This window comes from Polypterus senegalus, chromosome 4 (assembly GCF_016835505.1).
Source record: "Polypterus senegalus isolate Bchr_013 chromosome 4, ASM1683550v1, whole genome shotgun sequence".
Classification (NCBI taxonomy): Eukaryota; Metazoa; Chordata; class Cladistia; order Polypteriformes; family Polypteridae; genus Polypterus; species Polypterus senegalus.
Window position 1 is genome coordinate 81,373,021 of NC_053157.1, and position 72,089 is coordinate 81,445,109.

Below are 72,089 nucleotides of genomic sequence, written 5' to 3' on the forward strand. Positions count from 1 at the left end.
AGCAAATAATACGCAAACCATTGTCTGCTGAGTATTTTCTTTTCTGCACTCGCTTCGGTCCCTCGTGAGATGTCGATGCCATCTTGCCTTTGTTTACATTTGTTAACATTTCACAGCTCATGCAAGGATTAGTTGCCAAGTCAATGAGTCTAACATTCCTCCAAGCAGACAGGGAATGCCTGTGATGTGACAGTGAGTTTGTCACCATTAACAGCTGATTGTCACCCTCTACCCCAGGATGTCGACTTTTGTCGACATGCTTCCTCAACCCCTCCTGTCGACTAAAGTCGACATCCGCCCTAAAAGAGTTAATGCATTTTATTCTGAAAACAAAATTGATGGGCAGGGCTCTGAACATCCTGTCTTGAGGGGACATGCATTTGAAATAATGCAGCAGTGTTTTTGAAAGACTTTTAACTGTAAGGATAATCTTTTACAACCTACTTAATTGAATTTGTAGTCTCAGGGGTCTGAAGCCTATCCTGGAAGCACTGAGTGTAATGAAGGAAACACCGGTCTATCATAGTAGTTTGAGGGTGCATTTTGGTTTTCCAATAATATTCAGTTCTGAGCAAAAACCTTTCGAACTTGGAAGTGGTTTCAAAAATAATGCCTTATTTTTTTATTAATCAGTAAACAGGAAAAATTATAAATGGAATAAATACTTGGTGTGACCAGTCTTTGCCTTAAAAACAACAGCAGTTTTCTTGGGTATACTTGCATGCAGTTTTTGATGGTACTCACATGGTCTGTTATTCCAGCCCTCTTGGAAAACTTGCCTCAGTTCCATTGCAGATGTTCGCTGTCTTCCTTGCTTATGTCTCTGCGAGTAATGCCAGACTGGCTCATTGATGTTCAGATCAGGGCTTTGTGGGAGCCATACCATATGTTTCAGGATTCCCTGTTCCTCTTTTTTGCTTTTAGATAGTTTAAGACTTTGGCCATGTGAATTTGGGGTCGTTGTCATGCTGCAGAATGAAGTTGACACTGATCAGACACCTCGCTGTTGATTTTATGTGATGGTTAAGAATTTGCTTGTACTTTTCAGCAGTAAGGGGGGCCATCAGCTTTGATCAAATCACCAGTTCCATTGTGGCCTCAAACCTGCAGAGAACCTTCTTTATGCTTCACTGTTGTAAATAGATATTCATCCATGAACCATTCTGCAGCTCTGCTGCCATTTTTCTGCAGCCCAAATCTTTGTATATTTGTGTAAAGATGTGTCGTTTGTGTTTAGTTCCACCTCTGGGGAATTTGTTTTGGGTGCACCCAGGTCCCAGTAGTTTCTACCAGTTCTGTGTTGGTAGTGGTGCTGGACATCTTATTGTTGACATAAAATGTGATGTTATTTGAGTACCCAGTGTGGCCCAGCAGCTCAGTTCTACACCTCCGTGTTTCTGGTTTACTCTTCGCCTCACAGTCTAACCAAACATAACTGTGTTGGTACATCTTATCAAGTGTAATCCATTAATCATATAAGTTACTTATGGTAAAGTCATGTAACATGAACCAGCCATCTTAGTTGAGGTTGTGACAAAGGGCCTATGTGTTTTAGGAACTGTGACATAATAATCCTCCCTTTGATTTAAAATTGAACTGTCATAAGCAAGTGGATACAAAAAGTGGATTAATTAAGGTGTTCAAGATAACTGCAGTTTGTTAATTTTGTTATTAAAAGGATTTACGTTCACTGAGCAAACTATTAGGACTGCTTTACTAATGCTGGGCAGGGCCTCTTTTTATTCTCAAAACAGCTTCAGTTCTTTGTGGCATGGGTTCTACGAGATATTGAAAACATTCCTTTGAGATTCTGGTCCATGTTGACTTGATTGATCTACCAGCTGCACATTCATGTTGTGACTCTTCTGTCCCACCACATCACAAAGTTGTTCTTTTGGAGTCAGATCCAGTGATTGGAAATTTACTGAAGAACACTAAACTCATTGTCATGTTTGTGATGCCAGTTTGAGAAGACTTTTGCTTTGTGACATTGTGCATTATCATGCTGGAAGTAGCCATTAGTTGATGGGTAAGCTATGGCCATGAATTGATGGACCTGGCCAGCAACATTACTCAGATACACCGTGGCATTTAAGAGTTGATTGATTGAATGAATGGTATTAATGGGCCTAATGTGTGCCAAGAAAACATTCCCACACTATTATACCGTCAGCAGCCTGGACTGTTGACACAAGGCAGGTTGGGCACGTGGATTCTTGCTGTGGGCACCAAATTCTGACCACGTCATCTGTTTGCCTCACTTGAAATCGAAATTCATCAGACCAGTCTACATTTTTCCAGTCTTCAACTGTCCAGTTTTGGTGAGCCTGTGCCAACTGCACCCTCGGCATTCTCCTCTTGGCTGACAGGAGTGGAGTTTGATGTGGTTGTAGCCCACCATCTTCAAGTTTCAATGTGTTGTGAATTCTGTGATGCTTTTCTGTTCACTACAGTCGTGAAGAGTGGTTATCTGAATTATTGTCGCCTTTCTGTCAGCTCAAACCATTTTGGCCTTTCTCTCCTGACTTCCAAAAGGTGTTTCTGCCCACAGAACTGCTGCTCACTGGATGGTTTGAGTAAACTTTAGAAACTGAGTATTTCTGTAATTGTGTTGCACCAACAGTCATGGCTCAGTCAATCACTATGATCACACTTCTAATAATTTGTTCAGTGAGTTGAGTGTAGCTGCCAGTTGTGTACTAGCTGAGGGGCACATATTCTCGCACTGCCCATTTTTCAAAGTTTAAATGCAGAATGACAAGTAAAGAGCAGGTGGGTGCCAGTTGTAACGTCTTCAGGTATTTATACTGACCACTTGCCCTTTGGATGCTAAGTGCTGAACTGTTCATGTCCAGGCATAATCATATCTAATGTATTTTTCTTTTTCTTTTTACAGAGGTAATTGAAGCCCAAAGCGCATGAAGAATTTGATCACTAATATGAATTTATTTAGTTTTATTTCTGTGAACACAGCACTGTGTGCCCACTTTTCTTCCTTTCTATGATTAAACTGTAATAACATGTAAAATAATTTGACATACTGCCTTTTTAGGATAGCGGTAGTGTGTGAACACTACAAAAAGCCTTGCTGCATTAGATATGCAAATTGTCAAGCACTGTTTTAAATGTTTGTCTTATTCCTTTTATGTTTGAATTTACCTTTTGAAGGCATGTTGTAATTGTAAGGTCTGATCATTCTGTTTTCATGTTTTAAAATGTTTACTATGCAGTTTAAAATAAAAAACTCTTCAACTCTTGTCACTTTTTCCTAGATGTCTGACTGGAAGTAAGCCATTCTTTTGATCCACCGTACATTTATTTTTTCTATGGCCACTACAACAAACTTAGGAGAAAGTCATCTGCTACAGCTGAATATGGCAAAAAGTAAACAGTTGAAAATAATACAAATGTGCGCATTAAACCTTTGAGCCAGGAATACTTTCAGCACCTTTGCCCTCTGTAACCTGCCAATTCATATGAAGGCAATGGACGGCAAAAAAAGTCACAGCTAACAGCAGGTGGGTCATGGGGTGTGGAGCTCTGGCACAGCCACTCTATTTTAACATGTTGTTCATTCATTAAATTCCTGGAGTCTGTTCCAGAAACAGAGATTTGATAATTCTGGTTTGTTATAGCACAGTTTAGCCTGAGCCAAAACAGTGGATTTCATTAATCTCACGCAATTTTGGATTTATTGATCTGGATTAACGTGTGTTCCCAGCAAAATTTACAAGCCCTTATGAATCGAGCACTGAAACAGCCAGTTAACCATGGGCTACAAGTCTAATAAACTGTAACAACCACCTTCATGTCAGCAGAGCAGAAAGAGCTGGTAGCACTGGATGAAGATTATTGGTGCGTCCTCCAAAAGAGAAGCCATACGCTGATAAGGAAAGGGAAATGGTGTGGGGGAACGCCACTGATAGTGTGAATGAGTAAACCAGTTAATCGGTGAAATCTGCATAAACTTTTTATAATGAATTATGCAAAATGTACTCCTGATATTACTTGAAAGTCAAGTAAGCGTTGTGTTTTGCATTATTGACATTATCCAAAAGTACAAGAACCCTGGCATATATAGTGTAGTGCAATTCAGTACTGTGAGTGATGTTGAACGTTGTCCTGTAATCACAAGCCAAAAGAAACCAAAGGTTGACTACTTTCATGTACAAATTTAAAAAGAAGACCGCTCTTTGAAAGATAACTGACCCTGTTCAAACTTGACTCCAGTGTTGTTAGTACATATTATTTGATATATACGTGCTTGCAGGTCATTCATGAAATCCATCAGCCAAAAAAACTACAGTACAATGCGGAAGGCTTGTTACCTTATTCCATCACTGATGCCTGAATTGTAACTGCGTGAATAAGCAAATTTGCCAATTGCAGAAGAGGCGATTCTTTGAAAGTCAAGGAACTCCACAGAGTTGGTGAAGGGAATGTGGGCAGCTTATTCCACCAACATGTCTCTTGTTTGTTATTTCTCAGAAATGCCTCTGTTGTTAAAATTTGACTGCTTTACCTGCAAGTCTGCGGAGTTGTTCTTTGATGGAGATTAATGTTTGTTTTGTCTCAGAGAGGTAGCCTGTCTGTGTGTGTGCGTGCACGGTCTTGATACAAGTTCAGAGTAAGGCTTTTCCGATATGTGTAGCATCTCCGGTTTTGTGAAGAAAGCTGTCATTCGCAACAAATAAAAACGTACTTGGTTTGCATCGATGCGTTACACTGAACATGTCATATTTGAAAGCCTCCGATGTAAAACGGTAGCATTCATATGTACAGGTATAGTGAAAAATGTAGAGCTCCATTTACTACACCAGGACTTATCTGGGCATCTCAGAATGTTTGATTTCATTCTGATTACATTTCTCTTGGCAGAATCTGATGAAGGAGTCGTACTTCTGTGTTGACAGTTCTCTCAGGATGGTGCATGACCTTTTCAGCATTTTGTCAACTCTTTCTGCTTAAGTACTGCAGCTGGGATAAGCACTTTTGAAAAGGCATTTCAGACCTTTAATCTTATGACTGGGTGTTCTGCTCCTTCATTATTTTGGCCTCAATGGCTGTTAATCCTTTTTGTTAACACTAGATTTACCAGAGCCTATGACAAAACTTGTAGATTCGTCCCTCCTTAAATTGCTTCTCACCTCTCCGTCAGTCTCTTTTGTCCTGTAAATGTGTGGATAAGCAGCAAACAGCAAGCAGTCTGCTATCACATCCCACACCCCATTTTCTCAGCTCAAGTCTGTTTACCTGTTTGTCAGTTGCTTCGAGTTGTATAGAGTGAGAAGTCAAGCAAAATCACACCTTTTATAAATACTATATCGTTATTTGGAACACTTTGCATTTCATGTGTGTTCCGTGTCTACAACAGTCTATGCACAATAAACACATCATTAAAACAGAAATGTTTTTCATGTTTTGTAATAATTGACAAAATGTAGACATGAAGTGTACAGTTAGGTCCATAAATATTTGGACAGAGACAACTTTTTTCTAATTTTGGTTCTGTACGTTACCACAATGAATTTTAAATGAAACAACTTAGATGCAGTTGAAGTGCTGACTTTCAGCTTTAATTCAGTGGGTTGAACAAAAAGATTACATAAAAATGTGAGGCAACTAAAGCATTTTTTTAACACAATCCCTTTATTTCAGGGGCTCAAAAGTAATTGGACAAATTAAATAATTGGAAATAAAATGTTCATTTCTAATACTTGGTTGACAACCCTTTGCTGGTAATGACAGCCGGAAATCTTGAACTCATGGACATCACCAGATGCTGGGTTTCCTCCTTTTTAATACTCTGCCAGGCCTTTACTGCAGCGGCTTTCAGTTGCTGTTTGTTTGTGGGCCTTTCTGTCCAAAGTTTAGTCTTCAACAAGTGAAATGCATGCTCAATTGGATTAAGATCATGTGACTGACTTGGCCATTCAAGAATTTTCCACTTCTTTGCTTTAATAAACTCCTCGGTTGCTTTGGTTGTATGTTTTGGGTCATTGTCCATCTGTATCATGAAATGCCATCCAATCAATTTGACTGCATTTAGCTGGATTTGAGAAGACAGTATGTCTCTGACACCTCAGAATTCATTTGACTGCTTCTGTCCTGTGTCACATCATCAATAAACACTAGTGTCCCAGTGCCAATGGCAGCCATGCACGCCCAAGCCATCACACTGCCTCTGCCGTGTTTTACAGATGATGTGGTATGCTTTGGATAATGAGCTGTTCCACGCCTTCCCCATACTTTTTTCTTGCCATCATTCTGGTAGAGGTTGATCTTGATTTCATCTGTCCAAACAATGTTTTTCCAGAACTGTTCTGGCTTTTTTAGATGTTCTTTAGCAAAGTCCTATGTAGCCTTTCTATTCTTGAGGCTTAGGATTGGCCTGCACCTTGCAGTGCACCCTCTGTATTTACTTTCATGCAGTCTTCTCTTTATGGTAGACTTGGATATCGATACACCTACCCCCTGGAGAGTGTGGATCACTTGGTTGGCTGTTGTGAAAGGGTTTCTCTTCACCATGGAAATGATTCTGCGATCATCCACCACTGTTGTCTTCCGTGGACGTCCAGGTCTTTTTGCGTTGCTGAGTTTACCAGTGCTTACTTTCTTTATCAGGATGTAGCAAACTGTAGATTTTGCCACTCAGAATATTGTAGCAATTTCTCAGATGGGTTTTTTCTGTTTTCGCAGCTTAAGGATGGCTTCTTTCACCTGCATGGAGAGCTCCTTTGACCGCATGTTGTCTGTTCACAGCAAAATCTTCCACATGCAAGCACCACATCTCAAATCAACTCCAGGCCTTTTATCTGCTTAATTGATAAGACATAACAACGGACTAACCCACACCTGCCCATGAGATAGCCTTTGAGTCAATTGTCCAATTACTTTTGAGCCCCTGAAATGAAGGGATTGTGCTAAAAAAATGGTTTAGTTGCCTCAAATTTTTATGCAATCGTTTTGTTCACCCCACTGAATTAAAGCTGAAAATTCAGATGCAGTTGAAGTGCAGACTGTTTCATTTAAAATTCATTGTGATAATGTACAGAACCAAAATTATAAAAAGTTGTCTCTGTCCAAATATTTATGGACCTAACTGTATAATGTGTGAAGCCTGAAGTCCAAATATCAAAGAAACACTTTCACAAAGGGTACAAATATAACAGAACAAGTGTGCTTTTTATTTAAAAAAAAAAAAAGAACCTGTGTTAGGGTGCGACATTGACACGCAATTACTATGACCGCTTCAGTGGCGCAACGGTATTAACTGTTGACTGGTAATCAAAACTTCACGGGTTCAATCCCTGACGAGTCCGTTTTGAGAGGTCGGCTGCTTTTAAAAAAGAAACGTCCTCTGACTTTCAACTGTTTTTACTTTCAGTAAACTTAATGTGTAAATATTTGTATGAACAGTAAAAGAATCAACACCATAAGACATAAACTAAAAATGTTTCACAATGTGTCCCTGAATGAAGGGAGGCTCAAAATCAAAAGTACCAGTCAGTATCTGGTGTGGCCACCAGCTGCTTGAAGTACTGCAGTGCATCTCCTCCTCATGAACTGGACCAGATTTGTCAGTTCTTGATGTGAGATGTTACCCCACTCTTCCACCAAGGCACCTGCAAGTTCCTGGACATTTCTGGGGGGAATGGCCCTAGCCCTCACCCTGCGATCCAACAGGTCCCAGACGTGCTCAATGGGATTGAGATCCGGGCTCTTCCACTGCAAGGATGATCAGCTGTCCTTCCTGTCTCCCTGTAGCGCTGTCTTAGGCGTCTCACAGTGCGGACATGGCAATTTATTGCCCTAGCCACATCAGCAGTCCTCATGCCTCCCTGCAGCATGCCTAATGCACGTTCACGCAGATGAGCAGGGACCCTGGGCATCTTTCTTTGGGTGTTTTTCACAGTCGGTAGACAAGTCTCTTTAGTGTCCTGCGTTTTTAGAACTGTGACCTTAAATGCCTACTTTCTGTAAGCTGTAAGGTCTTAACAACCATCCCACAGGTGCTTGTTAATTAATTGATTATGGTTAATTGAACATGCATGGAAAACATTGTTTAAACCCTTTACAATGAAGATCTGTAAAGTTATTTGGATTTTTAAAACATTATTGTTGAAATACACAGTCCTGAAAAAGGGACGTTTCTTTTTTTGCTGAGTATAGTTCTGACCAGGCATGAGCCACAGCACCAACTGTAGTCATCACTGCTCTTGTCAAAAGAATGGAGATAAATGCTTTGAATGCCTCGCGTATCGTGGCAAACGTTAGAAAAAGCCAAAAAAAAAACAAAAAACGATCTTGTATGCGACATGTTTGAGACCATTAATAGTTACGACTGTGCAGGCACAACTGATATTTGGACTGAAAACTTTGAAAAAAACCTCATTCATACCTGCTACCATCCATTATATTAATGAGATCCACAATCTTGTGTCAAGGGTGCTTTTTGTGACCCCATTTGAAGCAAGCTCACTTAAAATCAGTGAAAACAGTCGCTCTTGCCTGTTTGAAAAACTTAAGAGTTTGCAGAATTGACTGTTACTGACCGAGAAGCAAACCTGATTGCTGCGCCCGATTAAACTGTAGTCGTCCCATTCCTGACATGATTCTCTCAAGTGCTCTTATGCCAGCAGTGATGGAGAAAGCACCCAAAGATGCACAGCTTCTGGCTACTGTAAAAAAGTTAGGCAATTTTAAACATACTGGACAACAAGGCAAGCTTAAGAGGTCACTCGAACAGTCTCTAGAGACAAGATGGAATTCTGCTTTCACTATGCTGTGTTGCAGTAATTGGACAACTGGCCATATCAACAAAAAGATACAACTGAGGTCTCTTTTCTGAAACTGCTCAAAGATGCGACGACTGATTTAGAATCAGATATGATGTCTGAAGGAGCTTGTCAACAAACTACTGAGCAGCAACTCCTATCCACATGCTCTACAAACTAGCAACATTTCTCAGCTCAAAGCTTCTACTTCTGGATCTTTTCCCTACATTGATGGGTTTAAGGCACATAACCATCATCAGCATCAAATTCTTTCATGTGAAAGCTATAAGGACTGATTTAGAGCAGTGGGGGGGCTGGGTGGTCTCTTGGCCTTAGAACCCCTGCAGATTTTTGTTCCCCCAGCACATTTACAGTTTTTTTTTTCTGTGCTCCTCTGGCCTTACTTTATTCACTGTTACTTTGTATTGCCTGATCTAAGCTGTTACTAACGCTCTCTTTCATCTCAGAGCTGGGGAGCAGACAAGGGGAGGCCTGTACGCTCGCACTGCTTTGCTTGGTTACGATGTACTTGTATTTATAAGCAAAAATGTTTTTTTGATTATAAATCTCCAATACTTTTTGAACGTGGGGAGTGTTTAATAGTATATACAAACTAGTGGGAAAGTTATATGTGCGACTTGTACACAGAAAGCACCTACCTCCCACATTTTTATGGAATAAGTAATTATTAACATAGATTGTACTTTATTTCAATATAGAATCGTAAACTGTTAGCCCACTTAAAAAGCTTTGAACAAGACAGGTTACTTAGGTTGAGCGTTGCTCTTTTTTGATCCTTTCTGTGAAAGAGACGTGTGGACTTGTGCTGAGAAATTAATATTTAAGTCCCATCGCCAGATCTGTATTAAATACTGATAAAGCAGACTCATCAGGGGAAAGAAAAAAAAAATGAAACGGACCACTCGGCCAAAGAGGCGAAACCTTCAGCCACCTCCTTGTATATAATCATGTTAAACTCCTGTATGGTTGATAAGCCGGTTTATTTCCTTTAATGGGAGCAGGACAAAACTGTTGGTGTGGGTGGAAGTGGCACAAATGAGGCCAAGTGTATGTGGGAGCGGGCAGTCGTGGGTTATAAAAAAAAAAAAAGGTTGGATGCAGTCCTCTAGTCACTGCTTCTTTTCTACACAAGCGAGATGTGCTCGGACTCTCTTTTTCTGGTTAAGATTCTTGCTGTATTCTAAACTAACTACAGTAGCTTAATTCATGGCTTTTAGGCAGGTGTTAGGAGTGCACGACAATAATCTAGCAGACCAAAAACAAAAATGTGAATTAATTTTTTAGCAACTTTGTTATAAGAAGTCTGACTTTTGCAACGTTTTTTAAATGGAAAAACACAGTCCTAGTAAATTAGACATTAACCAGATGAAAGTTTTTTTTTTTCTTCCCCTTATTTAGCTTGAGAGAAGTAGTACTTAGCCATTCTGAAATATAAGACGGACATTAAATCAGACAGGCAGAGTTAATCTTCAGGAGTTCTGGCTGTTGATATTGTCAACGCTGGCGTGGAATGCAGTGGTCCTAGTAGTCCTGCTCTTGTACTTCTCAAGGACTGTAGGGGTTCTTCTTTGAATAACTTAACTTGTGTGATACAAAAACATGACAAGTTTTACAGTTTGGTAACCAAACGTTTGGGTTTGTGCACAATAGAGTCTCCCATAACAACCACATCACTGTCTATGTACACAGAGGGTGGATAGAGTCCAAGCGGTTCCGAGTTGTGATGTCTGCTTGAGAAAGCAGAGGTGTCCTGGGTTTAGGGCTCCATTTGTATCGTCAGATTCTCCAGATTCCATCATTGTTGTCTAGAGCAGACAGTAGCTGGACTCTGCCAGGTACAAGCAGCATGGCCAGAGTTGAAGTCATCGATTCATTCCCAGGCACCTGTGAAGTGTTTAAAGAGGCAAGTTTTCAGGTCCCCCAAGATGTGTTAGTCTGACGAGGAGCTGTTGGATCTACATCTCAAGGAATTGTAGTTCCACAACACACAGTAGCGCATGGTCAGCCATCCTGAAAGAAAGTGATATCACAATGGACCTTTCTACCACTGTGTTGTCTGCATACTTAATGATGGTGTTAGAGCTGTGTGCAGTCATACAATTGTGAGTCAGTACATTGAAAAGAAGTGGGCTAGGATAGCAAACTTAAGTTCCCTATGAGCTTCTGAGGGATGTTGGTGTTGAATGGTGACAGCATAAAAGTGTCTGTTTTGTCCAGATGGGACAAGGCCAGATCAAGAGTAGATGATAGGGCATGCTCAGTGGAATGGTTCTGGCGATGGGCCAACTGAAAGCTAGACATCCCACATCATATGACCCTTTCCAGTTTGTCTAAGACTAGTCTCTTGCTGCACTTTATCATGACTGGCGAGTGCTACAGGTTGACATTTAGTGAATTGAGAGACAGAAGACTGCTTTGGCAAGGGTAGGATGCTGGTGGTTTCAAAGCAATTGAAGACAATGGCCTGCCTCAGCGAAATGTGTTAGATGTCTGTAAAGATATTGGTCAGCTCATCTGCACATTCCCTGAGCATGCTGCCAGGTATGTTCTCTGGGCCAGCAGCTTTGTGTAGGTTTACATTCCACAACGATGTTCTCACCTCAGCTGGGGGACAAACAACGTCCCTGTTCTTCCTGAGGAAGTACTGACTTTCCCTCAAGTATGTCATTCAGAGCCTCAAACCACACACAGAAATAATATACATAATCTGAAATGGAGGTATCACCACTGCAGACCAGTGATGTGGCCTTTTAGTCTGTGATGGCTTCCATTCCCTGCTACAAGTGCCTTTGGGGTCCTGAAAATGGCCATATTTTCATGCTCTAATTTAGCTGCTTTGACTCCCCACGATAAGGTAGCCTTCACGACAGCAAGGGAAAACCTGTCACCTGCTCTAAAGACAGCATGGTGGGCTTTTAACAGTGCATGTATTGTACCTCCAATATCACCCACCGTTTCTGATTTTCACGTTTGGATTATCTTTAACAATAGAACATGACTGTTTCAATATAGCCAGTGACTGATCCTGCATACTCCCAAGTTCATAGCCATAGGTAGCAGCTACTTTAAACAAGGCCAACATGTGATTGAAACACTCCTGCAAACAATGTTGCTGTGCACTTTAAAATATAAAGAAAATCTTCCAGTCTCATGAAATGCTGGCAAGTGAATGCAGTTCCTTGAATGATTTTTGAAGTCTAGCAGCAAGCAATCTTCTTAAAAGAAAGGCTGTTGAAAGAGGACGAGAGACGCCATTTTTGAAGTGTAGATTTTTAAATCTTGGAAATATCCAGGAGGTGAAGAAGAAAACCCTGTCCCTTTTTTTGATCCTTTCTGTGAAAGAGACGTGTGGACTTGTGCTCAGAAATTAATATTTAAGTCCCATCACCAGATCTGTATTAAATACTGAAAGCGGAATCATCAGGGGGAAAGAAAAAAAAAAAAATGATAAAGGACCACTCGGCCAAAGAGGGGAAACCTTTAACCACCCCCTTGTATATAATCATGTTAAACAGGCTTATCAACCATACAGGAGTTTTTTCCTTTAATGGGAGCAGGACAAAACTGTTGGTGTGTGGGTGGAAGTGGCACAAAAAGAGGCCAAGTGTATGTGGGAGCAGGCAGGCGTGGGTTTAAAAAAAAAAAAAAAAGGTTGGACACAGTCCTCTAGTCACCGCTTCTTTTACGCAGTCCTCTTCAAATAGTAGGCAGACTGCCAGTAGAAGATTTTGGGTTACAAGGATGTTAGTAACTAAATGAAAGTGTAAATTAAATTCACCTAAAACTAGTCCTCCCTTCGGAAGGAGGAGGATCAGTTAAAGCTTTAAATACCATTAATAGCATTTTAAAAGACAATTCTAAAGAACACAGGTACCCAATGCAACGACGCTAAACAAGCGAGATGTACTCGGACTCTTTTTCTGGTTAAGATTCTTGCTGTATTCTAAACTATTTACAGTAGCTTAATTCATGGCTTTTAGGTAGGTGTTAGGAGTGCACGACAATAATCTACTCACACTCTCTGCTCACACCCCCTCCATCAGGAGCAGAGAACGTCAGTAAGAGTGAAAGAGTCCGAGAAAAGCAAACAATCAAGCACCGCTCGGGAAGCACATCGCATATCATTGAGGAGTTTTATTTAATACATGCTCTGATTGGGTAGCTTCTAAGCCATCCGCCAATAGCGTCTCTTGTATGAAAGCAACTGGGCAAACAAACTGAGGAAGCATGTACCATAAATTAAAAGACCCATTGTCCGCAGAAATCCGCGATATATATTTAGATATGCTTACATTTAAAATCCGCGATAGAGTGAAGCTGTGAAAGTCGAAGCGCGATATAGCGAGGGATCACTGTATATAGATAGACGCCGCATTCACTGTGTTTCCTAGTCGAGACGATGAGTCAGCCTTATTGCGAGAGGCAAAAGTGTCATTTAAACTAATACAGGTAGACATGGAACCGGGTTTTCTGATGAAAAAAACGTTTAAAACAGTATCGTTTACACACAACTGATTTTGGCGAATCGTTAAAATGCAATTATATCCATGTATACACTAAATGGCAATGAATAATAATTATTATTATTATTAAAGAATTCCTCCCATATAAGTAACATTTCTCGGACTGCTTTCTTCCATCTCCGAAACATTTCTAGACTTCGTCCTGTTCTTACGCAACACAGTACTGAAGTATTGGTTAATGCCCGAGTCACCTCACGTATAGATTACTGTAATGCTATTCTATCTGGCATCCCACAAAAACATATCCATTGCTTACAACCTCTTCAAAATTCTGCTGCCATGATGATAACCTGCTGTTCTACGTAAATCCACTTAACATACTGTATTACACCTACTCTCTCTCTCTCACCTTCACTGGCTCCCTGTTCACTGCCGAATACAATACAAAATACCGCTCTAAACATTTAAAGCTCTCAACAACCTCACTGATCTCCTACAGACTTACACTCCTCTCGCTCACTCAGATCCTGCAATTTGAAAGTATTCAGTCTGGCAATATGGTGCAGCCTTAGTTTGTGGAAGACAGACACTACTAAAGACATGAGCATAAAATAATGGTTGTCAATTTCAAACTGTTTCCTCAATGAGAGAAAAAAAAACATCAAGTTTGAGAAATGTTAACAGCTAACAACAATCTACATAGTTTGTGACTTAATACGTTTAGCCAAAACAATGTTTGGAGGCTCACTTGAGCACATAAATGCATTGTTTTGCTAGCTTAGCCTGGCATAGCTAAAGTAAAGATTATAAAACAGGATTTTCTAATGGCCAGATATAACCAAAACAATTGTTCAGCCTTACCTATGAAATGTAATCCCCGGGATCTGGTTTGGCACGTACAGCGTTTTGTACAATCCCAAGCACAACATGTGTGAGGCATCTTATCCATTACTTCACAGCAGTGCCACTCGCAATATGGTGGCAATGTTGACGTGTGATTCTGCTGGTCATGAGGCGTCTAGTAATTCTGTCTATGGTGACATCTGTAAGGGGGCCAAGACGGAGGTTGGCTTAGGGAGCTCATGGTTGTTGGGTCTCTGCCGGATGCGCGAGCAATGGGTGAGCCGGGGAGAAAGAGTGACTGCATTAACCTCTGCATTTTATTTTAACCTCAAGTTTTAAAGGATTTTTTTATTTGGTTTTATGGAATATTTATTGGAACTTTGGACACTGCACTTTTTGTTTTGATTATTGTTTAATAAAAGCACTTCTGCACTTTTTGGAAATATCCCCTGGCTTCATTTGAGAATTTGAGAATTGTCCTTACTTGTCAGCTCATCTCAGTGACATTACCGAAGGTGGCAGGTACAAGGACTCCCATAAAGACGGAGGAGAAATATACCATGATTTTATTTTTGTTTAATTCTTAAACTACTGTTAAGAGAATATCTACAAAGATTTACCTTATTAGTGGATAGTCTGCGCTTCTTCATTGTTAAAGACTGAAATTATAGGGCTTTCAATATTTACTATAAAAGACAGACAAGTGCCCTTCGCTTCTACTTGCTTTACTGGTCAAGCTCTGTGAAGGACTGCCATCCCCTCTGCAGAAGTATGTATTCTGTCTGTTGTGGATGTCTTTTGCTTCTCCACATGTGCTGAAAGTAAATGGTGCTCGATACATTCTAAATGATCCCTTAGTGTTTATTCCATGACACCTTTGTGCAGGAAGGATAAAATTATAGGTTCCCTTATACAAACATTTTAGCAGCAAAAAGCTTTCTTAAACAGTCCACCTAAAGGTAGTTTTCATCCAGTTAGTGAACAGCATATATAACCAAAAATTTCGCACATATTTAATTTGTGTTCGAAGAAAACAAAAACCTGTACAAATTAGGAACCCTGTGAATGATAAATACAGATGATCAAATTGGAATTTCAAGTGCACCGTGATATTTAAAAAGTCAGTTAATGCCATTATTTTTAGAAAGGTTTACTGAAGGTAAATAAGACTTTACCAAATACATTATGCCAAGCATTGGCTCCGACAGATCCCCCCCCCCGTGACCCTGTATTAGGATATAGCAGGTTGGATAATGGATGGACATGCTAGAATGTGCATCATAGATTAATTTTTCTTGTAAATATTAAGATCCTTCTAAAGGTTTTAGCTAAAAGAACAGAATAAATGCTCTGCTCTCCATATAATATCACAAGACCAAACTGGAATTATTAAGGAGTATTAAAGCTTTGCGATTTGTTTAATATATTTTCTTCTAAAGAATCTGAATTGCACAGGTCTTCCAATCTTTGGATACAGTGGATACAGAAAAATCATTCTGACAGATGCAGATGGGGATATCAACTTAAACTATAGCACAAATCTGAGCTTGGTCCTAATATATTGCCTTTAAGATGCTTAATGCTAGTTCAGAAGCCTCAGTCCATATAATTAAAATACATTTGGAATATTTCAAATTAGAATGCAGACCAACACAAAAAGGTATCCATTATCACCAATGCTGTTTGTGATTGCGATTGAACCCCTAGCTATCCCCCACTGAAAGCAGTCAAATATAAAATGATCATAAGGGAAGGGCCTGAACAGAAAACAGCTTTTTATGCCGATGATCTTAAAAATGAATTTGAACAGTGCTTGTTCAAGCAGATTCTCTATGCCAGACCAAACTGGTTCACTTTTCACTGATTGTACTAGAACAGCTGAAATACTTGGGGAATTAAAACAAAGAGGCTTTATAGAATTTAGCAATAAGAAACATTAAACAAGAGACACTAATAAATAAATGGTCCTTCCACCATCTTCTTTATCCTCCCAAAAGCTGCTGTATCTTCAGAGCATCCCTAAATACCTCTGTTAAAAATGTTGGGCACAGTTTTAACTTCAATTATATCAAATTAAAAAAAAAAAAAGACGACAACTCAGCAGCGATCTACGGCTGAAGGCAACATACTGTAGCACTGCCGATCTACCATACAAATATTTTTACAGTAAAAACACTAGAAAACATGGCAGAAGTCCACAAAAGTACACCTGTTTGGTTAACCATGGTAAGGAAATCTTGTTAAAAAAAAATCGATGTGCTTTGTTCTGTGATCCAGTCAACACTAAATTAATTTGGCAGCAATCCAGAAGTTAAAATACTCTGGGCAAAAGTTAAGAGAGATTTTGGACTTGGACACCTTTGCAATTTTATTCACTAAATTTCAGAAACAATTGTTTGCTTACAGTAATTTATTCTAATTTGTGCCATTACAAAACAGTATTTAAAGAATTAAGTGCAAAGTATTGATTTTTCTGTATCAGATACACTTAAGGCATAAGTTTCCATAACAAGTCAATAGAACTTATAAAGTAATTTGATTATGTAGCAAATGTGTAAGAAAAATTCTTGATATTTAAGTGCCACAGAGTAGCCTGACATGCCCTCTAGCCAGCAGAAAGTATATTTTAACAATATTTGACACTGGAAAAGAAAAACAAGGAATCAAGTGTTAATTAAGTCCACATACTACTCATATTACATACAATTACAAATAATGCCCGTGTCTAAATCAAATTAGCTTTTTCAAAGTTCCTCTTAAATAAATATTGCACTAGTCAAACATAGCTTGGAACATAGTTTTCCCAATCTGAATATAGGTTTCTTTTTCATCTGGAGTCATAAATGAAACCAGTTCAGGATGCTCACTGACTTCACTGTATAAGTGTGGCTGACCTGCAACAAAAACCATTGGCATCTCGTCATCCACCTCTGCCTCATCCAGGTTAGTGCACATGGATTTCATGCTCTGTGAAGTGCTCTGCAAGGACTCCTCTTCAGATTCACTAGTGTCACTATCAGAGGAGTCCCTTAGTCTCATGTTTGGAGTCTTCACTTTGTCTCTCACGGATTTCTTCTCGTGAATTAAAAGGGTTTGTATCACTTCATTTACAGGCTCTGATGCATTTCCATTTTCATCATATGTCCCAGCTACAAATAAAACACATTTTGCAAAAATTTATTCCAGTGCTTGCAATGGATTCATAGTTCAGAGCAACTTTCCATAATTTAAGTTCATAGAATATGTATATTTTGTTATCAGAATCAGCTTTATTGGCCAAGTATATGTACACATACAAGGAATTGGACTCCGGTTTTACCTTGCTCTCTGTGCATGTGTATATACAACACATGAGTGAATGTATAGGGTGGTCCAGATCTAATTATGCAATTTTCATTACGCTATAACTTAAGTTTATTACATAGAAAAATCACCTGAAAAATCCCAGACCATTGAGAACTGTGCAAACTGACGACATGAAGAATCGTCTTTGCACCAAACTGGAATCGTCCCCGCATAAATCAAAGTCATCCAGACGATCTGGAGCTGCATAATTAGATCTGGACCACCTTGTATGTGTCCCATACAGAACAGTCAGCTTATTCTGACACAAAATAACTGCTGCTACCTGGGATGTAGGTGGTCATTTAGAATCATTGGTGCTCCTAGCTTATCTTTCATGCACACTCTGTAAACTATGTGGCTAAATTGATGGTTGCGTGCTAGTTTTCTTGCAGTGCACCAACCATTTGCACAGTATACTTTTTGACCAACTTTGTTGCTGTTTTGAAAACAAAATTCCAAATTATAAAACCTATTAAAAAAAGTGTCAGGGTAATGTTACATTATTACAACTCAGTTTTTCCGGAGGTTACCGCAAACATACATTACACAATTCATTATATTTCCTTTCATCTTTTTTCTGCACAATGCTTAAAACGTTCAATTCATTATATGTTCCACATAAATGTTCAGCCTATAAAAGTAGTATTTAAAAATCAAGTAAACCATGAATTAGTTTACATTGCAGTTGATCTAAACACTCCAAAACTTTGATCAATAATCTTGTACAGGACATTACATTTAAATTAGGATTATATTTAATTCTGATTGAAGCCACTTTTTTTTTTTTTTAAATTGAAATTCTCTTTATACCCCAAATTCCCATTATTCCTACTGTAAAACTGAATTTTCTGATAATCAACAAAAACCAAGATAAGTCACTAGGAAAAACAAGAATTGATCTACGGCATGAAGGTTTCAGTCCTGACAATTGTATGAAGCATGTTCAAGCATAAGGCACTCCAATGAACTAATAATATTAACCCTGGTAAGAAAAACAAACATCATATACAGAAAAAGTATTGTTCCATACTTTTCAATTCCAAAAAGCCTTGGATTTCTGGATTTATCTAACTCTTGCCTATAAGATGACTAGCATTGTACCTGATCCCCACCTAGTGCCTTGCCCAAAGGCCACAATCTATGGATGTCAACTGAAAGAATGACAAGTTCAAAACACATCAAATTACACTCCAGCACAAACAGTTTGGGATATCTCCAGGATGTGGTGAAGCTCTAAGAACAGAACCATTGCTTCCCCAGATCAAGACATGCCAGTTTCGACAAGTGGTTGATAAGCCCTTAGGGCAACTCCCACCAGAGGGGAAGGGAAAGAAATAGGACACACTATAGGGATTAAATCTCTTGAAAGACGGGTGTCTGGTAATTCCAGAGATGTCTCTAGATGATGTTACTGGGGACAAAGTGGCCTAATTCAGCCAAATTCAGCAAATTACTACTATGCTCACCAATGATTTTATTCTTGCCTTGAATCCAGTCACACCAGGGGCAGCTTTTGGAGAATGCACACACCCTGTCAAGACAAGCTCAGATACACCTACACACAATACCTATTATGATTTGTCCCAATCAAAAAGTCGTAAATACCCAACCTTGAGGAATCTAGGACTACAATTGAATTAAGGACCTCTTACCAGTTTGTCTTTCTGAAGTCTCAACTGGGGCTTCCTCCACTGTGCTTTGCGTCATCCAAATGGGGCACTCTTTAGCAACCTTCTGTGTGTGCTGCACTTTTTCAGATGTGGAGTCATTTAAACTTACCACTACCTCCTGTTCATAGATGTTAAAAACTGACCGATTCTTTGACCACTTTTCGGGACGGTTCTTCAAAGAAGATGGCTGCATCTGATCCATGCTTAAAGTACAGCAAAAAAAAAAAAAAATCAAAAATATTGTATAACTAACATTTCTTGGCTTCAAGCTTTTTATATTCTTATTTTTTCTATATATTTTTTCATTTTTTGTTCTAAAAAAATCAGTTCTACATTGCTGGAAACTTAAGATTTAAATGGCAACAGTTACAGTGGTCCCGCTCCTGCAAGTATCTTATTTTTTGGAAGCCATCTCAAACATAGGTTTGTGTCATTAATACAGTGAACCCTCGTTTATCACAATTTTCGCAAAGTAGGATTCTTTATTTATAAATCGAATATTTTCGCAGTTAGAGTACAGAAAACCTGTTTATGACCTTCTAAATACGTTTAACATTATTAGAGCCCTCTAGTCATGAAATAACACCCTTTAGTCACCATTACACTCGTATTACCCAATATATTAGACAAAATAAGAGAAAATAAGACAGACATTACAAATATATTACTAGGCTCACCCGCCTTTTAAGGCGACCGACTTATCCTCAATTTTTGTGCGCTCCATGTGTACATAAGGCATGCAAGTGTAGGGAATGGGAACATCAAAGTGCATTGGATCTGTTCATGGATTTGTACTCCATCAACATGAATTATTTCCAGAGACATAATTGTCTATTTTTCCAGAGCTTTTATATAGTAGATTATTATACTGTACATTTAATTGCGCACACACACACAGTTCTTACACACAACCACTAACATATGAAGGCACGACCTCAGTAGGAGAGTCTTCAGAGGTGGTGCAGTATCTTCAGCAGATACATTGTTGTCTTCCGCTAAAGGAGTACTAGGAGTAGGCAATAGGTGTCTGGGTGCGCGGCTGAAAAACATCTTGATTGGCAGTTGCTGGCGCCATCTTTTCATATGCGTGAGGAGGCTTTTGTAGGGTATTGCCATCTTTAATCATATCCAAGAGTTTCACCTTCTCCTGGATAGTAAGCATCTTCCTCTGGCGCTTAGTTTTATTGTCAGAAGGCTTAGAAAAAGCAGCACGTTTAGGAGCCATTGTAGGGCTTAGATAAAAGTTCTCAGAAAGCGCATGCGTAGTGACGTAAGCGTGTATGAGGAAAAAAAAAAAAAAAATCGCAATACAGTGAAGCCGCGAAAGTCGAAGCGTGATATAGCGAGGGATCACTGTACTTAAATATTTCAGAAACATTTTAGTCAGGCAATTGCTCAAGATGTTCCTCCATGTAATAAACAGTGCTTTTTGAATTTTCCCTCGTAATGTTTTTATGTAGATTTTAAGACTAGAAGAAGGTTGTGTTGCATTTGGCATCCATGTTTTTCTTAACATAAATAATTTGGAAGTAAACCCAAGAATGGTTTATATACCACTAGTGAAATCAAGTGAAACATTAAAATCAATATTTAATGCATCTAATACATTACACAGTGACCACCACCCCAAAGCACTTTATTCACTAGTATGCTATACCATATGAACATCTATAGTAACATATGCATTACTTAGGTCATCAATGGAACTGGATTCAGTTATATAATGTAACGATTAAAACCTCCACCACAATGAAAAACTGTCAAATATTAAAATGTTTAGTTGGCTGTGCACAAGAGGCTAAGAGGTTATAAAATAAGATGGTACTTCATCTACCTGAAAGCTTATAAAGGCAGACAAAAGAAAAAACAAACACTGGTCAGGAAAACTGGTCAGTACCTTAACATTAGTCCAGATATTTCAGTTGGCTCTGGCTCAAGCAGCTCAAAAGGAAGAACAACATCCTCAGTTTCACGAAGAAGGAGGTAAATGGGTTCAATCTGTTCATTGAACTTAGCAAGTAGTGTCCTCGAGTCTTGTTTTGGCAAAGCTGAGGCATCTTCTTGAACTTCAGCACAGCAATAGGTACAACGAAATTCTCCTAATTCAGCATATTAAAAAAAAAAATTAAGGCGGCATACACAATTCAAAAACTCAAAATTAAACATGTATTCAAGATGGGATTTGGTCTACCTGGCCACTTTTCAAAACACATGGACAGTCAAGTCTTGACATGCTGTACTACCATCTACGCTGCAGTTTATTCATGTCAAATGTTCATTAGATGCATCAAAAGGATGTGTGTGTTTAGTATACAGTCAACCCTCGTTTATCACGGTTAATCCGTTCCAGACTCTGCCGCGATAAATGAATTTCCGCGAAGTAGGAGTCTTTATTTATAAATCGAATATTTTCGCAGTTAGAGCATAGAAAACCTGTTTACGACCTTCTAAATACAGTAATCCCTCCTCGATCGCGGGGGTTGCATTCCAGACACCACGATAGGTGAAAATCCGCGAAGTAGAAACCATATGTTTGTATGGTTATTTTTATATATTTTAAGCCCTTATAAACTCTCAAACACTAATAACATTATTAGAGCCCTCTAGACATGAAATAACACCCTTTAGTCAAACGTTTAAACTGTGCTTTATTACAAGACAGATGGCAGTTCTTTCTCACAATTAAAAGAATGCAAACATATCTTATCTTCAAAGGAGCACCGTGAAGAGCAGATAATGTCAGAGAGAGCGCTCGCTAAGAAAAGCAAACAATCAAAAAATCAACACGTGCTTTTAAGTATACAGAAGCACCGCGATAAAGCGGCATTTTGTAGAGGAGCGTCCTATCTTCTAGGCAAACAGCCACTGTGTAAACAGCCCCCTCTGCTCACACCCCCTCCGTCAAGCAGAAAGAGTGAGAGAGACAGAGAGAAGCAAACAAAACAAGCGCCACGCGGGAAGCATATCTTCTAGCATTGAGGAGTTTTAGTTAATATGTAATACATGATCTGATTGGGTAGCTTCTAAGCCATCCGCCAATAGCGTCCCTTGTATGAAATCAACTGGGCAATCAAACTGAGGAAGCATGTAACCTAAATTAAAAGACCCATTGTCCGCAAAAAGCGGCAAACCAGCGAAAAATCCGTGATATATATTTAGATGTGCTTACATTTAAAATCCGCGATAGAGTGAAGCCGTGAAAGTCGAAGCGCTATATAGCGAGGGAATACTGTAGTACATTAGAGGGTAATTGACTAGATAAATTCAAAGAACATTACATAAATTAAAAGCTGTGGATAATTACAGAAGATTATCTTCTTTAGCTGACACAAATAGAATGTCCTTAAGCCAAGGTTTAGGAGGACCCTTTCATTAGGAAAATGGGTATCGCTCTCTCAAACGTAACTGTCATATGATAGATTTCTATTCAAAATATGCACAGGAAGGGTGTTCAGAAAAGTAAGAATAGGATCATCATTATTTGAAGGATAGGGATGCTATATTAATGTTAGAGTTTAATATTTATCACACAGCACTACAACTAATAGAAAACTGGTACAGTAGCTCAGACAGATCTTTAAGGGGAGAAGAGAAAACAAAAAAATTAAAAGCATAGGATATTAAAACAATGATGTTATCCTGATTACAAGAGAGGTCTACCTAGATTTACTTTGTGATAAGACATACAGTAATTTAGAAGGTAAAGGGTACTTGAACCATTAGGATCTAGTAAGCCTAATCTTACACTCCGGATGTATGTATATTGTAAACATTATAATTTCACATTTGACATTTAAGCGTGACTATTATAAAGGAAAATATCAGAAAAGGAAGAGAACATGCATTCAACAGAAAGTGGAGTTTAAACTCTTTTCAGCAAGAATATTACAAGGAGGATTACAACCATAATTTAAATGTTATTTCAGACAATTAACTTCAAGTTGTTATATATTCGTTCGATATATTTGTGCTACAATAAATGAGAAAAAAGCTCAGGCTACAGAATAAAAAGTAAAAAATCTGCTGACATGACACAAAGAGATGTTAAATGACATTGTCCTTGCAAAGGTAGAGCATGGAGGCATTTTTACTTACCGTAGATCCCGTTGTATAAGCCGAGAATTTCGTCCTAGATTTTTGGCTTGGAGTTTGGGGGTCGGTTTATACAACGAGTATCGTTTCAGATTCAAGATTTCCAGCGCAATGCCGGTTTTGCCGATGAATACGGAAGTAAATAATGAGGAAACCACAGAGCCATCTTTCAGATGAAGTAACTTTGCATGCCGGTACTTTAAATTAAATAAATAAATTATTCAAAAAAGTGTTTTAGTTGTTGATTTTATTAATAAAATTTATAATAAATTATTGGGAAGTTTAAAATTTCATTTTAAACTCAGTTTAAAGCGTCAGTCGGAGCCCAGATACATGTGTTTGTGGATGTAGTTTCCGTCATTGCAGTTATTTACCTATATTATATATATATACACATTTATTTTTCATTAAGACCATGCAAGCAAGACACATAATTTCTAAGGAAGGAAGAGAAGGTAAAAGTAAGCGATCGCAATCGAAACGAAGATAGACATTGTGTGGAAATATCTCCTCCCTTACTGCAGCCCAAAGATGTCAAATTAAATGGCGAGTACAGTAAGAAAATGTTTCTACAATAGAATGCTTTTTATTGTCACTATACGCATCTACAATGAGATTAAAAGCAGCTCCTTCAGTGCAGAAAAAAGTTCTGTATAGGGCTTGTATGGTTGTTTTTTTAGCTTTAGCATAACGCCGGATCTGCGGCCCTGCTTCTGCTTTCTTTCCCTCCTCCGTCTGTGCGGTCTCCTAGACCCGACAACAATCCACGGAGAGCCCGCTGGTCTCGCTATGCTGTCTGGGATGTTGTGCGTGTGATGAAAAACACTCGAAACAGAGGTCTGGCTCTGGACACCGATGTCTAGAAGGTTCTGAATGGTGTAGCAGATGTTCGCCAAACAAGGACAAAAAAAAGAAAAAAAAAAAAAAAAAGTACAAAAACAATAAAAAAAAGTGCACTGAAAAGGAGAGCCCTGAGCCGCTGCGACTATGCGTGCCACCATGCTCCTAGCTTAATCGAAGTAGGCTTGGCACTTTTTATAACTTTTTGGTTAGTACATTAGAAAAATGATTGGTGTTTTGGTAAATTATGCACATTATATTATATATCAAAAATGCCGGCAGTCTCAAATTCTCGCTGATAAACATTATAAATATACCCGAAGACACTCTTAAGGAAATTTTGAAAATTTTGCTTGGAGAAGGGGGTCGGCTTAAATACCGGTCATTGGCAAATACATGTAATTTAGTAGGTAGAGAAGGGGTTCAGCTAATATACCGGGTCGGTCTGTATTCCGGATCTACGGTAACTGGTATGTTTGCTGCATAACTTGTGCCTGACATGCTCTGAACTACCCCTGTACAAAATTACTATTATCCAATCCAAGAGTGGTAAATGTCAGGTGTTTGCAATTTCATGTCTCTTAAGTGGTGTTTATCTTGTACACAAGAATAAAAAAAAAGCCATCTAATCTCTACAGCAGTGAGCACTATCCACCACAGCATCCACCAAATCTATCTCCCTGGTCAGTCAACCTTACTCCTCTGGTTCACTTCAGTTTTCTTTATCAATTTTATTCCCAACTAACATTTTGACAAGGTAATTTCTTGTACAATATGTCTGTAGTTTGTTTAACCAGTTATGTAGCTTGGCAAAAGCGTCTCTTCTTGACTTAATGTAGTATACAGTTGTGCTTGAAAGTTAGTGAACCCTTTAGAATTTTCTATATTTCTGCATAAATATGACTTAAAACATCATCAGATTTTCACTCAAGTCCTAAAAGTAGATAAAGAGAAACCATTTAAAAAAAATGAGTCAAACATATTATACTTGGTCATGTATTTATTAAGGAAAATGATTGAATATTACATATTTGAGTGGCAAAAGTATGTGAACTTCTAGGATTAGCAGTTAGTTTGAAGGTGAAATTAGAGACAGGTGTTTTCAATCAATGGGGTGACAATCAGGTGTGAGTGGGCACCCCGTGTTATTTAAAGAACAGGGATCTATCAAAGTCTGCTCTTCACAGCACATGTTTGTGAAAGTGTATCATGGCATGAACAAAGGGGTTTTCTGAGGACTTCGGAAAAAAGTTGTTGATGCTCATCAGGCTGGAAAAGGTTACAAAACCATCTTTAAAAAAGAGTTTGGACTGCACCAATCCACAGTCAGACAGATTGTGTACAAGTGGAGGAAATTCAAGACCATTGTTACCCTCCCTGCTCACTCCAAGAGCAAGGTGTGTAATAGTCGGTGAGGTCACAAAGGACCCCAGGGTAACTTCTAAGCAACTGAAGGCCTTTCTCACATTGACTAATGTTCATGTTCATGAGTCCGCCATCAAGAGAATACTGAACAACAGTGGTGTGCATGGCAGGGTTGCAAGGAGAAAGCCACTGCTCTTTCAAAATAAAAAAAAAAAATAAAAAAACACACACCATTGCTGCTCGTCTGCCAGTTTGCTAAAAATCATGTAGACAAACCAGAAGGCTATTGGAAGAAATTTTGGTCTCATCCGTCCACAAAACAAACACTTTTCATTTAAACCAAAAAGTTCTACGTTTGGAGAAAGGAAAACACTGCATTCCAGCATAAGAACCTTATCCCATCTGTTAAACATGGTGGTGGTAGCATCATGGTTTGGGCCTGTTTTGCTGCATCTGGGCCAGGATGGCTTGCCTTCATTGATGGAACAATGAATTCTGAATTATATCAGAGAATTCTAAAGGAGAATGTCAGGACATCTGTCCATGAACTGAATCTCAAGAGAAGGTGGGTCATGCAGCAAGAGAACGACCCTAAGCACACAAGTCATTCTACCAAAGAATGTTTAAAGAAGAATAAAGTTAATGCTTTGGAATCGCCAAGTCAAAGTCCTGACCTTAATCCAATCGAAATGTTGTGGAAGGACCTGAAGCGAGAAGTTAATGTGAGAAAACCCACCAACATCCCAGAGTTGAAGCTGTTCTGTACAGGGCTGTGGAGTCGGTAGATAAATGCTCCGACTCCGACGTTTCTAAATCTTCCGACTCCTCTGTATGTATATACTATGCTAATGGATTTTCTACATCCATTGAAGGAAAGGAAGGCAACATACATGTCATTTCACCACAGAACTACTGGCTAGGAAGCCAACACTCTACTATAATGCCAGATTAAAGACAAACACAATTGATTGGCGGCCGCAGATTGTGGGTGTCCACATGGACGGGCAGATCCAGCTTGCCGAAAATCTCGACCACCGCCCCCATCCAAAGTAATGTGATGCCGCTGTCTGCTGCAGTGGCTGTCTCCTCTGTCAGCCAGCCAGGAAGTTTAGTGCATTGCGTCACTCACCGGCCAGCTGATCAGCAGAATGAGCCTCTGCTGGGGACAGGTAGGGAGATCGGTGTTCTCGGCTCCTTCGGCCCCTTCACTAGCGCATAGCGAAGGGGAGCCAACGGAGCTGAGAACACACCAGATGATTTTTCAGGCGTTTGAGGCATGATGACTCGTTGAACGGCCAAAAAAATCAGCAGTGCATCTGTAAATGTATGGGGGGCTTTAGGCTAGGTTCACAGTTCCCTGTAACAGTGGAACACGACACAATGGAAAGCGGTGCCGCACCTTACCTGTGCATTACATCCCATATAGTGATACATACAGTCAATGAAAAGCATGCTTCATGGTTACTTGACATGTTCGTTTTGTGGTAACATTATGCACTGCATGCATTGGGCTTTATTCTTACAGCAGAGAAGTAGTTCATTATGACTGTTTGTGAATTGGGACATTTCAACTTACTTTTTTAATTCCCATTTAAAATTTAGTAGGAGTCGGAGTTGGTTAACTTTTTGCCGACTCCGACTCCAGGTACCCAAAATTGTCTCCGACTACTCGACTCCGACTCCACAGCCCTGGTTCTGTATGGAAAAATGGGCTAAAAATTCCTCCAAGCCGGTGTGCAGGAATGATCAAAAGTTACCGGAAACGTTTAGTTGCAGTTATTGCAGTAAAGGGGGGTCACACCAGATACTGAAAGCAAAGGTTCACATTCTTTTGCCACTCACAAATATGTAATATTCAATAATTTTCCTTAATAAATAAATGACCAAATATAAATATTTTTGTCTCATTTGTTTAACTTGTTTCTCTTTATCTACTTTTAGGACTTGAGTAAAAATCTGATGATGTTTTAGGTAATTTATGTAGAAATATAGAAAGTTCTAAAGGGTTCACAAACTTTCAAGCACAACTGTATACCAAGATTACACCATGCGTCTCTTCATAGTTAAGTGTTAGGGATCTGAATCTTTACTGCCCAGCAGGGTCCAATATTGCAAGCTTTTCTTTGTTTCCATCAACCGAAACAATCTTCACCTTAAAGTTAATACCAATAGTAGATGCGAGGCATGAGTAAAATGTATCTGTGAAACTCAGAAGACTGGACAATACTTTATTATCGTGACGGAAATTAAGGGGCCCTGTTCCTCCAGCCTTAGAATTTTGGAAATTAATTTTAATATTAGGGTTAGATTCCGGAGAGTTAATTTTATTAAAGATTACAGACCCAGGTTACTGTTGCTGCCCAGTTTCACAGAATGGTGGATCAATCAAAGATATAGCACAACACTAATGTTTAATACAGTATACAAAATACTAAATCTAAAAAGGTTACAGAGAAAAAAAAAATGACAAGAATTCAAAAATAAAAGCAGTAAAACAGAAAACATACATAAATCAAGACTGCAAAATAGCATAAAATATTTGTGTTTTGGCAGATCATATTGTATTTAATATATGTACAAATAATCAGGGCTGTGGAGTCGGAGACAATTTTGGGTACCTGGAGTCAGCAAAAAATGTACCGACTGACTCCTAATAAATTGTAATGAAAAAAATACAGCAAGTTCAAATGTCTCATTGTACAAACAATAGTCAGAATTAAGTACTTATTGGATGCAAGAATAAAGCCCAGTTCATAGTCATGTTATTACTAGTGTGAAGTTCAGTAAAGCCATTATACAACATGACATTCACATATTGTAATCTGGATTATGGTACATTACAAAAAGTGTTTTCTTTTTATTTCAGATATAATGTGTTTAACAAGTTCATTTGGGCGTAAACAAGTGTAATGATGTAGGTGGGTGCTATGGCCTGATGGGTGTTCAGGGGTTGTTTTTTGTTTAACACTAGAATTACCAGAGCCTACGAAAAAACTGGTAATTCCGTCCCACCTTAAATCGCTTCTTAAATCTCTTTACACCTCTCCGCCAGCGTTCTTTGTCCTCTAAATGTGCTGATAAAGAGAAGCTAGGAGCAGCCGGCTATTCCATCCCCCCACCAAATTAGAACATGCACAAACTTCTCTCAGCTCATGCCTTGATTGAGTATCTGGGAGTGAAGTGGAGTTTTACAGTGGAAATAATAGATCGTTATTTGGAACACACGCATTTCATGTCTGTTCCGTTTCTACAGTAATCTGTGTAAACACATTGTTAAAACAGAAACTTTTTTTATATTCTAGTAGTAGATGACAAAATGTAGGCATAAACTATATAATGTATGAAGCCTGAAGTCCAAATATCAAAGAAACATTTTTTACAAAAGGTACAAATATAACACAATTGCACTTTTATTCAAAATATAACTGCAGAAACAAAAAGCCGCCTTAACATGCGACATTGACAGCCGTTTATTGTAACTGCCTCCGTGGTGCAATCAAATCCGTTCCCGCCTGGGAATCAAAAGGTCGCAAGTTTGATCCTGCATCACTCCGTTTTGAGAAGTAAAATTATATTTGTCTTACTATTTTAGAATAAAAGCATACATTTGATTTCGGTCTGTAACAGCCGGTGCAATTTATGATCCTTGTAAAGGTTAGCTTTTTTTTTTTTTATTTTTATTCACTTTTCATTCTCTCAGTCGCATTCAGAATCAATCTATACAACCCCATCTGACACGGCTGTTTTCACATAAAGACTCGCTATAGCTCTGCAGTGTACCACGAAGCACACTAAAGCCCCCCTAGGTTGCTGACACACAAACGCTGGCGAAGCTGCCTTCTTCGTATCTCACTGTCACTTGATTTTCTTTTTATTCAGGTTTTATTGAGTGTTCCTGCCAGTCCCCGCATGTTGCTGTATGCTGTTTCTTTTGTACTCCAGGACATGCAGAGGAAAGAATGGTAAAGAGCAGTAACTTCAGCGCTATATGCAATAATCACACACACCCCATCTGCCCGTTGTTTTGTTATACTTTCACACCAACATATGTTCCTGTGTTTGAGCATGCTCAAAAAAAACACACGTGTAATGCCACGAAAAGTGCACGCAGACACATCATTTCGCAAACAAAACAAGTGCACTTTTATTCAAGATTACCTGTATAACCGAAGAAAAAAGAAAGCAAGTTACAGTAGGCGATTGATACGACAGCTTGCATGGTGCAATGCTAGATAGATAGATAGCGCTAAGAAGTGCTGATGTCCATTCCGTGCTATATAAAATCATCACATTCAAATATTAACAGTTCCCACACACCCAAGGACCGGTCTTCCTACATTTACGACACGTGTACTTGTTGCAGTGTACACACCTCTCTGTGCTATGGTTCCTATTACACTGAATGAGCTCCTGACACTGTACTTTCTTCCCTGGGGGAAGGTCCCACATCAGAGAACTTCCAGTTCCTGCATAAATTCACACCCGATCTGACACTGTTCGTTTTCAAATAATATTACATTAGTTACTTTTCGTGGCATTACACGTGTATTTTTTGAGCATGCCAGTTTGAGCCTGCTCAAACACAGGAACATATGTTGGTGTGAAAGTATAACAAAACAACGGGCAGATAGGGAGTGTGTGATTATTGCATATAGCGCCAAAGTTACTGCTCTTTACCATTCTTTCCTCTGCATGTCCTGGAGTACAAAAGAAACAGCATACTGCAACATGCGGGGACTGGCAGGAACACTCAATAAAACTGAATAAAAAGAAAATCAAGGGACGGTGAGATACGAAGAAGGCAGCTTCGGCAGCGTTTGTGTGTCAGCAACCTTGGGGGGGAGGGGGCTTTAGTGTGCATCGTGGTACACTGCAGAGCTATAGCGCGTCTTTATGTGAAAACAGCCGTGTCAGATGGGGTTGTATGGATTGATTCTGAATGCGACTGAGAGAATGAAAAGTGAATTTAAAAAAAAAAAGCTAACCTTTACAAGGATCATAAATTGCACCGGCTGTTACAGACCGAAATCAAATGTATGCTTTTATTGTAAAATAGTAAGACAAATATAATTTTACTTCTCAAAACGGAGTGATGCAGGATCGAACTTGCGACCTTTTGATTCCCAGGCGGGAACGGATTCGATTGCACCACAGGGGCAGTTACAATAAACGGCTGTCAATGTCGCATGTTAAGGTGGCTTTTTGTTTTTGCAGTTATATTTTGAATAAAAGCACAATTGTGTTATTTGTACCTTTTGTAAAAAATGTTTCTTTGATATTTGGACTTCAGGCTTCATACATTATATAGTTTATGCCTACATTTTGTCATCTACTACTAGAATATAAAAAAGTTTCTGTTTTAACAATGTGTTTACACAGATTACTGTAGAAACGGAACAGACATGAAATGTGTGTGTTCCAAATAACGATCTATTATTTCCACTGTAAAACTCCACTTCACTCCCAGATACTCAATCAAGGCATGAGCTGAGAGAAGTTTGTGCACGTTCTAAATTGGTGGGGGATGGAATAGCCGGCTGCTCCTAGCTTCTCTTTATCAGCACATTTAGAGGACAAAGGACGCTGGCGGAGAGGTGTGAAGAGATTTAAGAAGCGATTTAAGGTGGGACAGAATTACGAGTTTTTTCGTAGGCTCTGGTAATTCTAGTGTTAAGGTGGCCAATATGGTAGACAGTCAGCTTCCTTACAAGTAGTTCAGTGGTTAAATGACGTGCATGTTGCCTTCCTTTAAATCAACATGGAAAATACACTAGCATATTAAATACAGAGGAGTCAAAAGTACCAGAAACTAAGGAGTTGGAGTCAGAGTCAAAGGATTTATCTACTAACTCCACAGCCCTGCAAAGAACTATATTAGAAGACAGAAGAGCAAAATTTAAATTAACTCAATTTATGGTCTCAAAATTTCTCTAAAATGTTCATCGACCACCTGCATGGAATGGTAATAAAACATTAATAAAATTGGAGATTACCAGCAAAGAAAATAAATATTTACCCAAAGAAATTGATACTTCACAAAGGCATGTAATGTTTCATCTTTTTAAGTCTCCAAACGATTTCATTACAAAATGCAAATTAACTGAGATTGAAGTACTGCACGCAAATGCGAAGCAGGAAAGATTTAGCAGCATTTTCATTTGTTTAATGTAGAAGTTTTAAATTCCTGTGCACCTTTCCCGTTTTAACGCTACTCCCTCATACTGGTGTTACATTTCAAACAAAATGATCAATAAATAAAACGTCCAAACACCAGCCCACACGACCGACCCATGTCATCCACGGGGAAGCCAAGCAAGCCCCTCAAATGCTTTTATTACAGCGGACCATGTGGTTAATACAACAAAACGGAAAAGCTGGAGCATTGACAGCGCACTCACCAGAGCCGGGATCGAAGAGGTGGTTCACTTCCAGGTCTGAGAAGGTGCTGGAGCACACTGGACACCGGAATGATGCGCGATTACTGGATTCCCTCTCGTCGCTCTCAATCCTCCGGCGCACCAGGTCGAGCCGGTACTTGACTACATCTACCAGCACTTTGTAATTTATGTAGTAGAAGCTATGGCGGGTCGATTTGCCGTCCTCCGCCGTCTCCACTCGCATGCGGCTTTTGATAATTTTGTCCGCTTTCAGCGTGGCGAGGACCGCGCGCAACTGCTTCTTCTCAAATTTAAGCAGCAGCAACAGGTCGTCCTCTTTAATGCACGAAAATCGGATAAGCAGATCCAATGTGAGGAAGTGCTCCAGATCGTAAAAGCCCCGTACGATGTATTTGGCGAGCCGTTTGAGGGCTGCTGGTACCTCACTAGGCGTCTCCTGCTCGGCCGTCGCCATTGAATTATTCCCGCCAACGAGCGGGCTGGGCTCCCCGCTATTTAAGAGATCACGTGATGACGGTAAACGTTTCCCATCGCTTGTTAACAAGCTAAATGAATATTTCGATACATCTCAATATGAAGGTAAGGCAGCGGTTCTCAAACTTTCGTATTTCACGACCCCTCTTCTCTACCTGGATTAATTCTGCGCCCCATGCATTATATTAAGATAGATGAGAATAACCCCTGATACAACTCACAAAGGTATGATACTCGTGCGGTATCCTAGAATTTTTACTTCCATAAGATTTGCATGTGTTCGGCTAACTTCGATGAAATATTTGCAATTTATTTTTTTAAAGTTCTTTAATAAGTGTTAAAATGCCTTGTGTGTGTGTTTTGGTAGTAATTATAATCCCAAAAGCAAAGAATAAATTATTTATTCTTATGTAATTATTTTTATGTAAAGAAACGATTAATTATGTTTTAATTTTTAAAAATCTCGTAAACGAGGACACCGATGAGGTCAGTCTCTCCGAGACGAACGTATTTTCGTCCGACAAATATTATACCGCTGTTAGTTATATCATGAAAATAACCCAATACGTAGTAAATTATTTAACTCATATTGGCTACGCTGCCAGTGCGGTGCAGTCGCGCCTCATTATCCACCTGATGTACTGTTACCCGAATGTTCGCAACAGATACCGATACGCCTCGAACTTTCTGGATTGAAAATACGCGACTATAAAAGCAGCAGCGGCGCAGCTCGTCACAGACTTCAAATAGAAAAGGAGCTCGGAGTGTCTATCTCGAATATCAAGCTTGGTTTAAGCAAACCTGGATAGGCTGTGTACTTTAAAGCAGGCACATATTAGTCATTATATCTATGTCTTAGAAATGTTTTAATTTTAGTTATAATGCATTCGTTGTGATTATATGCATGCAATTTTAAATTTTAGGTAAAAATGTAAACAGTTCATTTTGATGTCTTGTTCATTTATCCGACGCCCCCCTTGTACAGCTTCGGGGGTACGCCCCACAGTTTGAGAACCGCTGAGGTAAAGTACCTTAAAGTTAGATTTCGCTTTCTCAATATCTGCAACTCATTTCAAGACATCTCAGTAAAATATCCGTAAACTTAAATAGATCTCAAATAAAATGTAAAAAAAAAAATTCCTGTCGATTTTAAATGAGCTCAAATGCATTTTAAGCAATCACAAGTTGACCACTTTTGCATTTTAAGATATCTCATTCTGAGATATCTCAAAAGCACTTCATTTCAAATTTCATACTTTTTTTCAACAGGATGTCCTCTCTCTTTTAAAATATCTCAAATTAAAATTTTTCAGAGATCTCAAAATGAACAAGAGGCTATTTGAAAATATCAGTAAATGCATTCGAGTTACATTTAATGGCATTTTAGAAATCTCAAAATGGTAGATGTCTTGAAGTAAAGTTCTGCATTTTTAAAGATATGTTAAAATATACTTCACAAGCCTTTACATCAAATATGAAATCTTCTGGAGTAATTTTTACATATCTCAAATGGGGGAGAACTCTATTTTAATATATAAGGAAATGGAATGGAGACAACTAAAGTGTATTTCTAAAAGTAAGCCATTGCAAAGATATCTGAAATGCTTTGAAAAATATGTGGCTTTAATTCAAAATATCTTGAACAGTATTATTTTTTTTTGGCATGAAAATTGTTTTGGGGCTGTTATTGAGGGAGGAGTGAGACTCGCCACGACACATTTGTTACTAGATTGGTCTACATTCTCAATTTAAGATTAGCACACGCTGTGAGAGATGACCAGGGACTTTGCCTGGAGAAGGGAAGGTCCAGGAGAGAGGCAGTATCTTCCCGGGGATGCAAGAGGGCAGCCCCCTGGATTGCATGAGGCCACGGAGGTTGGAAGCTCAACTCTGTGGGGGCTGTGGCCACCACCAGGGGGCTCCTGGATGGTTCCAGAGCAATGGACTGCAGCACTTCCGCCACACCAGGAAGTACAGCCAGAACAGGAACCAGGTACACCCAGAGTGCTTTGGTGTGCCCATGCAGCATTTCTGCCACTGCAGGAAGGTCATCAGGGAGCACCTGGAGCACATCTGGGAGCATTATAAAAGGGGCCGCCTCACTCCATTCGGGGAGCCAGAATCTGGAGGAGGGAGACAAAGCTTGCCAGAGAGGAGTGGAAGTGGCAGAAGAAACAAAAGAAGGGAGAAAGTAAAGTATAAGGACTGAGTTGTTGGGATTGTGTTGGGCACTGTGTTGTGTGCAAAAAAGAACGGTAAAATAAAAGTGTGCTTTTGGACATTGTGTGTTTCAGTGTCTATCTGTAGCTGGGTTGATCTTTTACAGCGCACACAGAGATCCTTTTCACGTGAGTATTGTATGAGATATCTCTACACTGCCAATCACTCCCTAGTACTCCACACAGGGACTTACTATCTTCTGCGCTTAACAAAATATGAGTATCCCTGAGATGCATGATGGCTCATACACCTTTTTGTTAAATGCCACTTGCCAACCAATAATCTCTAACTTCTAATTACCCTATTAAGATGCCCCCCTCAGCCTTGATAACCCTGAAGAGCAGAGCAAATGGCAATCTTCCCCTACACCGGGTGCCTTTGTGTTTATTACTTCAATCACTCTAGATATAAAGATAAACTGTCAAATGCAATGTGGTGGATATCAATATACTGTATAATAAAACCAATAGAAGAAAGTAAAACAAAACAAAATAGCAAAGTCTAGATATATAGTTTCAAGGATGACAAGTAAATCGCTAGACACAGGTGCAAGTATTTGGTGTGAAACCAGCTACAACCCCGTTTAATTGCCAGAAAAAAAAAAAAAATCATTTTCCTCTGCGGTCTCAGGTCGAAAGATGTCATTCTCATCTCATCTTCACAGTTATATCGGTCTGTGCCTCATAATGGGTGGAGTTTATAACATCTAGCAGGGGCAGGACTAGAAGTCGCCTCTTGACAACACCTCTGTACTGTGGAGGGAACAAGAGACATTGTTATGGTAGTTACAACGTCCCCCTCTCCTGCCCGGAGGTGGTATTACTTGGCTTACCCGAACCTTTTGGGTCTTTCTTAAGTGTGCATGCATGATAATAGTCTTAGACAGCTTACTAAAATTCAGCAGTATGGAAGGTGGATGTTGTCCTGTGCAGCTTTTTTGATTATGCAATTAGCAGACGAAATGATCTTGTTCACATCTCAGTCTCTGACATTGCTTCCTTTGTTGTTACTACTTCAGTCGCACAGACAAGCCATTTTTTATGTTAAAAATCACATGTGGGGCTCCAGAAACTTGTGGCATTACACATATACTGTATGATTGGCTAGCTGTCTTGGTGATGAATGGTTCTGCCCACAAGCTTTGATCCTCATATTGTCTCTGTTTAAATATTAAGTTTCAAAAACACTTTGAATTACTTGGATAACATTGCATTGAAGTTATAAATTATTGATCACAAGAAAACTGAATGTACAATTATTGATCAAAAGAAAAGAGAAACATGCAGCTTCATTCAACTTTCACACAAAAAATATATTGAATTGAAACAGCAACACCTCAGTTTTAGAATTGAACAGCTTTGGGGTGAAAAAGATCAAGCCAAAATGACATGGAAAGAACACACAGAATATACATACACACTGTATGAGTAGAACAAGAAACATTTGGGCTGTCCAGTTGCAGCACTAATTACTGCATGGCTTGATGTATGCTGGAAAGCATAATGCTAGCAAACATTTGAAAGAAAAAAAAACAAAACAATTTTCTGTGTAACATGGCTCTGTGATTGTTTAAACAGGGACACCTTTTCCACAAACTGGAAAAGTCATGCTTCTTAGTTGACTTTTCTAAGAGGTTGGTAAAGACCAAGATTCTGCTGTGCCCCATTCCGATCAGTGTAATGTCTGCTGCTTGATGCATTCCTGGTATTGACTATTGCTGCTTTTAAGGAAGCAAGAGGTACTGGGCTTTCCATACTTCTTTACTGGCTGTGCTGCATAGCCTTGTCTGGGAAAAGCTAAAAACAGAAGTGTAAATACATAATTTAAAAAAAAAGTCCTAATTTTAATGCTGAAAACTAGAATCCTAGTCCCATCACTAAACTGGAATGTTTAGGTTGCATGCACATTTAAGGGTATAGAGTGCACTGCAGGAATAAATTTGTCTAGCTCCTCAGGCAGAAGAAGGGACAAGGACAATTTCACATGATACAGAAAGCAATATTATTCTAGATTACAAATTTAGCACTGAGCAAAAGATGGAAAAGTTTGGTAAAAATGCTTAAGAAGACAGAGTTAATGGTTGCTATTATCATTTCAATAATAAGTTAAATTACTTAGGGGAAGTTTATTACTTATCTTGCACAATATCTGGTGGGGCTATGTTCACTAGCCCTTAATGCAGGATCTCTACTGATCTTGAATAACATGCAGAACATTCTAACTGGGGTGAGATATCTCAGATGTATTTTGTGTCATTGGAAATGTATTTTGAGATATCTTAAAAACTTAACTTACCAGGCATTTCAAGATCAAATTCATTGCAAGATAGAACAACATTCTCAATCCCTTAAAATCTATTTAAGGATCACAGGGCCAGAGTATATGTGTCAGCAATCAGACATATACAGGATAACAACCCTAAATGCCACTCCACTTCATTATATTATCTATTTACACACTCCCACACTCATACTAGAGCCTGTTTGGATTCATTAGTTTATCTGAAGTACACACCCTTGGGGATGTGAGAGGTAACCATACCCAAAATGAGTAGAACGTGCAAACCAAAAAGGTGACTGCACACAGGATCCAAACCCCAGACATTGGAATTATAAGGTAGTAGTGCTAATCACTGGCACCCCATTTAAAGATATATTAAAAGATTTTTTTTTGTGGATTTGGTCATATCTGAAGTACATTTCAATATATGTTAAAATAAAAAAGCCCTTTTCAAAAGAGAATTTTCCAGTATGTCATTTTCAGTTATTTTAAAAATGTAACATAATTTATTTTAAGTTTTATTGAACTGCATTTTAGAAATCTAAGATTACTGTACTTAGATATCTAAACACTAGGTTAACATTTCATGAAACGTATATGAGATATATTTTAAAACATAATTTCCCAAGGATTCTGACGTATCGGCATATGTTTGGAAAGAAAGTTGTTTTGCAATATCTGGAAATGCATTTGAGATATTTTAAAAGATACCAATGTCCCAGTTCAGGAATTTACAAATGAGCACAACTCCCCTTATCGCTGCTATCTTCCCTCAGACAGTAGTGGCGAGATCACGCTTTGGCTACTGGATTACATACCAGCCTTTCTTGCTGCTGCTCTAAACGACAACTCCATTAACCCAGTGGCCACTTAGGCTTGTTTCAAGAGATGGTTGTATTTGGAGGCTCAGAAGGAAAGAAAGAACATATTATCAAATAATCTGTATTTCTTTTTGATATCTTGAAATTTATCAAGATATATTAAAAGTCATTTTGAGATACCTCTCAATTTTGATTTAGTTTGACATACAGAACGTACTTTCATTTATTTATACTTGTGTTATTTTAGCTAACTGTAACTCCCAACTTTCATTTTGCTTCTCAGTTTCACCTTAATAATAAGAAGGAAATGCATTTAGATGTTTAAGTACCTATTAAATTTCATTATTTGCACAAGCAGCACAAAGGAAAAAGAGGGAGAGGGTAGAGGTCTGAACTTCAGATGCAGAACATCACTATCTTTAAATGGTCTTAAAAGGTGAACTGAGTGGAGATTATAAGGCCTACTAGACATTAGGTTGACTGATTGGAAAAGTAGCTTTTTGTGATTGAATACACTACTGTACATTAGTGTACATCAAATATTAGATTTTAAGATTGAAAGTGTATATCTCAAATTGGCTAATTCATCAGGTTTGTTTAGGTTGATTTTGATGTGTTCCAACTACAGAGGAATCATGCTCCTCAGCCTCCCAGGTAAGGTATATGCAAGGGTGCTGGTGGGAATACTGTTTCCGATGGTTAAGTCAAAGGTATAGGAGAAAGAATGTGTATTTGTCTTGGCTGTAGACCAACTCTTTTCCTTGGTGCAGCTGCTGGAGAGTGCATGTTTGTATGATAATCCAATGTAAGTGTGTTTTGTAGATTTGGAAAAATCATATGACCACACCTTCGCCATGTGTTTTGGGAAGTGCAGCAGGAATATGGGGTAACCAGGCTGCTCTTACGTGTTGTTCCTTATATGAATGCAGTGACAAATTTGTTAACTGTGGGTGTCAGGCTTCATGAACAGCATATCAAGGTGCAGCTGAGGATGTGAGGGTCTCCAGTAGTGGAAGCTAGGGGTTGTATCAGTCAATGGTGGTGAAGCCGAGTACAAGCGAAAAATTGCTGGTTTATTGATCAATATACATCCCTGTTCTCACCTATGGTCATAAGCTGTGGGTAGTAACCACAAGAATGAGGTAGCATGTAGAAAGTACAAGCAGCAGAAATTAAGTTTTTTTTTTTTCTTCTCAGGGTGACTGGACTCACACTCTTTGACATGGTGATAAACTCAGTGACTTGGGAGAGCCTTGAGTATAGTCACTGCTCGTCTGGATCAAGAGGAGCCAGTTAAGGTGGTTTGGGCATATGGATAAAGCAACTTCGAGCATGTCTCACTAGGCAGAGACCTTGTGGCAGACCCAGGGCATACTAGAAGCATTATATCTCATTGCTGGCTTAGGAAATCCCTAAAAACAGCTGAAATCTGTAGCTGGGGACAGGGAAATCTGGGCTGACCAAGAAAATGAGATGGGTTTTATGAAATTGCAAAACTTGTGAAGTGCTGTATATGGGATGCCCTTTTTCGTATGAGCAGATGCTAAGGTGGAACCATATTGCATACTGATTAAGATCACTGGGCAAAGATAACCTTTACCTAGGATATCCATTCACTTGCTACGTTCAACATGGAAAAACAATGCATGTTGGGGGGGTTCCAATTGTCTCAACTTCAGTTCTAACTGTACATATGCAGTGTAAAATATTATTATACATTGATACATTATTGTGGGTGGCATGGTGGCGCAGTGGTAGTGCTGCTCCCTCACAGTTAGGAGACCCGGGTTCACTTCCCGGGTCCTCCCTGCGTGGAGTTTGCATGCTCTCCCCGTGTCTGCGTGCGTTTCCTCCGGGTACTCTGGTTTCCTCCCACAGTACAAAGAGATGCAGATTAGGTGGATTGGCGATTCTAAATTGTCCCTAGTGTATGCTGTGGGTGTGGGTGTGTGTGTCCTGCGGTGGGTTGGTGCCCTGCCTGGGATTGGATCCTGCCTTGTGCCCTGTGTTGGCTGGGATTGGCTCCAGCAGACCCCTGTGACCCTGTGTTCGGATTCAACGGGATGGATGGATACATTATTGTTTATAATTACTATATTGTAACCCAGCCACAGGGGATGCACAAACCAGTGTTTCTTCGTGCCGGTCCCAAACCCAGATAAATGGGGAGGGTTACGTCAGGAATGGCATCCGGTGAAAAATTTTGCCAAATCAATAGGTGGACAACAATACAAATTTCCACACCGGATCGGTTGAGCCCAGGTAAACAACGACCGCAACCAGTACTTTTAGTCAATAGGGTTCTGGCGGAAATTGGGCTACTGTTGGCCGAAGAAAGAGAAGAAGAGGGGGGAGATGTGTCCAGAGGCAGGAGGAAGGTAAAGAAAGTGGAACTGAGGGTAGGAACTTTGAATGTTGGCAGTATGACAGGTAAGGGGAGAGAGTTAGCAGATACGATGGAGAGAAGGAAGGTTGATATATTGTGCGTACAAGAGACTAAAGGGAAGGGGAGTAAGGCCAGGTGGATCAGAGGTGGATTCAAATTGTTCTATTATGGTGTGGATGGGAGGAGAAATGGGGTAGGGGTTATTTTGAAGGAACAGTATGTCAAGAGTGTTTTGGCGGTGAAAAGAGTGTCAGACAGAGTAATGATTATGAAGCTAGAAATTGGAGGTGTGACGATGAATGTTGTTAGTGCATATGCCCCACAAGTTGGGTGTGCGATGGATGAGAAAGAAGATTTTTGGAGTGAGTTGGATGAAGTGATGAACAGTGTACCCAAGGGACAGAAAGTGGTGATTGGAGCGTATTTCAATGGACCTGTTAGTGAAGGGAACAGAGGAGATGAGGATGTAATGAGTAGGTATGGTGTCAAGGAGATGAATGAAGAAGGTCAGATGATAGTGGATTTTGCCAAAAGGATGGACATGGCTGTGGTGAATACATATTTTAAGAAGAGGGAGTAACATAGGGTGACATACAAGAGTGGAGGAAGATGCGCACAGGTAGATTACATCCTATGCAGAAGAGTCAATCTGAAGGAGATTGAAGACTGCAAAATAGTGGCAGGGGAAAGGGTAGTTAAGCAGTATAGGATGGTGGTCTGTAGGATGACATTCGAGATCAAGAAGAGGAAGACCGTGAGGGCAGAGCCAAGGATCAAATGGTGGAAGTTGAAAAAGGAAGACTGCAAGGTTAAGTTTAGGGATGAGGTGAGACAGGCACTGGGTGGCAGTGAAGAGGTACCAGACAGTTAGGCAACTACAGCAGATGTAGTAAGGTTGACAGCAAGAAGGGTGCTTGGCGTGACATCTGGACAGAGAAAAAGGAAACCTGGTGGTGGAATGGGGAAGTACAGGAGAGTATGCACAGAAAGAGGATGGCGTAGAAGTGGGATAGTCTGAATGGATGAATAGTAATTTTCTCAAACTAAATAAAGAGAAAACTGAAATTTTGGTAATTGGCAATAATGGATTCAGCGAGGTTATCAGAAATAAACTTAATGCACTAGGATTAGTAGTTAAGACGGAAGTAAAAAATTTAGGGGTAACCGTTGACTGTAATCTGAATTTTAAATCGCATATTCATCAGACCACTAGGACAGCATTTTTTCATTTAAGAAACATAGCTAAAGTTAGACCTCTTATATCATTGAAAGATGCTGAGAAATTAATTCACGCTTTTGTTTTCAGTAGACTAGATTACTGTAACGCCCTCCTCTCAGGACTACCCAAAAAAGACATAAATCATTTGCAACGAGTGCAGAATGCAGCTGCTAGAATCCTAACTGGGAAAAGAAAATCCGAACACATTTCTCCAGTTTTGATGTCACTACACTGGTTGCCTGTGTCATTCAGGATTGACTTTAAAATACTGCTTATGGTTTATAAAGCCTTAAATAATCTCGCTCCATCTTATATATCGGAATGCCTGACACGTTATATTCCAAATCGTAACCTTAGATCTTCAAATGAGTGTCTCCTTATAATTCCAAAAGCTAAACTTAAAAGAAGTGGTGAGGCGGCCTTCTGCTGCTATGCACCTAAAATCTGGAATAGCCTGCCGATAGGAATTCGCCAGGCAAATACAGTAGAGCAATTTAAAACACTGCTGAAAACACATTACTTTAACATGGCCTTTTATAACTTCACTTTAACATAATCCTGATACTCTGTATGTTCAATTCTTCATAATAACTATTCATGGTGGCTCTAAAATCCGTACTGACCCCTACTCTCTCTTCTGTTTCTTTTTCCGGTTTCTTTGTGGTGGCGGCCTGCGCCACCACCACCTACTCAAAGCATCATGATGCTCCAACAATGATGGACTGAAAGCCAGAAGTCTACGTGACCATCATCATCAGGTCCTTCCATGAAAATATGATGATTTATGTTAGGTAGAATGCCCAGAGGGGACTGGGCGGTCTCTTGGTCTGGAACCCCTACAGATTTTATTTTTTTCTCCAGCTTTTGGAGTTTTTTGTTTTTCTGTCCACCCTGGCCATCGGACCTTACTCTTATTCTATGTTAATTAATGTTGACTTATGTTTATCTTTTATTGTGTCTTCTATTACTCTATTCATTTTGTAAAGCACTTTGAGCTACATTTTTTTTTGTATGAATATGTGCTATATAAATAAATGTTGATTGAAATGTTGATTGATAGTCAGAAAGATGCAGAAAGTAGACAAGAGTACAAGGAGGTAAGGTGTAAGGTGAAGCGAGAGGTGGCAAAGGCTAAAGAAAAGGCATATGATGAGTTGTATGAGAGTTTGGACACTAAGAAGGGAGAAAAGGACCTGTAACGATTGGCTAGACAGAGGGACCGAGCTGGGAAAGATGTGCAGCAGGATAGGGTGATAAAAGGATAAAGACTGAAACGTACTCACAAGCGAGGAGAGTGTGTTGAGCAGATGGAAAGAGTACTTTGAGAGGCTGATGAATGAAGAGAATGAGAGAGAGAGATGGTTGGATGATGTAAAGGTAGTGAATCAGAAAGTGCAACGGATTAGCAAGGAGGAAGTAAGGACAGCTATGAAAACGATGAAGAATGGAAAGGCCGTTGATCTAGATGACATACCTGTGGAAGCATGGAGGTGTTTAGGAGAGATGGTAGTGGAGTTTTTAACCAGATTGTCTAATGGAATCTTGGAAAGTGAGAGGATGCCTGAAGAGTGGAGAAGAAGTGTGTTGGTGCTGACATTTAAGAATAAGGGGGATGTACAGGACTGTAGTAACTACAGGGGGATAAAATTGATGAGCCACAGCATGGTTATGGGAAAGACTAGTGGAAGCTAGGTTAAGAAGTGAGGTGATTATTAGTGAGCAGCAGTATGGTTTCATGCCAAGAAAGAGCACCACAGATGCAATGTTTGCTCTGAGGATGTTGATGGAGAAGTATAGAGAAGGCCAGAAAGAGTTGCATTGTATCTTTGTGGACCTGGAGAAAGCATATGACAGGGTGCCTCGAGAGATGCTGTGGTATTGTATGAAGAAGTTGGTTAGTGTACGTAAGAGTTGTACAGGTTATGTACAAGGGATGTGTGACTGTGGTGAGGTCTGTTGTAGGAGTAATGGATGTATTCAAGGTGAAGGTGGAATTACATCAGGGATCGGCTCTGAGTCCTTTCATATTTGTAGTGGTGATGGACAGGTTAACAGAGGAGATTAGACAGGAGTTCCCGTGGACTATGATGTTTGCTGATGACATTTTGATCTGTAGTGATAGTAGGGAGTAGTTCGTGGAGACCTTGGAGAGATGGAGATATTTTCTAGAGAAGAGAGGAATGAAGGTCAGTTGGAACAAGACAATACATGTGTGTAAATGAGAGGGAGGCGAGTGGAATGGTGAGGATTCAAGGAGTAGAGCTGCTGAAGGTGGATGAGTTTAAATACTTGGGATCAACAGTTCAGAGTAACAGGGATCGTGGAAGAGAGGTGAAAAAGAGAGTGCAGGCAGGGTGGAATGGGTGGAGAAGAGTGTCAGGATAATTTGTGACAGACGGGTATAAGCAAGAGTGAAAGGGAAGGTCTACAGGACGGTAGTGAGACCAGCTATGTTATATGGCTTGTATACAGTAGCACTGACCAGGAAGCAGGAGACGGAGCTGGAGGTAGCAGAGTTAAAGATGCTAAGATTTTCACTGGGTGTGATGAGGATGGACAGGATTAGAAATGAGTACATTAGAGAATCGGCTCAAGCTGGACGGTTGGGAGACAAAGTCAGTGAGGCGTGAGATTGTGTTGATTTGAACATGTACAGAGGAGAGATACTGAGTATATTGGGAGAAGGATGCTAAAGATAGAGCTGCCAGGAAAGAGGAGGTTTATGGATGTGGTGAGATAGGGCATTCATGTGATGGGTGTGACAGAGCAAGTTGCAGAGGACAGAAAGATATGGAAAACGATGATCCACTGTGGCAACCCTTAACGGGAGCAGCCGAAAGAAGAAGATACATTGTTATACATTAATAAATTGCACTTTATTTGTCCCAATGAGACAAATACCTAAAAAAACAGAAACTAATTTACACATAGAATTATTGTATTAGATAAGACAGGCTGTTCAACCTGAGCTACTTTGAATTAAATTATGTGGGTTTTGGAATATTATAATTTGCATAAAGTAACCACTCCGTATTGTATCAGCTGAGGAGCTACCACACCAATCTAACTTTCAACTATGAAAAGTTCTTGCAGAAATAAACCAACAGACAGTTTAATCAGATCCTTGTAAATTTTGCACCTTTTATGATGGTTCTAAAGTGGCTTTGGGATTTTTGAGCCTAAAGCAATGTACCAAACCTGTTATGGAGGGTATCGATTCTAAGGAAACTTGGACCCAGGTCAGAAGTCTAGTTGGCACTGAACAGACTTGACCTTTCTCTGCATAATTACTTTTTTTCTATCCAAAAAATTAAATCCCTCATTTAAAAATCATTTGCCCTGAGATCCTCGAACAAGTACATCAAGGACGGAATGCAGTTCTTTAAAGTAAAATTATTGTTAGTTTTATAAAGTGTCTGGGTGGGTCAGGACAAATTAGCTACTGGCTAAAAAAATGTGTTTTATAATGGAAATATAGCAGTTAAGAGTAATACATCAAAATCTGCCTGATATTGATGTTCATTCACTTTATTTTATCTTTACATTACTGGGTTCATACAAATGAATGTACCTTTTACTTTTACACGCAGACAATTTCCTGTTAGATTGGCGTTTGCAATGACTATTAATAAGGCACAAGGTCAAACTTTCAAAAAAATATGCCTGTATCTGCCAAAACCTGTTTTCACTCACGGACAATTGTATGTTGCTCTCTCCAGAGTTCCATCTTTTCATTCACTGACAGTTGTATCCTCAAACCATCCCCATTTGGACAACTGTGTCTTTCAGGAAGTGTTCACTCATCGATAAATAATTATATGCGGCGTATGCTATGCCGCCGGTTGGCTAGTTTAACATATTCTTAAAGTTTTTGGAAAGCAGACACACAAATACATTATTTTTACAATGGCTCTCATCTTATTGCTATAAAATCACCTTTAAAGCACAACAGCAAATATTGTTTATAGTAAGGGAAACATATGAATATCTCCAAACAATTTCTTCATCAATATGTTTGTAAAGGTGTGTAATAACATGTATTAAAATGTTGAAATTCAACTGCCGTGGGAAACCCTGAAAAAAACCTGCTCAAGGCAGCGATTAATTATTTTTTGAAAAATCGATTTTTTAAAATTGAGCCTTAAGTAACTTGTGAGGGGTCAAATAAGGGTTTTTTCATGATTCTGAGTTGATTGTTAGCATTTATATTTCACCACAAACACTCCATTGTGGAAAAATAATTATATATATATCTCATATTCTACTTTGCGGGACATTTGAGTCTAGCAATATGCATGATGAAGACGTTACTCCACCTATGTTCAATTGCTTTATCTGTGAAGGCCCGGATACACCAGTTCAGAGGCTCAAACGGGAAACTCCAAAGGGCTACTCTACTTTTTTGAAACATGCAGAAGCAGTCAAAAATGCTACATTTGTGAAACGTATGAAGGAGGCTCAAAACGAAGGAAAACTGAGGTACCACTTGAAGTGTAAAAATGATCTGTACAACAACTTTGTTGAGATCACCAAGAAGTCAGTTCAAGTATCAAAGGCAGAGAAAGAGTCATCAAAGTTGAAGAGCAGATGCACTTGCTCTGAATTCAATGCATCTACTGCCTGTAGTTCTACAAGTTCAGTTAGTTCACTTCCTGTATAAGGATGTATGCATTCTTTGCAACCAACCCACTCAGCTCTACAAAAATAATCCATCAGAAGCTAGAAAGAAATATAGAGTACCAGATAATTTGACTGCAGGTAAACTGAAGGCAAGCTTGCTGAAGACAGCAGGGATGCTGGGATGACTGGGGCACTGAAATAATTGGACGCCTGGAAGTGATCAACGACTTGGTAGCAGAAGAAACACTGTACTATTTGTGCTGCAAACTTCTTTTTGAGATAGGTGAGCATTACTCCAAGGCTGAAGAGGATGGAAAAAGGAAGAGAAGACAGAGGAAAATTGATGAGGCGTGAGATGTAGTTTTTAGTGAATTCTGCGAATGGTTTGACTCAGAATTAGATCATGGGGTGATGACGCTTGACCAAGTCCACAAAAAAACTGCAGGAGTTTGATCAGTCACCACCAACACTCCAACTGGAATGGCTGGATGAAGTCAATCCATGCAGATGATGCAAAGCAGAGCACACATATCGACTTCCTCCCAGTCATTGAAGGTGACCCTAATGACCTCAACACCATCTTTACCACTGTCAAAGAGTGCATACGGCTCTCTGCTGACAGAGTCGCTATAGTGACCTTTGATCTTCCGATTTGGCTGAAGGCTGTGGATATAATAAAGCAGGCAAATCTACCCATCATTGCAAGATTGGGTGGATATCACCTGCTGAAGTCTTATCTTGGATCAATAGGTAACATTATGGAGGATTCTGGACTACTAGAGATGATCCTGTTGATCTATCCTGGAAATACGAGAGCCAACTACATCATGGATGGAGCATGTTTTGGCAAGGCAATCTGTGCTCACCTCCTCATCGATGCAGCCATCTATCAGCACATCATGAAACTTGCCTCCACTGAGGAAGAGCGTGGTGACATGAGGACTTTAATGGAGAAGGTGGCTGATGGGAAGGAATGAGGAAGAACACCGGCACTCTGGGTGCAGTACCACCACATGGTAGATGTGATCAAGGTCTTTATCAGAACCGAGCGCCTTGTAGACCAAAAAGGGCATCTGTCTTGCATTGTTACCCAGATGCTTGACATCTTTGCCACTGCAGGCCATCATTAATACGCCAAGGGCATGTGGCTGTACTGTCAACTCATGAAGGAACTCAAGTTTGCCTGCTTACAAGGACACCTTAGAAAGTTTCACTGCCCACAGGAACCACTTTGTCCGTTACTCCAACCATGAGTGGTCCGGCGCTTCGTGTGACATCTGCATTGAGCAGACATTAATGAAGGAATCCAAGTCAGAAGATGGACTGAACAGAGGGAGAATGAGAAACAGTGTTTCTGACCACAAGTGCTGGGTGCTCACCCTCAGTCACTTCTCTGATGTCAACCTGCGGATAGAGGAAGACGTCAGGAAACATGCTCCACTCCACAGAGACCTTGCCAAAACACAGATGAAGCGAGATGTAGAGGCAGTTGAACTTGTCCTAAAATGGTTAGAGGAGAACAAGCCATTAGACAACGATCGAGACAAGGAGTTGCTTGTGTCTTTCTCAACAGGATTCACAAGCACGGGAAATGGCACAGTCAATGCTGAGAGAGCAGCTGCAGTAGGGATGGAGATGCAGATCAAGCTGGATGGACAGTTAGTGATATCGACCATGGATGTCAAGTCAAAGGTACAAGCCCTGTCATCACTCAGAAAGATCCCCATGGTCAACGAGAAGATTCACCGTGACTCACTAAAGTTGTTCAACCGATTGATCATTTTCACCCAACAGGATATGACAGTTGAGGCAAGCTTACATTATGAGCTGACTCCCTTCCCATTGTCCCTGTTCAGCAACAAAGATCAGAAGATGAACAAGGCAAACTTTTCAAAGACAAGCCTGAAGGCATTAACTCGCGGCCAGCACCTTTATCACACAGAGGTGTTAATAGTCATACCCACGTCAACAACCTGCCACGGTAACTGCATTGCTTGGACACATTTGTTTTGATTGTAGAGTGGCGGTTGGTTCACTCAAGTTGCCGTAGATTCTGCAGTAGTGAGAATGTATTTTTGTAATAAAATTGGAATGGTTCGAGAGATATTTATGGCCATATTGAGCAGTGACTAATCCTACCACTTCTCTGCAAAAAATATCGATTAGTTCAAGGTTAAAAAACGCGACAGGAGCTAGGGCTACTTGCAGTGAATACAGTAATCCCTCGCAATATCATGCTTCAACTTTCACGGCTTCACTCTGTTGTGGATTTTATATGTAAGCATATCTAAATATATAACACAGACTTTTCGCTGGTTCGCTGATTTCTGCGGACAATGGATCTTTTTATTTCTGGTACATTCTTCCTCAGTTGGTTTGCCCAGTTGATTTCATACAAGGGATGCTATTGGCAGATGGCTGAGAAGCTACCCAATCAGAGCACGCGGTTAAGTTCCTGGGAGCTGATTGGTTCAACAACGGAGCGCTGAATTTGATTCTGCTGCGTTAACCAGGAAATCTCATCTCGCTCATTCAGCATTGTGTTTCACTGTGTAAATAAAGAGTTAATTTTTGTGCTCTTTTGTGTGTATCTTTGTGCATAGTCAAGCCCTTTATTATGGTTCCAAAACGATCTGCTCCTGCTGCTGCTTCAGGGGCCGTGCCCAAGCTTCAACAGAAAATGTTAACGATTGCCAAAAGGTAAAAGATTTGGATATGTTGAAGAATATAAGATCTATGGCTGCAGTGTCCTTTAACCAGGGCACGAAACGAGTTGTAAGTGGACGCAATAAGGCAGTAGTCCAGATGGAATCTGTTTTAGGGATTTGGAGTAAAGACTGCTGGAAGAAGAACAACAGCGGTGCTACAGAGTCGCCTGAAGAGGCTCCTTTAGAAGAGCTGTAACGCTCTCCTTTGTTGTGCAGTAAACTTAAACTCCTCGTTATCGGACAAGTCATCGTGTCATTGTTGGTGAGTAACCATAATTTTCTACATACAGTACTTAGTACATGTACGTATGTTTAGTGTCATTGTACACACATTTTACTGTATACAATTTTTCTTGCATTGTATGTACTTATTGCTGGTGGCCTGTCTATCGTAATGGCTGTAACATATGTGATATCGGAGATGCTCGATATCTTTAAAATAACATTTAGGTTTTACTGTATATAAATAGTGTGTTTACATACATAATTGCAATGAATCTTACCTAATATCTAAGAGAATACAAAGGGTTTATGCTATATAACTGTGTGGGAATGTTTAAAAGAATGGGGGAGAATTTATAAGGGCTTGAAATATATAAAAATAACCATATATGGTTTTTACTTCGTGAATTTTCACCATTCGCAGGGATTTCTGGAACGCAACCCCCGTGATTGAGGATGGATCACTGTAATATAGTCAAATTCCATAAGAACGCTTTGCATTCACATTGAGACTTTGCTGGCCATCTTTTCTAGACCACCCCATAAACATGTATGACGGGTATCCCAGTAACAGAAAATCAATTGTTTGCTTTCGGATTATAGAGAGAACAGCGGGACGTTCATTGTAATCCGAATTTATCATTCCTAAAGTTCTCATATTCCATATTCCCTTTAAAATGGCTAGTGCTTCTCCAGCTAAGAGAAAAAGGAAACTGAATTAAGAAGGGTGAGTGTTTCAAGAAAAATGGGAATTACAGTATTTATGCACAATGGTAAATGGAAAGATACATTGTTTAATTTGCAACAACAGCATTGCCACGGCCAAAGAGTACAACTTGAAAAGACATTATGAAACGAGCCATCAATCTTGCGATAAATATGAAGGCCCAATGCATGTTTCAAGACTCAAGGAATTGAAAGTTAACTTGAGACAGCAACAGACCTTTTTTACGAAAATTGAGAAAGGGAATGTTGCTTCCATTACTGCAAGCTATGAACTCAGCAGAATGATAGCCATGAGTGGGAAATCTTACAGTGAAGGAGATTTTGTAAAGCAATGCCTTGTAAAAACGGCTCAAATTGTGTGTCCTGAGAAAACACATTTATTGAAAGATATTTCGTTAACTGGTGTCATGGGCGGCTGTGGGTGAAGCCCAGCCGGGACGCCCGAGGGGACCGGAGGAGGGCTGGTGCCTCCTCTCAACCACGTGGGGGCAACCGCCTTGGTTTTGTTGGTGGCCTCAGGTAAGGGGCTTGGAAGCCCAACCCTGTAGGGGCCCGTGGCCACCACCAGGTGGCACCCAGGTGCCTGAAGAAACCTGGAGCCCAGCAGTTTCGCCACACCAGGAAGTGCTGGGGGGAAGAGGAGCAGGAACACCCGGAGGACTTCCGGCTACACAGTTGGTGCTTCCGCCTCACGGGGGTGTGTCGGCAGAAGCTCCTCAGGAAGCACCTGGAGCCCATCCGGGCGTACATAAAAGGGGCCGCCTCCCTCCAGTCGACAGCAAGAGTCAGGTGGAAGTGGACGGAGCTCGGAGGAGAGGAGTGGAGGCAGTCTGAGGACTGAGCAAGGCATTGTCGTGCGGCCAGGACTTGAAGGGGTGATTGGTGCTGCAGCACTGGGTTTGTGCACTTTATTTGTATTATAGTCTTGTAAATAAACACGTGTGTGGAGAAACAACATGTCTACCTGTCTGTGTCCGGGCTGTACCCCACACTAGGAACACTGTTGCTAAACAGGTTGATGAAATGGCAGGTGATTTGAAACAACAGTTGAAGGCTGCATCATCAAGATTTGAACATTTTTGTATTGCTATAGATGAGATCATTGACATCACTGGAATAGCACAGCTTGCAGTTTTCATCAGGGCCTGTGACAGTGAATTTAATATCTACGAAGAACTGATTGAACTGATCCCCATGCATGACACTACAACAAGCCAGGACATCTTTGAGAAAGTCGAGCAGGTTCTGCATGACTATGGTTTGGACTTGAGTAAACTTGCATGTTTATCTACAGACGGTGCTGCAAATATGGTTGGCAGACATAATGGTGTTGCTGTCAGGTTCCGAGCAAAAATAGAAAACTCTCATCCAGATTCATCCCTTGCACATTTTCACTGCATTATTCATCAGCAAAATTTGTGTTCAAAGATTTTAAAATTGGATCATGTGCTTAGTTTGGTCACAAAGATAGTGAACTATATCAGGGGCCGTGCTACGAACCACCGTCAATTCAGCCAGTTGTTGGAAGATATGGATAATCAGTTCACAGATGTTTCATTCTACACAGAAGTCCGCTGGTTGTCATGTCACAAAGTGCTGAAAAGATTTTATTTGTTGAGACAAGAAATAATTATGTTTTTGGAGATGAAAGGTCAAAACACAGATGAAATAAAAGATGAAAGTTAGCTCCAGGATCTGGCTTTTGCGGTGGACATTACTGCACAACTAACTGATCTTAATTTGAAATTACAAGGTAAAAACAAACTCATCACTCAGTTGCATGATGACATCAAGTGCTTCATTGCAAAACTAAGCTTATGGAAGTCACAGTTGTCAAATGAAAATTTAGTTAATTTTCCAAAGTGCAAAGAGCTGAAAAACACTGCCAATACTGAGTCTGTACTTACCTTTGATAAGTATGACAGTCACCTGGAATTGTTAGCAAAGGAATTTCAGGAAAGATTTCATGATTTCTCATCTTTTGAGCACCACTTTGCATTATTTTCAGCACCATTCTCCTTTGATGTTGTCAAGGCAGAAGAAAGCCGCAAAGTATCTTGAAGTGGGGATATCTGGTTTCTTTTCATACCTTCCTGAAAAGTTTAAAAACTTCAAAAAGTTTGCCACAAAGATCAGGGCAATGTTCGGTTCTACCTATATGTGTGAGCAGTTATTTTCCTTCATTAAATCAACAAAAACTTCTCAGAGAACAAGGCTGACTGATCAACACTTGTCATCTCTGATCAAAGTCGGAACTGCACAGACATTTCAGCCAGATATACCAAAAAGTTAAAAAGAGGTGTCAAGCCTCAGGACAAAACACTAAAAATGATTGAACAGTTGTAAATAAATGTGTTCATTTTGAACGGTTGTAATTTTTGTACAATGCATTTGTTGCTGTTGCATACAAGTCCATGTTGCCGTTTTAAACTCCGTTTTTTTTTTTCTTTTAAACTACTTCATTACCTTGCATTCATGAATGTGGCTAGCCACTAAACCATTTGTATGCACATCATACATTTCTAAGTTTAAGTAATAAAAATATTCTGCAATAATTTTTATTAAATGACTTCAATTAGTTGTTGTGTGTGGCCCTCATGACAACACAAATGTGACCCACGTGGCCCTCGGGCAACCCTCAGTTTGTCATGCCTGCGTTAACTGATCCACTTGACCTCAGTAACCAACCCTGCTGCACCCTGATGATTGATGGCAGATAGCTTCTCTACATGGTGAAATGGGAACATCATCAGACCTGGCAGGAGATTGCAAAGAGTTACCTGAGCTACATGCAGTGTCTGGGCCACAGTTCCCAGAAGATCATTGTGGTCTTCGATGGCTACAGCAGATCACCAAAAGATCACATTCACAGCCGGCGTATCAAGAATTCCTGCTGTGATCTCCAGAATCGACCGGATATGTTCCACTGGACCCCACGAGCGAAGTTCCTGGACAACACTCATAAGAAGAGTGAGCTCATCCACCTCCTCTCTTCAACGTTCCGAAAACATCACATCACTGTGGAGCAGTGTGACAATGATACCGACACTTCGACTGTGAGAGAGGCATTGGCTGCTGCTTCAGATTGCTCTGTTGAGGTCAGTAACATTAACTACTAGATGGTGCCCGAGGGCCGGAATGGGGTAGTTTAAAAAGAAGAGAATTCACATTGTTGAAAAGTTTGATCCGTTTTTGCACGGTTCATTATGATTTGTATATCTTGGTCAGGTCCGGGCAGAAGATGCAGACGTGCTGGTAATGCTGGTGCACCACAGCTCAGGCAGCCACCATCCACTCTTCACCACAAACGAACGGCTCTTATGACATCAGAAAGCTCCAAGAATCTCTCTACCTGCTCTTCTGTCATGTCTTCACGGGGTGTGATATGGTTTCTGCAATCACTGGCCATGGGAAAACAACTCTATTTGACAAGTAATAATGATAATACTACTATTACTTCGACAAATTATCATAGCAAAACTATTAAAAACAATTGTATTTCTGTTTCACATTATACTTGACACAAAACTGATGCTTTTTTTTTTGTGCAGGGGATGTGGATGAGTACATGGACATCTTCCTTGACACAGAAGCCACCAAGGAGGCAGTGATTCAGGCTGTAACTGATTTTCCAGTACATTTGCCATGGACCAGATACTACAGTACATTGGGTGAAATTCGGCACAACATGTTCAAGGAAGGCAGCGGCAGGAGTGATCAAACCAGAGACTACCTCCAACAGAGGGTGCAGCTGGACAGCATTCACTCCATACCTACCTGAAACCCAGTGACTATGGATGGATATTAGGTGTCCATGGGTATGAGCCAGTTCCAACACTAGACTCCATGGCTCCCGAGGAGCTACTTAAGTTCACGAGCTGTAACTGTCATGGAGACTGCAGCAACTGGTGGTGCAGCTGCAAGAAGAATGGGGGTCACGTACATCTCGGCTTGTGGAGTCTAAAGTCATTACATGCAGAAATTGTAGTGATGATGATGCGGAGTCTGAAAAAGACAGACAATGACTCTTGAAGCTTCTGACATTGTGAGTGAGAAATAAAAGCTACTTTGAATGTAAAAGTGAGTGTTGCCTTTGTCAACAATGGAGTGTTTGTGGTGAAACATAAATGCTAAGTCAACTCAGATTCATGAAAAACCCTCATATTACTTAAGGCCCGATTTTAAAAAAATAGATTTTTTGAAAAATTAAATCGGTACCCTAACTTGAGCAGGTTTTTTCAGGGTTTCCCACGGGAGTTGAATTTCAACATTTTAATAATGTTATTACACACCTTTAAAAAAAAATATTGTGAAGAAATTGTTTGGTAACAATTTAGCTGGCAGATTAGTGAGATATCTCATAAAATGCCCTTACTATTAGGAATTGAGAAGGGCAACATGATGCATTTGGTTTACATCACATACCTTGTTTTGCATTGTGAAGAAAAAATATCTACAACAGAAAACCAACCATATATTCAAAAAACATTGGCAGCATACTGTACTTTTGGCAATAAATACCTCCTTACCAGCCTTCCATACAAGTCATGCATGCGGAGTAAACAGTTAACATTAACATGGTCAGTAAAGGACTGCCATAAACCACTGAAAGTTACTTTGACTTCTTACACTGACAGCCATCAGCAGTTTCTACAACTTATGATTACGCAACTTCAGCAAGAGGGGAAAGAAAAAAAGGACAGGCAGAAAACAATGATTTACTCAATGAAACGTTTTTTTTTTTTTTTATTTTCTTTTTCCAATAGCTGTCCATGCATCTCAGACAGACAACTTTGTAATACAATTTTGCACAAGATCTCTCTGGTTTGTATTGTACAATTCATGATGGGCAATTCATTTCAAAGTCACTGTCACGGATTTTAAAAGTCATCATTTTAAAATTCTGTGCCAAGCAAGGCATGATTACATTAACATTAGAGCTTAAGCAAAATATAATTTAAGTATAGAAGTTAAATGCAGTCCATTTTCAGTAAGTCACACCTTTGCATCTCATCAGTTTCTTTTGGCTTTAAACGTAATCAGTGAAATATTTGTCATTACAGCTACAGACGAGTCATTTACTAAATAAATAAATAGAGCACACTTTTGTCTCAGTCTTTCAATAGGATTTCCTCACCAAGGCATGCAAGGATTTGGGCAATCACGAATATAGGATTCCAGTTTTCCTTCACTGGCTTCCATCAGTGTTGTGTAAACTGTTAACTAGAAGGAAAAACAAATTTAAATACTAATAATCTAATAAATATTTCATAAATGATACTTAAAGCATACTCTCCACACTTTACCTTATTAAGAACTGGCTTTGTTGAAAGGACATCATAAATTCTCTCTGGGGAGATTTTCTAGACAAAGAAAAAAAACACAAAATAGTTTTGAGTATTCCTTGCCATCCTCTGATACTTATTTTTACTTTAGTATTCAACACCAGCAGCACCAAGGCAAGAACTCTCCAGTTCCTTACTCAGACTGAACAAAAAACAAAATGCTCCTCAAAATATTTACCTTGAGGCAGCAAACTCCTGCAACCTTTAATTTACTCTACAGACGTATAACGGTCATTACGAAGTATTAAAAAGGTAGTCAACAGGAAACATGTCAGCATAACAAGCTTTGGTTTTATGCTGTATGCCAGCTTTGTATAAAAACAAATCTGTGAAGCAAACATTTAATGACAAACAACTTTAATTGCTATAATTCTAATAAATCTCCAGTGTTTGTTTGAAGATGTACAGCGACTGCATTATTTTTATTCTAACAGACATATGGTTATACTGTTTAAACTAAAATAAAGCAGATAAAATCTTCAACAGCTTTGTGTTAATTAACTGGGAAATACACACAAGTGGGTGTGGGTGGGCGCAGTGGGTAGCGCGGTTGCCCCGCAGTTAGGAGACCTGAGTTCGCTTCCCAGGTCCTCCCAGCATGGAATTTGCATGTTCTCCCCGTGTCTGCATGGTTTTCCTCCGGGTACTCCGGTTTCCTCTCACAGTCCAAAGTCTTGCAGGTTAGGTCCATTGGCAATCCTAAATTGTCCAGTGTGTGTGTGCCCTGCCCGGGGTTGGTTTCCTGCCTTGTGTTGGCAGGGATTGGCACCAGCAGATCCCTGTAGTTAGGATATAGCCGGTTGGATAATGGATGGATGGATGAATGAATGAGAGGAAGAAGCTTAAGAGGAGAACAAGCAACTGATGCTCTAGTCAAGTACACTTCTCTGTGAATAAAGCTGGCAATGTGTCAGTTTAATACACATTTGAAACAAATTTTCATACTTACCGCTTGTGTAGTCTGATTTAAACATTTCATTGCAGGAGTCCTACGGTCATCAAGGAAAAATGGATCCTTCCAGCGATCATAATTAGTCTCCAGCACATACCACCGACCCTGTTTTGCATCAATTCTTGGAAAACAAATCAATTTAGAACAGTAAATAATTCAGAAAAGCTATCATAGTAAGAGTTTATACCAAATATTAAACGATCATATGGACAAATGAAAAGAACTTGTTTTACAAAGACAGACAATTATACAGCCTTGTCTTCAATAACCTGAAATTGTTAAATGTTTTCAAAATCTGGCTAGAAGTTAACCCATGATCGATAATTTGACAGGCTGCAAACATTTTCACTCAGCTGAAAACTCATCTTCCCTCTTTCACTTCCCTAGCGTAGAAAATGTCTTCAGCTTAAGAAATCTAAGAAATGGCCGAACCTCAAGACTCCACTCACAATATTACAAAGTCTATCTGGAGTTTGTACAAGCATGTATCAAAATTTTACAACCTGAATTTTAGAAATTTACCATCTGCATATTGCAGAGACACTTTGGTGAGGTTTTCATATTGTTTTTACAAACTTTTTAAAAGGTGCCTTACATTAAAGGGGGGGGGGGTAATTGCACTGCAAATCTGGAATTAAAATATTTAGAGAGTGTGTAAAAGGCAGGAGGGGGACAGGAAATGAGTGAATGAGTAACGGTAAAAAAAAAAAAAAAAAACAAACACTTATCAAGTCAATGAAACACTGACTGAATGTGTCCATGTTCCTGCCATAGGGGGCCTACTGAACATTAATCAGTATGACGTAACTTAACTAAGGGCCAGAAATGAAGACTCGGATTCATTCATACGAATGTTGTTGACTTAACCAAAGGGACATTGGAACGAACAAACTTCAATTGGCACATTGGATTTGTCGACACAACAACTGGATTTGCGGTGTTTGAATGTCAATGCCTGTAAACATCAGCCTGCAATACAACCGAGCAGATCTGACCGCGTCTTACTCCCAACTCCCACCAACAAGCTGATCATTGACAGCAGCAGCTCCCCAATTCAAGACAGAATTTTTTGTTTGAAGGAGGCTGTTAAGACAGTCAGTCATTTTGGCAACAGACACAAGCTGAGACTCCGTGCTTGCCAGGTAACCAGTTGATTTCAGAGCCCATACACACCCCTACAATGGGTCAATTTAGAGTCATAAACTAATACCAATGTCTTTTAGATGTGGAAGTGAACAGGACTGCCATAAGAGGGGATGGGAGAAAAAAAAAAAACACCCCACACACTAAGGGATGTTGTGCTAACTCTTTATAGACCTCATCAGTGGCAAAATTTTAACCCAAAAAAAGAGAAGGGTTTGTAACAAAAGGAGTTGCAAGTACCTGCTTAAACAAAACATGTTTCTGCTATTGAAGGCAATTCTCTTTTCATCAATGATGCCAGTTATAATTACACACGTGGTCATTGTCCATACAGGTGCACTAGGTGTAAACAAATCTGCATATACTCTTGGCAAAGACTAGAAAAACCATCTACTGTATTCTTCAAACATGTTTGTTTGTAGGAATAAGGGTTTCTGACAGGAATACCGAAATTACAGATCGTAGAGAATTATCTGAGAAACATAATGATGGATATACACAATTTGCTTTGTTACATCTGTTTATACATTGCCCTTTCCGATGGATACTTATTTAAAAAAAATGAAGGTGCTGCTGTACCCAAGGATTAGTGAAAGCTGGTAATAAAAGGGGTTATTCTTTTCCTCTTTTCTAGAAGCAATTTTGAAAACCTTTTCAAAACTGAAAGTAAAGATATGCTACTTTTGATGATATGAATGATACCAAAGACTCACAAAAAAACACAAATACACAAACAGCATCTGCAGGTCGCCCTCACAGAGCATGCAGTTGTGAACAAGACATTAAAATGGGCGAGATGTGCAATTTAGGAGACTGATGCTGGTATTATTGTCACTGCCAGATGTGATGGTTCCAGCATCTCAAAAACAGCTGCTCTCTGAGGATTTTAATGTTATCAAGTCTGGAATTTATAGTGAATGGTAAAAACACACACACACAAATTAACAGTACACCCACAGACATACTTGCACTGAATTCAGAAACATTGTACAAAATCGCTAAAGTCACATTGACTCTAACAGAAAGGTCGTATTCAAATAATCTCTTTACAACAGTGAAGAGTGCATGTAAGGTAGAAAATTTAAAACTTTAGAATTACAAAAATGCTATTTTTAATCATTACAGTGGAACATTTTTTTTAAATTTACAGTTAAAGTAAGATAAAACACTGGGTGAAATTGTGTAGCCTGGCATCTCAAAAATATCAGATTTCCGTTGTATCCGTGTACAATACTTAACTCTGTTGTGGTTTGTGGCAATATTTTCAATCAAATTCCTGCCATGGCCACTTTTTTCTGTAGGACCCACCTACATCTAATATTTGAAATGTAAAATATTTTGCAACCAAGTCAAAAATTGCCCCTTATATTGACTTGTTGAATGATGCAGTGCAGTATAAAATAAACACTATACATCACTGAATTGCTTATTTAAAGCTACTAAATGTGCTTTACAGATGCTTTATGTCTCACACATGAAGGAATAGTTTCAAAATGCAGAGGCAATGCCACATGCATTACCTCAGCAGTTCAAAAATTTTAGCAATATACTTTCTGCAAGTGCCCGCTACTTTCCAAGACTCATTGGCACACACACACACATCTGCTCCAGGACTCCGTTCCATCAAACTTCACATCACATAGAATGGGCAGTTCCACCTTGCTGGTATGTGCCGTTTAAATATCTTGTGCTATGTTCCTAGCTGTCAATATATACCCTGTAAGAAGATGCATGCACATTTAATCACTTCGAATGACTGACAATACTGTCAATTACAAATCTGTCTCAAGACTGGATTCATGTTGAAGTGCAAGTTTCATACATACAGAGTACTGTACAATTCTCATCTAGGAATCCTGAAATGTCTTACTAGGCAGGAACTACCTCCTTTGGTATTTTCTATGTTTAATTCACAGTTGATACAATGATAAAAACAGGTCACTGTGATGCGAGACCTAGCACATTTACTTGCTTTTCCCGTAACATTTGCCTCTCCACCCCCCCAAAAAGGATCAAGAATATTATGCATCTCTCTTCTGTAATGCATGGGTAACGTCTCAGATCGGTCTAACAAAAAAAATAATGAATTTACTCTGCTAATCAGACCAGATGTGTTGGCCGATTTTTTTTTTTATTTTGTTTATTTATTGTGGTCCAACACAAACACACACAGCATGAAATAACCTACATCAATGTGGGCATACAGAGTAAGATTTAAAGCTTTTACTCATTGGGAGACTTTGGGGGAAGATGAAGATGCAGGTCAGTCAGTCATTTTAAAGAAAACTGCAATTTAGAGATGTTGGGACACACACACAACCAAACCACAACAACTTAAGTATGGGTCAGCATATTAATGGAATAAAAGACAAATCATGGTGTTTGTATTTAATAATAAATTAAAAAAAAAAAAAAAACACACACCACAACACCACACTCAACACAACTACTTACTCCCAAATATCTAGGCTAGTTGTTCTTGAACGTGTGATTACACAACCCTGGCCGGATTTGTTGCCTCCCAGTATGAAATAGGCAGGAGCCAATAATCTGGTTGTAGCTAGCTGGTTCTTGGCATCATCATAGCTGCATAAAAATATACATAAACTATTAAATGAAGAACATTTTGCATATCCACATATCTGAAGAATACTGAACGAGCACACAAATTAAAAAAAGAGATTGGTCTAAAAGGACACAGCAAATAACCAACAGCATGACAGAAGCTTAGATAAGACCCAGTTTAAAATAAAAGAATAAAATAATAATAATAAAAAAAAATAAAACATTCTCGGCAAGTCATTTCTGTTCATTGGGATGTGGTCAAGTGGCAGAAGGGGGTTTTGGGGGTAACTTAGGAAAAACAAGTTTCTATAAGCCAATAACTAGCAACTAGGAATGCATGCAAGAAAAAAATTAAATGTATTAGTTGGCAAATGAAAGCAGCCCAGCAGCTCAACAGAGTACCTGGTGAACAAGGAAACCTGATGATACAAATAAACATCTCAGTACTGTATATGGCCAGTCTATCCTTTAACACAATGAAAGGTGGGATATAAAATGGCTAACCAAGGGAATATATAAATCTGTAGTTATAGGTTGGGAGTGTAGCAAGTTAAAGAGAACTGGCAAGAAAGTGCAATGCAGGTAAGCAGATGAGATGCTGCACAACTATACCACCAATGGGGTTATTGTTTAGGAATATCTAAAGGGGCATTTTGTGCGTTTGATACTTTATATTTAGATCTGTATTTCGCTCTGGCACTACAACATAGAACATATTACTACAGCTAATTGGTATATAAAAAGGTAAAACATTATCACATGAATTCCAACTAAAAAAAAATTAAAATGAAGAAGAATAGCATATTTTGAGTCAATAAAATCATTAGGAATAATTTTAGGGTTTCTGTATTAAATTTCTAGCAAATCTCGCAGGCTATAAAAGGTCACACTCTTAAAACAGATATTAAGAATTGAAAAACCTAATAAAATAACTTGGTACGGACAATAAATATATTTTTATTTGAATTACCTGGTTGCATTTTCAAGGACAGATCTCATAAGGAAGCTCATCCACATGCCATCTCTTCTTCCTATAATCCACTCAATAATACCTGTAGAGTATGAAAGAATTAAATTTACTTCAGGATATCTTAATTCATTACAAGGTTTAACTCCAAATAGAGGTATAATGAAGATAGTGTGCTGGAAATTTGACTCCGTGAGAAAGTTAAAATATGCAAGGTTTAATACAACACCCCAAAACTTACAAAATCAGGTAGGGAGCAAATAGTGTGTACTTGTTGCACAAGCACAGCTCATTATGTGCAGTTATGAACCTCCTTGTTTACCAGGAAAAATTAGCCAAAAAATGTTGAATTTTTTTCAGAAAGAAAAAACAAACATGTAAATATCAAATCTAGTAGAAAAGGCATGACCAGTGTCCACTGTTATACTGTTGCAGATATAATACACTCCTGATGGGATGCGTTTTGATAGTCACCAATGCACAACACAATTTTGTAATTGGGTCAGTAGAAGCAGGTTGCTTTGTGCATTGTTTTTATTTTATTCTGCTGCTTGCACATGGGAGAATATCAGTGCTTGACCTGAACAATGCATCCATTGTCTTACTGTAGGCTATCACAGCACAAGGCTGAGCGACATCCACATTACCCCTGACACAATCATAAGACAGTTTCTGCATTGTGACCAGCGCTTGGGGAGGTAACATCTTGTCTGTCCTGGCACTTCATCACAATTATTTTGCCTTTTTGTCACACAACCAAATTCTCTGGGCTCTCACAGAGGTTCAACAACTTAGTGTCATATGTATCATGCATCAGTTTCACTTCCTGTGTCAATGTTTGATGGCCACTTCATGTTGTCACCTCTTGATTCGAGCACTGGTTCAGTTCACTCTAAACTGCCTTTATAGCTTTGACTGCCATTTGGTCTTTTGTTAGATTCTCTGACCCACTCATGAATATTGAGGAGTTACCTTCAAGTTTCAGAAAGCTTAAACTTTTTTTTTTGCGCAGCATGTTATTCCATCTACTAGATGGCAGCAGAATACAGCCCCAACTTATTTGAATATAGACTTTATCCCTCTTCAGGTAAAAAAAGATCCCCATCCATTTTAACTATAAAATAATATTTAATAACCTCTGCATTGCCCTTAGTAGTGACTAAAACTAATTCAACGTGGAATTTGCTACTTACAGTATATTGGTGACTGGTAACAAGTGAATTATTAGTAGTAATTGCACACAGTGATGTACACAAACAAGATAATGCAGGTCAAGAACAGCATAAAGGTGTTTATGCTATATTTTAAAATAAGGTTCACACTTTTATGCCACATAAACTTGCTTGATTAACTTACCAATGTATCCACCATCAAGGCTGAAACGTTCATTCATTGTGAGAGAAAACACTCCCTAAATGCAGGTCAAAAACAAACATTAAAAACATACATCATATATAATAGGGTGAGTCAAAATTATGTTAACATTTGAATGGCAGAAAAATATTTCTTCACAAAACATACTTCATATGTGCAAGATGATTTACAGGAATGTGTCAACCTGTTCATCATGCACCAATGATGTACCAATTTTTAGATAGATAATCTATTTTTTGGTGCTATGTGGATGTTAAACTGTTAATTAAAAACTTTTCAAAGCATATAAAAAAAAAGGAAGGGGGGGAACATTGATTATATATGGCTGTATCCAACAATGACCTCAAAAACTAAGCTTCAGATTAGCTAGAGTAACATCCATCAATTTTCCTGAACCCGCTTATTTTGTCTTAAGTAACTATTTCAGCAACATTCATATGAGGAAAGAACTAATGTTTGGTAAAAAAACAAATGCAGCAATGTGTCTACAAGGGGGGTCCAAAAAAAAAAAAAAACAAACATTTTCTCGAGGGGTGTTAGTTCCGACATTTGCTGGCTAGGTCTGTGTACTAGCCTGCCCTCTGCATTATTTGGCCAAGCGGCATCTTTGAGGAAAGGTCTGTAAAGTCAGTCTGTGATAGCAGACTTGAAAGAGTAACGTGTTTGCATCAAGTTCAATCTCCTTTTGGGGAAAACCAGCAGCAGATGCTGTCACAATGCTTCAAGAGGCTTTCAAAGAAGAAGCTTTGAGCCAGACAAGGATTTTTACCTTAAAGTGCTCACACGATGGCGTGATGCAGTGCGGAGAAAACAACCCGAATTGCACCGATCAGGTGAGTGGCTTCTACATCACAATTACGCTCCTGCCCACAAAGCATCGAGTGTGTGGCGGTTTCTCATGAAAAACCCACGGGCCTAGCACCCTATGATTTTGTTCTTATTTCCAAGAATGAAGAGGGGCCTTAACGGAAAGCATTTTCAGGATGTAGAGGAGGTCAAGAAGCAAAAACGACAGAGGCACTGAAGGCTAGAACTTTGCAAGAGCCTCAGAACAGTTTTGAACAATGGAAAAAGTGGTGGGACAAGTGTATTGGTGTCTCAGGAGAAGTATTTTTGAGGAAGATTACATTTTGAAAAGGTTCAGAGAAAAATATGATAAAAAAAAAAATATTTTTGGCCCCCACCTTGTACTTTACACACACAGCTGCGAACACTCACTCACTGACTCGCTAGGACTTCTAAAACCCCTCCTCAATATAAACATTTACTTTAAAAGCAGCAACATTCTTTAAGTTTTCCACTGTATGTCATAATTACTTTCAAGATTTACTATAAAAGTATTTAAAATGAGAATACATACAGTACACACTATACTCACAGGTTTAACACCAGTTAACATGCCCACATATCCTGCAAAACTTGTTGATTTGAAGACAGTTTTATTGCCCTTCTGGAAGTCTAAATTGACTACCAATGGTCTCAGATATTCTGATACAACCCAGGTATGATTCTTAACATCCCACCTAAAAAAAAATATATACAGCAGTTTTTGTATAAAGTTGATGAATAGATAGATATAGTATTATAAAGAGTTGGGGAGGGCACATCAATACTACTCAATAGATTTGACTCTTTATTTTAACATGGGGTGGGGGGGGGAAATCAAAATACACCGTCTAAAAAGTTTCGATAAACACAAGCATCATCAGATTTTAAAAACCTTAGATTTTATTCTATGTGAAAATAACTGCTTCAAGCCTGTGTAACATAAATCAGTAAATTTATCGTTACGCACAAGCATTAACTCCCTAAAGCCCCTACCCTGCGAGCACAATGAAAAAACCATAATTTAAACTGTTTTCTAATGTTCAGGGATTTCAGAGGTTTCCAGCATTGCAACTACAAATAATCACTTTCCAAAGCCTTAATCCATGAAAGGCCTAATGTCCTGTTAATTATTTAGACAAAAAACTGGAAATTACTTGCCCCAAAAACAGTCCAAAATCCATATTCCTTGCATGAAATAACTTGCCTGTTTTGGTGAGGAAAAAGAAAAAAAGTTAAAATTATCTACTGAAACATGAGATATTTCCTTAAAATTCAGAAAACTAGTGCACCAACAACAGGGAGAAAAAAAAAAAAATGAGCAAAAATGACAATGAGAATTTATTTGAAATATCCAAAGAATCATTTATACAATGACACAAACAAGCCAGCATTTTCAAAATTCAGCACTGAAGGTGTTATTCAAACAAATTACATTTTAACATTCTATATGTGAACGCTGGAATCAATTATAATTGATAGGAATATCATAGAAACCACACATACTCGTATTTAAAGCTGCATTTTTTTTTTTTTTTAATTTACAAAAGATCCAACCACATCTACAAAAAGAGCCAAATGTATCCCTCAAAAAAAATGTGTACTGTATATAAATCTTAAGTATTATGCAATGCGCAAGATCACCTGAATAATTATGCTTAATTAAGGAGGTCCGGGACAATTGGGAGAATCATGAGCTTCAGGGATTCTAGTGTTAAAAATAAGCTGATCCCCCAGTTCTCTTCAAAACATCAAACTCTTTGGAGGCTAGACTGAACTAGACCTTAAAAAGTGGACACTATAGGATACTGAAAACAAATGAGCCCCATAGTAATCAATCAAGCTCCACAGTGCCGGGCAATGAGCTCAGGGCCCACTAGAGGAAGTCGGGCTCTCAGGTCACCCTCATGAAGTCTGTCTCTTGATTGTTTGGTCAGAGACATTCACACCAGTGGTCTGCTGGTGGTCATTTTGTAGGGCTCTGGCAGTGGTCACCTTGTTCCTCCCTGCCCAAAGGAGCAGATACCGGTCCCGATGATAGTTTAAGGACCTTCTACGGCCCTGTCCAGCTCTGCTAAAGCAATTGTCTGTCTCCTGGAATCTCCTCCATGCTCTGGAGTCTGTCCTGGGAGACACAGCAAACCTTCTGGCAATGCCACGTACTGATGTGCCATCCTGGAGAAGTTGGACTCTCTCTGCAACCTCTATAGGGTCCAAGTAACAACCCTGTAACAACTGCTACTTAACTGACCAGATCAATATCCCACAGGTTTCAGTAACTTGATACCATACTCCGATTAAAAAGTGCTCCTTTAATTTTTTGAGCTGTATATTTTCAAATTAGCTTGTGGCTGACATATACTGTAGAAAGCTTACTCCATCTTGTTCTACAGATGCTCTCTTCTAGATCACAATCTTGTGACTGTCGAATCAAGCACTGCTTTAAGCTGCAATTGCCGTCAACGACATCAAAGGTTTATAAGCCTGATGATGTTACATGTTGTTATTTAGCTGAAAAGCCTATTTTTTTTGAAAGGTAGTCCACCACTATTAAAGGTTGCATCTAATCAGGAACGATGTTCAGACCATGGAATTCGAAAGACGTTTCTCTATTTGTATCAAGGGATGTCTTGTGTGTCAAATAAAACCACATTCTAATATACCACTAGCTTGTTCTGACACACAAGACAAGACACCATGTGTTGGTTGAAGCTTAGCAAATATCAGTCCTCCTATCAGCACAACAATAGGAGGAAACCAGGATTCTTCAGCCTAACCGATATACTTTCAATGCTTCAATATTTGTGTTCTCCAAGCTACTGTAAACACATCATTAGAAATCAAACTCTTCAGATGCCAAACTCCATCTGTGACAGGTACTGCAAGCAATACATTTTAATAAGCTCTAAATGCATTGCAGAGTAAGGCAGGCTACAGTGCACCTACCACAAATTATCAATAGATTTTAAAAGAAATGAGATTTTAAAATACATTGCAGTGTACTGCAAATCAAATCAGTTCTGAATAGAAAGTCATGCCCCCCATGTGCAGCCTTGTCATTGACAAATGTGTTTTTTCTTTCTAAGGAAAGCATCTTACATTCCCTGTCTATACCATTGGTTTCATGAATGCTTGATCACTGCATCTGAATTTGCTCTTAGGAAGTTTATATTTAAGCAGAAGGGGAAAACGCCTACCTGCAGAATCTTCAGCAACAACTGATGTACAAACTGTAAAAACTTCGTAGAAAATATTAAACAGCAGGACCTCCCCTGTAAATAAAAAAAGACGTTATACAAAAAAAAAAAAAAAAAAGATTTTATGAGCTTCAGCTCAAGGCAAAATAAATAAATAAGGTTACCTAATGGAACCCCAGAAACATCTGCAATTCCCTTTAGCTCGTCATGGAATGGTGATGGAAATGTTTCAATCAAAGCAGGCTGAAAAAGGACCAGAATTCATTACGAAAGGAATATGCATATAAACCAACATCAAAAGTTTCACACTGTAACATGAATTAGGTGGCAAGTTCAACACTAAATTATGTCTAAGCTGAAATATTTAAAATGACAATTTAAACATATTCTACTTTAATATACACTGCAAAGTCAGCACTGCTGACATCATGGATACAGCATCGGGGCTTCAAATTCCACATCTGGTTGTTCGTGGGAAGATTTTATGCATTTTTCCTACCATATCCAGGTTAGATTTTTGGCAACTCTAAATTGGAACTGTTGCAGTGTGGATGCTGGCTTGTGCAAGACTATGGATGTGACACCTGACCAGTGATAGTTGTGACACTGAGGGAACAGGCTCTAGGTCCCCAAGGACTGTATAAAAAGGAACTATAAAAACTTTAAAGAACAGATCACTTTCAACAATATCAATGCTTTCACTTCCCTAAATCTTTTGCCAGAGTTTTCACCGGTCGCTTTTTTAAAAAAAAAAAAAAAAGTATAAAAAGAGATCGATATACTGTGAGTGCGATTTACATGAATTAGTATTGGTGGCAGAATAGCCATGGCAAAGGTCGACTCTAGATGGCACAAATTTATTTAACCTTAGTTGAAATAATGCAACCATACTACGTCACGTCGAGTACTACAAGTTAACATAATAATAAGCATACAGAGCACTAAAGGGGATGTGAAACATTGTTTCAAAACAGCGTGCAGGATATGATTAATCGAGTCATTTGACTGATTTTCATGATTACCTCTCACCCCCATCAAATGTCTACTCACAAGTCTACTGAAAAGAAAATGACAGCAGCCTGGAACATACTAGAGAGTGGTCACGTACTAGACAGCGAAAAGACTTGCGGCCGTTAAAAAATGTAAAACACTGAGACTTAAACATAATAACACTGTCAATCTAGCACATTTTATGCAACTTTTACTTTGGGGGAATAAATCTCGATTTTGGAGTTTGACACACGTCTTACTAAGAGGGAAAAAAGAAAAGAAAAAAAAAAGGAGTATGTTTACACACAAAGGTGATCATTTACTTTAAGCAGGGTTGACAGAGGTGTCCATAAAAAAGGTAGCAGTATGAAATATTTTACAGACAAAACAGAAATAATGCAGTACATCATGTATGACAATACCATGAAGGTCAATATTTTAATATACAGCCAGAAATGATTCTACTCCGTTGGGCCCTTAACCTGCAATTACTTCGCTCTGGGTATGACATTAATCTGTATCAGGCCTGCAAGTTGGTCCTCCAACCTGCCAGGAAAACTTGGCAGGGGTTGGTGCAGCTGATTGGGGGCAGGATTGGCACTCCAGCCACTGTAAAAAAAATCTCAACGTTCCAGTGTGGTGCCAAGCTCCCAATCCGGGTACTTTGTCATGTGGTGGGTGCAGCTGCATGCTTCTAAGCTTGATCATCTCATGGGACAACTTTTTGCGTTTTGCATGCTGTACATCAGACAACACCACTACTACAAGATCATACTCACCAATTTTTTATCAACAAGATCCACAAGCTTCCCACTAGGAACAAATGCATTTGCTAAATCTTTTATCACTTGGTTGAGCATCGCTAGCTACAATACAAAAAAAAACAAAGATCTTTAATAAATTAAAAGAAAAGAATGTGCACATAACAATTGAAGTAAAATTCCGGCCTGACTAGAGAACATGCATTAAATTTCATTTTACATTTCATTTGATGCATTGATACGGTATGACCAAATGCATGGTTTCAACTATCTGAATTTGAAGCTCCAAAAGTTTCCCCCAAAATCTTTAGTAAACACCCCTGTTTTTACAAATTATTACTAATCAACAAAACAAGAATTTTTTACCTCTGCTTTTTTGTCACTTAACAGCTGATTCCATCGTTTATATGGAGGTGTATCAAGGTCGATTGTATACCATGCAACAGTAGACTTGTATCTTTATTAAAAAAAAAAATTAAAGTTGTTTTAGCAGAAACAAAAAAAAAGGATTCATTTAAACTTTAATTTGTTTAGTGAACACCACCCTAATAATGCCAAAGAACTACAACTGCTTATGTGAAGTTGGGTGGCAGATTGGTTATATTTGCGGCTTCACAGTTCTAGGAAACTGGGTTCAAATACTGAGCCTGGTTACAGTTTTTTTTTTTTTTTTGTTTTTTTTTAACTATTATACCTCAATCAGAAGAATAAAGTATTTAAAAATCTAACAATGCTGGATGATATTTTGAATGGCAAAGTAAGGAAAACTGTTAGACTCCAGTTGAAGCATCTCCGGAAAGAAACCCTCTGACGTTTAAAAATGGCGCATAGAAAAAGCTATTTGAGCAAAAACTAAAAACCAAAACAACCCGAGCAAATGACTCCGAGGATAATAAGCCCATCGCTGTAATATTCGTTGCGCATCATCGGTTTTACCATAAGCAATAATGATGATGATGATGATGATGAAGGAGTAGAACTGACATTTACGGGCTACTGTGGTGAAAGTGTCTGTACAGCAACAGTAGATGAGGAATGAGGCAGCTACTTAACTCGGTACACTATTTATCTGGCTCATCACCGGCACTGTCGGCATCACCTTTTCTCTTTTAAATGACACACAGATCACCGAAGGGAAATCCACTCGCCCCAAGCGGCAACACAGAACAAACATTTATAGTCGAAACAGCGAATACAAAGCATAGACTCACTAATGCAAAACCTGGTACTATAAACATACAACATACCCAGCGTACTGAATATTTTAACAAATGCTGTTTATGTTTGTACACGGTCCAACTTACAAGACATAACGCAGTAGAAATCATTGTGAAGAGGGGAGTGTCTTAGCGTTCACCAGTAGGACTTCGGAGAAGTTTCTACCAGCAAACCAATACTACACTCATATTCACCTTACCGACAAAAGACAAACTGATACTTACGTTGGTCCTGCCGGTGGGTACATGTTAGTCCTGCATTCTTCCGTATACTGGAAAAAAAAAATAAGATGGAATTTATCATCAAATTGAAACCAGGAAGGCATCAAAGTAGCAAACAATAACCATTTAAATTATCCCAAAAGAAACAGACATTAAAAACGGAAACAAAGCTGACTTACTGGAGGCACATATTGGGCAAATGATTCTGAAAATACAAACAAAACCAAGGAGAACAAGCTACTCATACGCGACATTTCTAACTCCTTAATTGCCACTGACTTGTAAAGCACGTGACACGGAAGAGTTTATCGGCGTGCCTGATGCGGAAGCCTTCCGAGCGCACAAATAGCAGCCAACATATTAGTCTTGTGATCGTAGAACGTTATCCGCCCCTTCTTGTTACCGGGGAAACCGAATTCGGGTTCTGATTTAACCGTTTGTTGATTAAGCTCAAGTTTAAGTGCGTAGGTCACTTATCCAGGGAAGCGGCAGTGACAGTATTCAGATTGCCAAGAGTAACACTCGTATTTTTACAAAGGGGAAGTGGATACATTTAGTGGCTGTGTAACTGTGATTGACAAAGGATGGGCGTTGTTTATTGCGAATACACCCATCAATGCATTATCGGACTCACTTATTCTAGTGGTTCGTATAAGTTCCGTTTCATCAGTCACCTATTTTTCCAAGAAAGGTTTATACAGAGCGAAGTTTTGGTTGCGTCGGATGCACGGTAGTAACTATACCTGTATAGCAAGGGACACTGAAGCATACACCCATAGGTATTTTTATCTGTACAATTTATAAACGATCATCTTAATGTCCCCTTCTATGGAGATTGAAAGGGAGTTTACTCTGAAGAAGACTTGCGTATATACGGGGAGAGCCTGCGAGACGGGAGATAGCGGCGCTAGTCACTGCACCATTGTCATTCAATCGCTCCTGACTTATTTTAATCCACATAAAATTAGCAGATAACAGGTTCGTGTGAATTAATGGCTTGGAGACTGTTAAATTATGAGATATTTTTATGAAGTAAAACATCTATGTCTCCACGAAGAAACGAGACAGACTTGAATTGGATCGCAAACCAGAACCAGTGTTTTTGGTAATCAAGTGTCAGTGTGAAGCTGGCTCCCTGCTAAAATGAAAATGTAAACTTGCAAACAGGAACTCGTTACGTGCGGTTGATTTGCTGTTGTTAACATTTACTTTTTAAGTCTTTAGCGACATCTAGCGACAAAAGAGAAAACTGTAGCCATGTCTATTTGGAGTGTTAATTTGTTTAAGTTGTTGAGTAAACTTTGTTAAATTTGTGATTTCTTTAAGGCAGATCAGTTTGTCTATTTTTATATGCATTGTTATAATATAAATCACTGGTATTAGATGCTTGTATGCCATATCAGACAAACCTAACAATATCAATCCTACAGCTTAAAAGGGGTGCCAGGGGTCGGAACCCAATCTGGCATACAGGAAACAGGCCTGGACGCGGAAACCTGCCCATTAACAGGGCTCACTCACTCACTGGGGCCAGGTTAGCATCACCAGTTACCCTAACTTACTAAATATAGCAAGATTCAGTAAGTATTCAGAGACATTCACTTTCTGCACACTTTATTGGGTTTTAGATTTAATTATAAATGGATACATTTGCATTTTTGCCCATCAAAGTACCCTTAATAACCCCCTAATGACAAAGTGAAAACATGTTTTCAGAAAGTTTTGCAAATTTTGAATGAAGATGTGATTACTATGGAAGCCAGCTTGTCCTTCCTGTAGCTACGCACAGTCTATTCAGAAGTATGGTGCAGAACATCTTGCCAGGAATAGACAGCAGCGTGATGCCTCTCCAGTTGTTACAGTCGGAGAAGTAAGTATCTTTTGTCTGGTAACTTCACTATTGCTCTGTCCTGCTAGTTCTGTGGCACCTCTTGTTCTTTCCAACAGCAGTTAATCAGCTTGGTTCCTAATTCCTTCCTCCATATTTAAGCATCTCTGTCGTGATTTCACCCAGTCCTAGTCATCACCTTTATCTCTGCTGCCGTCTCCTTCCCTGTGACTGGTTCTTCACTCATGTCCAGGGCCGCCTGAGCAGGTACCTGATCAAAGATATGAGAGTCAACACATTAATTCATAGTTACTTTCTTTTGCTTTTTCAAGTTGAGATGCTTCCCGGGTCCTCCCTGCATAGAGTTTGCATGTTCTCTCTGTGTCTGCGTGGGTTTCCTCCGGTCCAAAGACATGCAGGTTAGGTGGATTGGCGATTCTAGTGTGTGCTTGGTGTTTGTGTGTGCCCTGCGGTGGGTTGGCACCCTGCCCAGGATTGGTTCCTGCCTTGTGCCCTGTGTTGGCTGGGATTGGCTCCAGCAGAACCCCGTAACCCTGTGTTCGGATTCAGCGGGTTGGAAAATAGATGGATGGATCTTAAGTAAGCTTTCTGTTAATTAGTTTATATGTCTTCAAAACATTCCCAGAAAACTTTTTTTACTCAACAGAGATGCAAGTAGAAGAATTGATCATTTCTTGCAAAGCAAGACAAAACTTCATTTGTCCTGGAAGTTATTAAAGCCATCTTCTAACTATCTTGTAGTAGTTCAGTGTCGTGGGGACCACAGTGTATCTGTGCAGCGTCTGGGGCATCGGCCTATCCCAGGACACAGTCCCCATCCATTTTCACACTCATCAGCCCTGTAAAGAGGGCCAGGGAAGTTTAAAAGAGCCAAACAACATACCATGCGATTTGCCACCCTGACAGTTACACTTTGGAAGTCAGATGTCTGCTTACTCAGCTGAGCAGAGTGGCTTTCCCACAGCTCACCTGGGTAAGCTGCTACTTTCTGACTCAAATGCTCAGGGTGTGTGGCCAAGGTGTCCATGTGAGTACATAAAACAGACAAGAGGGGTCCCTGAGTGATTTCTCATCCCGGATCACTCACTGGAGCAATGGGGATTAGAACAGAGAGACCACTGTGTATTACAACATCCTCACAGTTATAGTAGGTGACAGAAACCTGCTTGTTCACTTTAGCTGAGCTCAATAA

General features: G+C 39.3%; 3 protein-coding genes across 6 annotated transcripts in view; 1 reads left to right on the forward strand and 2 right to left on the reverse strand.

Moving 5' to 3' along the window:
- pcm1 (pericentriolar material 1) overlaps positions 1 to 3,257 on the forward strand; it is a 203,021-nt gene extending 199,764 nt beyond the window's left edge. For all 4 annotated transcript variants that reach the window (XM_039750949.1, XM_039750951.1, XM_039750950.1 and 1 more), the window contains one exon: positions 2,897 to 3,257. In XM_039750949.1, coding sequence (XP_039606883.1) covers positions 2,897 to 2,922 — 26 coding nt within the window. In that variant the 3' untranslated portion in view covers positions 2,923 to 3,257. The remainder of the gene's footprint in view (positions 1 to 2,896) is intronic.
- Positions 3,258 to 16,871: 13,614 nt separating this feature from the next.
- Positions 16,872 to 32,296, reverse strand: LOC120527488 (general transcription factor IIE subunit 1-like). Its single transcript, XM_039750953.1, has 4 exons — positions 31,815 to 32,296; positions 21,017 to 21,218; positions 19,102 to 19,322; positions 16,872 to 17,253 (listed from the first exon to the last, which is right to left on the reverse strand). The coding sequence occupies exons 1-4, from the start codon at positions 32,266 to 32,268 to the stop codon at positions 16,877 to 16,879; spliced, it is 1,254 nt and encodes a 417-aa protein (XP_039606887.1). The 5' UTR covers positions 32,269 to 32,296; the 3' UTR covers positions 16,872 to 16,876.
- A 21,948-nt stretch (positions 32,297 to 54,244) lies between these two features.
- Positions 54,245 to 69,513, reverse strand: asah1b (N-acylsphingosine amidohydrolase (acid ceramidase) 1b). Its single transcript, XM_039750954.1, has 14 exons — positions 69,228 to 69,513; positions 69,052 to 69,098; positions 67,976 to 68,066; positions 67,628 to 67,714; positions 66,023 to 66,101; positions 65,859 to 65,933; positions 63,823 to 63,868; positions 63,215 to 63,359; positions 61,819 to 61,873; positions 60,466 to 60,547; positions 59,385 to 59,516; positions 55,785 to 55,908; positions 54,797 to 54,853; positions 54,245 to 54,713 (listed from the first exon to the last, which is right to left on the reverse strand). Exons 1-14 carry the CDS (start codon positions 69,300 to 69,302, stop codon positions 54,624 to 54,626), a joined length of 1,185 nt encoding a protein of 394 aa, XP_039606888.1. The 5' UTR covers positions 69,303 to 69,513; the 3' UTR covers positions 54,245 to 54,623.
- Positions 69,514 to 72,089: the final 2,576 nt, after the last annotated feature.

Bases quoted from the DNA above. Each gene is read 5' to 3' on its own strand.
- LOC120527488 (XM_039750953.1), bottom strand. From the start codon at position 32,268: ATGGCGACGGCCGAGCAGGAGACGCCTAGTGAGGTACCAGCAGCCCTC. The intron at 19,323-21,016 runs GTACTGACCAGT...CTGTACTTTAAG, and splicing joins ATATCTGGACTAATGTTAAG to CATGGATCAGATGCAGCCAT. The intron at 17,254-19,101 runs GTAAGAGGTCCT...TTTTATTTGTAG, and splicing joins GACTTCAGAAAGACAAACTG to CTGGGACATATGATGAAAAT.
- asah1b (XM_039750954.1), bottom strand. From the start codon at position 69,302: ATGTCGCGTATGAGTAGCTTGTTCTCCTTGGTTTTGTTTGTATTTTCA. The intron at 61,874-63,214 runs GTGAGTATAGTG...ACCTGCATTTAG, and splicing joins TGTTAACTGGTGTTAAACCT to GGAGTGTTTTCTCTCACAAT. The intron at 54,854-55,784 runs GTAAGTATGAAA...TTCTTTGTCTAG, and splicing joins TAAATCAGACTACACAAGCG to AAAATCTCCCCAGAGAGAAT.